This window comes from Ochlerotatus camptorhynchus, unplaced genomic scaffold (genome assembly GCF_037179485.1).
Source record: "Ochlerotatus camptorhynchus isolate MF236.1 unplaced genomic scaffold, CSIRO-AGI_Acam_v1.1 ptg000330l, whole genome shotgun sequence".
In the NCBI taxonomy this organism is placed as follows: domain Eukaryota; kingdom Metazoa; phylum Arthropoda; class Insecta; order Diptera; family Culicidae; genus Ochlerotatus; species Ochlerotatus camptorhynchus.
This window is the reverse complement of record NW_027040818.1, coordinates 6,608,673-6,678,489: the sequence shown is the minus strand read 5'-3', so window position 1 is coordinate 6,678,489 and position 69,817 is coordinate 6,608,673. Positions and strand designations below refer to the sequence as shown.

At 42.7% G+C, this 69,817-nt stretch overlaps 8 protein-coding genes across 9 annotated transcripts in view; 3 read left to right on the top strand and 5 right to left on the bottom strand.

Moving 5' to 3' along the window:
- Positions 1–1,360, top strand: part of Wsck (wsck) — a 2,723-nt gene extending 1,363 nt beyond the window's left edge. The window contains exons 3-4 of the mRNA XM_065230704.1: positions 1–783; positions 846–1,360. The exon at positions 1–783 is cut by the window's left edge and continues 96 nt beyond it. Of these exons, the coding sequence (XP_065086776.1) occupies positions 1–783; positions 846–1,334 (1,272 nt within the window). The 3' untranslated portion in view covers positions 1,335–1,360. The remainder of the gene's footprint in view (positions 784–845) is intronic.
- A 965-nt stretch (positions 1,361–2,325) lies between these two features.
- On the bottom strand, positions 2,326–3,814 carry DMAP1 (DNA methyltransferase 1 associated protein 1). The gene is made up of 2 exons (XM_065230703.1): positions 3,628–3,814; positions 2,326–3,564 (listed from the first exon to the last, which is right to left on the bottom strand). The coding sequence occupies exons 1-2, from the start codon at positions 3,723–3,725 to the stop codon at positions 2,358–2,360; spliced, it is 1,305 nt and encodes a 434-aa protein (XP_065086775.1). The 5' UTR covers positions 3,726–3,814; the 3' UTR covers positions 2,326–2,357.
- An 8,860-nt stretch (positions 3,815–12,674) lies between these two features.
- Positions 12,675–16,428, bottom strand: LOC135708366 (heat shock protein 83). Its single transcript, XM_065230447.1, has 2 exons — positions 16,292–16,428; positions 12,675–14,900 (listed from the first exon to the last, which is right to left on the bottom strand). Exon 2 carries the CDS (start codon positions 14,898–14,900, stop codon positions 12,756–12,758), a length of 2,145 nt encoding a protein of 714 aa, XP_065086519.1. The 5' UTR covers positions 16,292–16,428; the 3' UTR covers positions 12,675–12,755.
- An 8,095-nt stretch (positions 16,429–24,523) lies between these two features.
- On the bottom strand, positions 24,524–25,624 carry LOC135708600 (uncharacterized). 2 transcript variants are annotated; one of them, XM_065230701.1, is made up of 3 exons: positions 25,517–25,624; positions 25,150–25,446; positions 24,524–25,077 (listed from the first exon to the last, which is right to left on the bottom strand). In XM_065230701.1, exons 2-3 carry the CDS (start codon positions 25,441–25,443, stop codon positions 24,661–24,663), a joined length of 711 nt encoding a protein of 236 aa, XP_065086773.1. In that variant the 5' UTR covers positions 25,444–25,446; positions 25,517–25,624; the 3' UTR covers positions 24,524–24,660. The 2 variants fall into 2 exon arrangements, with proteins under 2 accessions (XP_065086773.1, XP_065086774.1); XM_065230702.1 differs by having other exon boundaries at positions 25,201–25,446.
- A 263-nt stretch (positions 25,625–25,887) lies between these two features.
- On the top strand, positions 25,888–30,769 carry LOC135708365 (heat shock protein 83-like). Its single transcript, XM_065230446.1, has 2 exons — positions 25,888–26,109; positions 28,260–30,769. The coding sequence occupies exon 2, from the start codon at positions 28,260–28,262 to the stop codon at positions 30,417–30,419; it is 2,160 nt and encodes a 719-aa protein (XP_065086518.1). The 5' UTR covers positions 25,888–26,109; the 3' UTR covers positions 30,420–30,769.
- A 9,751-nt stretch (positions 30,770–40,520) lies between these two features.
- Mipp1 (Multiple inositol polyphosphate phosphatase 1) lies at positions 40,521–61,483 on the top strand. Its single transcript, XM_065230499.1, has 4 exons — positions 40,521–40,819; positions 59,795–60,021; positions 60,094–60,188; positions 60,264–61,483. The coding sequence occupies exons 2-4, from the start codon at positions 59,805–59,807 to the stop codon at positions 61,422–61,424; spliced, it is 1,473 nt and encodes a 490-aa protein (XP_065086571.1). The 5' UTR covers positions 40,521–40,819; positions 59,795–59,804; the 3' UTR covers positions 61,425–61,483.
- Positions 43,118–46,943, bottom strand: LOC135708586 (uncharacterized). The gene is made up of 5 exons (XM_065230692.1): positions 46,462–46,943; positions 46,251–46,420; positions 44,465–46,195; positions 43,612–43,775; positions 43,118–43,168 (listed from the first exon to the last, which is right to left on the bottom strand). The coding sequence occupies exons 1-5, from the start codon at positions 46,941–46,943 to the stop codon at positions 43,118–43,120; spliced, it is 2,598 nt and encodes an 865-aa protein (XP_065086764.1).
- Positions 61,484–61,769: 286 nt separating the features above from the next.
- Mtch (Mitochondrial carrier homolog 1) lies at positions 61,770–68,840 on the bottom strand. Its single transcript, XM_065230700.1, has 5 exons — positions 68,537–68,840; positions 68,374–68,458; positions 67,725–68,313; positions 67,547–67,657; positions 61,770–62,457 (listed from the first exon to the last, which is right to left on the bottom strand). Exons 1-5 carry the CDS (start codon positions 68,663–68,665, stop codon positions 62,382–62,384), a joined length of 990 nt encoding a protein of 329 aa, XP_065086772.1. The 5' UTR covers positions 68,666–68,840; the 3' UTR covers positions 61,770–62,381.
- Positions 68,841–69,817: the final 977 nt, after the last annotated feature.

Sequence of the window (69,817 nt, the reverse complement as noted above, 5' to 3'; positions counted from 1 at the left end):
GGCATCGTAAGCATTCTGAACAACGTCATCAAGGTCCGTTATGCCACGAGGACCAACGAGCAGCACCAGCATCCGGACCACTACCACGTGAATTCAACCAACGCGCCGGAGAGGAACGAAGCTCTCATCACCGTCCTGGTCGTTGCCTGCGTCCTTTTTGGAATCGTGCTTCTCGGTAGCATCGTGCTCTACGTTTACCTACGGTATAAAACCCCGGGGAATAACCGCCCCCTCCGGGACCACCACGAGATGGCATTGCAGGGCCCGATTCTGGAAGTGGAGAACAACGGCTACATTCCGGACATTTACGAACAACGAGGATTCGAGGCGGAACTGCACGATATCATCGATTCGTTGGCGGTCCATCAGAAGCACGCTCGGAAGAACCTCTCGTTGGAGATCAACAACATTCTGGGGTCTGGGAAGTACGGTGACATACTGAAGGGAAGAATTCAACACGAAGGCGTCGATCTGCCGGCTCAGGTGCACGTCATTTCCGATGATATGGACAAGATTGATCAGATTGGATTTTTGAACGAGTTTCGACGGGTGATCAAGCTGGAGCCCCACGTGAATGTGTTGCAGTTGTACGGAGTTTGCGTAACGCCAGACTGGTGCTACGTACTGTTCGAGGAGATGCAAACCACTCTGAAGCAGACCCTGCTCAACGCAAGGATACCAAATAACGTAAATAGTCCAAAGTTTTCCACCATCTCGGAGGAGATTATTGTCAACATTTTGTGCTTGGTGTGCGATGGAATGCAGTACTTGATCGAGAGCAACGTAAGTTCTTAATGTATGTTGATTTAGGATTTCCTTAATTGACACTTCCTCCTTTCCTACAGATCATCAACAAGAAACTCTGCGCCCGAACCGTCTACGTCAACACCAAGTTCGAGGTGAAGGTGAGTGCCTTTGGACCGCCTCTGTACGGGGACAACAACGGCCAACAGATAGACATTATCCGCTGGAACGCCCCGGAGGTCATCAAGTTCCAGAACCACACCGCCAAAAGTGATGTCTGGTCGTTTGGGCTGCTCATCTGGGAGTGCTGCTGCCTGGGTGCAACCCCATTCGGATCGACCACAACGGAGAATCTCTTTGCCAGCATACGGGCTGGCAGCCGGCCGGAGAAACCCAGCTTTTTATACGATGACCTCTATCAAATGTGCCTTAACTGTTGGGATCTGGACGCTGGCGATCGACCCGAATTTGACGACATCAGTCGCTACCTGAGACAGACACTGCCCATGCTGCGCTACATGCTGTCCTTCGAACGGAACCAAACCGTACAGATACCGCCGTACTTACCACACCTGGAGATGACTCCATGAACAACCGACAGCAATCTCACAAATAATCACAGAAGAAAAAAAAAAACAAATTGTAATTTTAGGACAATATGAAACGATAAGTATTCTCTACTCTGAATTCCGTCCGTTTTGAGTATATATATATATATATAATTTTCTGACTGCAAAAGATATTATCTCTAGCTAATAGTACCTTAACAGTACAGAATTGTTGTATTATGGATTTTTTTATAGATATATTGAACATTAAAAGTGAATTAAACTTTTTGAACCGGACTCAACGTACCTATGCATTCGTCTTTGTTTTGATTTTCGGCAGATGCACGGGAAAAAAAGAGTTCACATATTCGTGAACCACAGCCGTGAACCATAGTTCACGGTGTATATTTGAGAAAATTTTGTTCTGGATAGTTGGCCGTGATTTTTAGTTCACGGTCCGTTCCCGTTTTCGGGAACGGATTTTTTTCCGAGTGGGAATAAAAGCTGTAAAAGAAATTTCCGAGATGGCCAACAATCGGACCCGAAAGGTAGTGCAATCATTTATTGGAGAAATCGCGCGTAAGTCCATCTAGTACAAATGCTGGAAAGCGGCAAAAAACCGAACCGAGGTCCTATGTGGTTGCTCTACAAATAAATATGTTAGACTCTATAGTTTGGAATGGTTTTTCTCGTTCAATATTTCTGAGATATGTAGAAGAGGTGTCTAATAATCTAATCTAGGCGGATCCAAAAACTGCTATCGTTTTCGGTCAAAAATGTGACTTATGACTCAAGTAGTTTCCTTACAAATTTCTTTGTAAATTACTTCAAGCATCGCGAGCCTTAACATAGATCAAATCGATGTCAACATTTCAATAGGGTGAAACTGCTTTTGTAGTTTTAATGTATTCTTTGTAAGAAGGGCAAACATGGGACACAAATTTCTTCCAATTCTAACCGACTGTAATACACCAAACGCTTTGTGACACATAAACACGTAGCCATTGTTACGATCTAATCAGTAAATTTAGAGAAAAAAAAACCCCCTTACCATCCCCCCATACCTTAAACCAGTCCGGAAACATCTCCCGGATCGATGGATCCCGCGGAATCCTCCGTCGGTGGGCTCACCAGGGCAGCCGGAATGTTCAGCGTCTTCCCCGGGCATAGGGCCTCGTACTGGTGCTTCAGACTTTCCAGCTCGAAATTACAGGTGGCCAGGGCGGTTCGCAGCTCGCACAGCAGCACCATGTCCGAACGCAGCTCGTTAAATGCGACGCAAATTTCCTCGATCGGCGGCGGGTTCGGATCGACCTTGAACTCCTGCAGTGCCTGTTCCAGTGCCTTTGCCTTCTTCTGACCCACGTTGGCGGGCAGTTTCATCTTCTGCGAACGCAGCGAGACGCCCGTTCCGCGCAAATCGGTAAATTTGATCCCGGCCGTTTCGACGGCATTCACGACCGAGTCCACCTTGGAGGGACGCGGTTGCTGTTGGATTTTCTTCTTGAGCTTTTTGTCATGCTTCTTGTGGGAACTGGCAGCGTGCTGTTGCTGCTGTTCTGCCTGCTGTTGATCCGCTTGCGAGATCAGCTTCTGCAAGTCCTGAGTCTTGCGTTCCCGTTCCTTCTTCCGTGCTTCAATCTTCTTCAGCTCGTTCAGAAGCATCTGTTCTTCCTCGATTTGCTTCGGCGTTCGATCAAATAACTTCTTCAGTTGTTCCTTTCTCTTACGCTCGTGCTCCGCATCGAACGAGTAAATCTTCTTCTCCGGTGTTCCACGAACTTTGTTTAAAACTCCAATCACCTCATAGTAGCGCTCCTTCAGATCCTCCACAGTCTTGCACCCATAGTTAGCCCTATCCCACCGGTCAGTCATTATAATGAACCGCACATCGAACCGCTTGGCCAAATCGAACAGGTGGTCAGTTTGCGGCTTCGTCCACTTGGTCGGATTCGTCTTCAGATGCGTATTGTACTCGTTCATGGTGTAGCTAGGGATGTCCAACTGCTTGTTGAACTTGGCAAATGGGTACTCCTTGGGTTCATCGGAGCCACGCTTCCAGTGGTGGAAGACAGCGCCATCCGAACGGGCCGGATTCACAAACGGTGCCCAATGCCAGCGGCGAACCTTCTTCATGCCGAGCCGAGCTTTCGTCTGTTTGTAGCCGGTTCCGGTGTCGGTGGGAAGCAGTGGTGGGGCATCCTTGTTGTCATTGTACAACAAAGCAAACACCTCCCGGTGCATGCCCTCCGGACGTTTCACCGCTAGTTTTCTGATGAAAAAACATGAAAAACAAATCTATTTTCCAGGACAAAATTCAATGAAAAAGACATACTTCTCATAGATCTTCTTGTTCTTGGCTAGCAGCGATTCCTTGGTCAGCTCCGGTGTGACCGGGCGTTCCAAATCGAGAATGTCTCGAACATCTGCCATCGTGCAGATGTAGGTGGTACTTTAGTTCAACTTTTGCACAGTAATTTAAAAAAAAATTGCGGTAAACTTTTAGTAAAAAATGATAATTAAAATGTTGAGTAAAACCAACACCTTGACTTTGGTTCTTAGTTTTTTTTTTGACAGATGGGTGATGTTTGCAAACATTTCAAAACAAACGCATTAGGTTTTGCACCGTCGGGGTTAACCTCAATCTAATGACAGTTTAGTGGTACTGTTTACGTGGACTTAGCCGATTTTTTCTTGGGTGGATTTTCTCGATAATTTTTCAGACTGCAGTGAGATGTAAACCACATTTCTGCAATGTTCACGAGCAACATCCTTGCAACGCGCTGTTCCTCGACAATTTTCAAGTTAAAATTCGTAAATTTTAGATTTTTTTTTTCGAAAAAACGACTAAGTGCTTGTAAACAGTACCACTGAACTGTCAAAAAGGTTCAGCCGGCTAACACTGAGTTCATTTATGACGTCACGCTGCAGTACCTAATAGACGAGTGCACGGATGGATTTAAGTTCACTCATTCGACAAAAAGTGACACAACAGCGGGGCCCTGTTTACTAAAAATGAACACATGTGTTCATTTTTAGTAAACAGGGCCCCGCTGTTGTGTCACTTTTTGTCGAGTGAGTGAACTTAAATCCATCCGTGCACTCGTCTATCCAACCTGGAACGGTTAGTAACGTTTCCAATCGTTTGCGTTCCATCAGGGATCAAAATGGAAAACGAAACATAAACACGCTCGTTGAACTTCACTCATATCTAGAATCCAGCTTTTCTACACTCAAAGATAAATTAAATCAAAAAAGCTTCAAAAGTATGCAGATTCCCGCTTCACCTTATTGAGTCCGAGCCATGATTACTTCGGCAGTAATCATACATGATTAAAATCGAAATAATCTTCCCAGTATTAAATTTTATTCTTTTTCAATACTGATATAAATATAATCAAAAAAGATTAAAATGAAATCATTTTTTTTTAAAAAGAATCAAAAATGATTAAAATTTATTCAAAAAAGATAATCTACAATCTAATCAACCATGATTAAACTGGGATTAATATCAGACGCTTATTTTTTAGAAAGAGAGGAATAATTTTCAATCATTCGATATGATTAAACTGAGTTTAATGTCAAATTGATTAAATTTCAAGCAAAATGGGAATAGTTTAATTTATCAGTGTAATAAAATTTGTACATGGCTTAACGATGGCCTTAACGACGTCCCGGCCAACCATTCGTGAAACTTCTTCAAAGTTCTTCATACAAAAATAAAGATTTTTGTCGGTAATTCTTGACTCTTAAGTTTCTTTGATTTCGATGTATGTACATATTTAAAAATCTTAATTGATCGATACCGAGATCGATACTTCTCGATGAACATTTCAAATGGTCCTATCTGCTTTGATCGATTCTCTTCATCGACTTTCTCTTTTGATAACCACCGCGTACAAATTTCGCGCTAATTTTAGGTCATAGCAAAGATATTTCATTAACAAGATATCCCACAAATCAATTCCTCGAACAAGGCAATGGATACACCACCCTTATGTGATCGCAGTGCCATCTCGTGAGTGCACATTGAAACTGTTGGGAGTCCCCCGTCAACTTTACAACCAGGGCTCAATAAATGACAGGTGTCAGTATGACATATACCAGCGTGGACGTTGATGATCAGCCGAGGGAAGAGGATGATCGATGTCATCATCATTATATTGCGATAGCAAGATTCTCACTTCGTTATGATTGCATCCATTTTCAATCATTACCACGTTATACCATAGAGGTAACTCTAAGACCACTGGGTCCCGAAGAAAATCATTATTATTTTTGGCTCACTCAGTACCAGAACAACGGTCCCAAGCAGTCCCAAGCTATTTCACTCACCCCTGCATGTTCTGCATGAATCCACACACCCCTGATGTTATCTGTCAAACTTTCATAGCGAATCAAAACAAACATAGTGTAGTAATAGAATTTCAACTAGAATAGGGTACGTTAATCGTTTGCTTGGGACCAATAGGCTACTAAAGTGGTGAGCCAATTTAAAATCGTTAGTTTCGTATTGATTGTTGCTACTACTAGATTGAACTAGCATTTTCACCAAATGTACTAGAATGTTTTGGTTCTATCTCTTTCACTCTACTCAAAACTGAAATGCATAAAAAAATGACAAAATGATACGCACTCTTTGCACACTGTCTAAGAATCATTGTACACAAAATCAACTTTGTTCAAATCAAAACAAAAAAACTAACCCATCTGGTGGATGATGGCACAAGCTTCCAAGAAAATTCTATTACAGTGAACCACATTATTTAAATGGATTTCTTCGCCAGTTAGTCGTCTGTCACTTCGTTTGTGGTTCAACGTTGTATCGCCAAAGACCTATTGGCGCTGTTATCTGTCTCTATAAATTCCAAAGAGTGAAGGGGGTCTGCCTTAACTCCATTTTGTAAACAAACCTTGTAAGGCCATTTCTCGCGAACCGAAACCTTCATTCGCAAACCTAAACCATAATCGGGTAGAGGAGAATTTCCCCTACCTGTCCATTATGTTGGTTTGCCTTTGCGGACTTCAGTTCGCGAGCAAATGGCCTTACAAGGTTTGTTTACAAAATGGAGTTAAGGCCATTTCAATTGTTGGTCTTCATATATGAATTGAATAGAGGTGGAAAAATTTAAAAATCATTTTCTGGTTTGTTTACGTTTTGGACATAAGCCCACTCTAAAGTGTTCCCTAATAAAAAATAACCATAAACGAACGATAACCCAAATCATTGAACTATTCCACAAATGGTTTGGATGATACCCAGAACACGTCGTTAAGCAAATTAACCATACAATTTTTATTAGGGTTACTTTAGAATTTCCTCTATGCTCATGATTGTATGCAATTTTAACAAAATTGTGGATCTCTTGGTCTACCTACAGGAGTTGACGATTTTATCGGTGAATCCGAGAGTCAACTCTCACGGGTTTTCTAAAGCCCTCTAGTAGGGCTTTGGCGTTTTCCTGTTCCGACAGGCCAACCACAAGTTTAATTGGTTCCCTGTCTATTTTGTTCGAAAGTAGATAGTCATACTTGTAAATTAGGCTAAATCTTAAAATTTGGTAACCAAATTACCGAGAACCACCCTAATAAAAATTGTATGGTTAATTTCACGGAACCAAATTTTGTTCATTTAAGTTAAAAATATATATGTTTATTAAATAAAAATATGAATAGTTCAAAGTAAATTAAAAACATGTTTTTAACAAAAATATGTATGTTTAAATTAAATTAAAAAGCATGTTTATTTCAACAATACATAATCTAGGTAATCAATTTTTAGCGTGTCCTTTTTTCCTTCTTGTTTACATTCGGCAAACTTAACCGAAAACGGCCTGCAAGCGGCGAAACCGAAGTAGAGGGTTCGGAAACCCACGCAAGCAAGTGTTCCAAGCTCGAAAAAACCGGTGGAACATCACAATATTAACGTCAATCCGTCGTTTCTGATGCCGATCCCTATATCATCCTCACCCCCCACCCGACGTCGAAAGAAAAACAGATCATCCCCGAACACTAAAAAGAAAAGAAAAGAAAGAGGCCGGTATGAGGACCAGCGTCAGAAACGACAAAATGACGCTAATATCACAAAGTTTCACCGGTTTTACTGAACTGGATCGGATCGGACACCCACCCCGACGGCCCCCCGGATCCAAACATCCACAGACTTTCCATAATCGCAGGAATTTCTATTTATTTGCTATCCATTTTATTTTGATTTATTCAGCATTCAAATGCTTAAATAATTTCAAAATATGTTTGTTTATTTTAAACATGAAAAGCATGTTTAAAATAAACATATTAATTTTTGATCGCATATAGTTTTCAAATAAATCCAGGGGGAACGACACTTCAGGATTATCCCATTTTTACCCAAACCTCTTATACAATTTTCAACGTGCACAAAATTTCAATCCATCCTATCTATTCTTTCTATACCCAACTTATCCCTTCTGCATGCACACAAATTGTCAAGCAAGCCGTGCAGTTTCTCGAAGTTTTCAGGTCGACCGCGAAGCACTTTGCCATACTCACTGTCAGTTTACAACACTCTCCACAACAAACACCACGTATGTCAGCTGGCCATGCCGGTAAAAAATCGGTGCGAAAACTAAAAAAAGATGACGGACCATTCGTCTATAATCGGTCTCGGGGGCAAAAAACATCAAGTGCATCACGGAGGAGACGGCAACGCACATCCATTTCCCGGACTCAAACTGATCGAATTCGACGGATAAGAGCCCGGGTCTCTGTGTGTTGTAGCATGAATGTTACCGAACAGGCGTGAAGCAACTATTGATTTTGTTCGAACTGCTGATTCTAGCCCCGGGAAAAGCCTTACCAATGAAACCCCCTACGACAAGCAGGTGGAAAAGGAATTCAGGTCATTTTTTTCCACTCGGCCCAAGTTTTACTCGTCTCTGGTCAAGGTCTCGTCAAGGGTTCGGATAAGAAAGATCTTATGGTAAAGTAAGACACCCACCGGGTGATGTATTTCTGTGCGAGAATATTGCGGATCAAATTCCCGTCCAAATACAGCTGGGAATATTAACCGGAACCTTGTAATCCATCGCCATCACCCATTCCTCCTACTGTGCAGTTTCGACCTATTCGGTGCGGAACCGTTTTCTGCACTTGAGCTGTGAGCTTTGGTTATTATAGTTGGGTGGTGTCCCGAGCGGTGTCCATTAATTCCGTTTAGCTAAAAATCAATATTTTTGACCTCCCCTTTGGAACAACACGACCCCCCTCTATTTATTAGGCAACGCTCTATAAACACCCCCCCCCCCCCCCATTTCATTTAATTAATGTTTGATTTCGTTTTGTATTTTTTTATTTTTAGGTAATTAATTATATTATTAATATTCAAAACAAAAACAAAAGATCAGCGTACCATCGAGTACCTCCTTTTCAAAAGTTCAAGGATCGCAAACATCTCAATTAAAACAGATCCATTTTGCAAAGCAAGATTTAGTGATGACAGCCTTCGTTGTCGTTGCCAAAAACGTCAAAAAAGACCTGTATTTTCAAACTTTACATCAAGAGACGAAAAAAAAAACAAAATGTTCTCTTTTTTACGTAACGCAAAGCTTTACTACTCCTCCCCTATGTATAATTCGTAACGATATAGGTGACCCCCTCGCCCCCTATAAGCGTTACGTAATTCATGGACGCTTCATTGCAGCAAATTTTTCTTCTTTTTACACCTATCCTCTTCGCGTTCAGACTCGTATCCCTCTGAAATTTTTTAACATCCCTCACATCACATCAATTGCCTGATCTATTCCCATCTATTTTTTCTATCCCTGCTTAATTTTCGTCAACACGTTACACTCAAAAAAATCCCATCAATTATGTTTTTCCCCGAAAATCCCAAGTAATTACTAGACTGAAAAAATACATCCAAATGAGTGTCGTTCCCCCTGAATAAATCAAAAATATTCACGTTTATTTTCAACACGAATATTTTTAAAATAAACGTAACATTATTTTTGTTTTAAACATTATTATCAATGGATTCAAACATAGAATACGTTTGAAATTAACCTAGTTTATGTTTGTGGCCAGAACAAACTGAGTTTACGTTTAAATTTGCCTCAAATATTTTTGTTTCGACGGTAAATTTTTCTGCGTGTTGCTTAACGACGTGTTCTGGGTATCATCCAAACCATTTATGGAATAGTTCAATGATTTGGGTTATCATTCGTTTATGGTTATTTTTTATTAGGGCAGTCATGTCAACATGAATCGACACGCATTTGGCTCGGGACTTTTCGTTCCAACTGTACAACCAAACCTTGGTTTTCTGCCTATTCCGAATGAAAGTATATAGCCATACCTTTAGAATGGTAGGAGAATCATAACGATTGATCATTGCATTGCCGAGAACCAGCCATGTCAACACGCATCGACACGTTGTTTGCAGATATAGGGATTTGTATCCAGCTTTCCATGCTCGGTAATGGCGGCCTGTTTGTATGAATAAATGTATCCTTCACTGTGATTTTTGACACTAACTGGAGGGCGTATGTTGTTCCATTTTCTTCTGTTCCTGGGAGAGGGAAAGGGAAGGGGTTGAAATTCGAACATCCAGATAGTGTCAAAAAGCACAGTGAAGGATACATTTATTCATACAAACAGGCCGCCATTACCGAGCATGGAAAGCTGGATAGAAAAACCCTAATAAAAAATAACCATAAACGAACGATAACCCAAATAATTGAACTTTTCCACTAATGGTTTGGAAGATACCCAGAACACGTCGTTAAGCAAAATAACCATAACAATTTTATTAGGGAATACGGTTCGAACGAAAACGGGTTACGAATAATGATTGTTTCCTGCACAGCCAAGGAATCAAAAATATCTCCAAATGACAAAATGACAAGCGATCAACGAACCGAATAATAACGCTATGTCAGAAGTGGAAAGCAATAATGATATAATCTTCTTCGTTCTTTTTCATGACAAGCAGCCCGTGCTACACAACTCACTCGGGGCGGTTGAAGGAAACGAGCAAATTGTTGGCAAGCTGCTTCACGAAGTAAAACCGAAGATGATACACGTGTGTTAATGGGATTTTTTTTGTTATGTCTTTTCTGGATTCATATCAAGCTATGTCCTCATCCGTGTATATTGCAACAAAGCAGGCAAGCAATATATCATTATCCTTTTACCACTCGGATCGAGCTATGTTACAGAGCGAGTTTGTCATGGTAGTCGTAGCAACCATTTTGTCTGTATCGTTGTTTGCTTTATGTGTTTTGATTCGCTGTGCACAGCAAAAAAAATGTAATATTGATCAACGTAATTCAAGCTGATGTATGAAATAAAGATGTAATAGCAAAAAGCAGATACAATATTATATCAATGGATGTAGATGTACATCGTACAACGTAATATTACAAAACCGGCGGAATGACCTCTGTGCAGCTCAACAACTTTTTTTTTCTGTGTACAATGTGATATTACACACACAACCCATGGATTGACATGGTTGCAGCAGTTTCGATGTAATATTCAATAACTTTTTTTGCTGTGTAGAAATCAAGACCAACAATTGAAATGGCCTTAACTTCATTTTGTAAACAAACCTTGTACCGTGCCAGCACCATATTTGACGCGTCCCTAACAAGGAATCAAAAATATCTCCAAATGACAAAATGACAAGCGATCAACGAACCGAATAATAACGATATGTCAGGATTGGAAAGCAATAATGATATAATTTTCTTCCTTCTTTTTCATGACAAGCAACCCGTGCGACACAGCTCACTCGGGGCGGTAGAAGGAAACGAGCAAACCCTAATAAAAATTGTATGGTTAATTTGCTTAACGACGTGTTCTGGGTATCATCCAAACCATTTATGGAATAGTTCAATGATTTGGGTTATCGTTCGTTTATGGTTATTTTTTATTAGGGAATTGTTGGCAAGCTGCTTCACGAAGTAAAGCCGAAGATGATACACGTGCGTTAATGGGAATTTTTTTGTTATGTCTTTTCTCGATTCAGATCAAGCTATGTCCTTATCCATGTATATTGCAACAAAGCAGGCAAGCAATATACCATTATCCTTCTACCACTCGGATTGAGCTATGTTACAAAGCGAGTTTGTCATGGTAGTCGTAGCAGTAGCAACCGTTTTGTCTGTATCGTTTGTTGCTTTATGTGTTTGGATTCGCTGGTCCCTAATGATGACGCACACGTCTAATTTTTATCGCATCTCGATTTTGACAAGATATTTTTTTAAACTTTGTTACACCATCATCCCTAGAGCACAGGAACTAATATTTGCAGAAGTAACATTTAAAAATTAAGGATTGAAAATAGTCGAACATTATTGAGTGCGTCGATTTGGGAACCGCTTCGAATATGGTGCCTCCACGGTAAGGCCATTTTCTCGTGAACCGAAGTCCGCAAAGGCAAACCAAACATAATGAACAGGTAGGGGAAATTCTCCTCTACCCGATTGTGGGTTTGCGAATGAAGTTTTCGGTTCGCGAGAAAATGGCCTTACAAGGATTGTTTACAAAATGGAGTTAAGTCCATTTCAATTGTTGGTCTAATTACATAAAAATGCGTAGCAAAAAGTTCAAAAATTTGTCCAAAACCTCCAAGAGCATTTAATTGTAAGTTGAGCTGTTCAAATTAGCGGAAGTCTACGGTGTAAGCAGTTTGTTAAGATGGCACGACTGGATTTCTAGAATACCTTCACAGCAAAAAATAATGTAATATCGATCAACGTAATTCAAGCTGATTGTATGAAATAGCAAAAAGCAGATACAATCACCCCTATTCTGTATTTCGTTTCGAACGAAATTCTCATCCAAAAATTATTTTTTTGTATGAGAATTTCGTTCGAAACGAAATACAGAATAGGGGTCAATGGGTGTAATTTTGTTCGCAAAATCGATGTACATCGTACAATGTGATATTACATATTCGATGGATTGACCTAGTTGCAGCAGTTTCGATGTAATATTCAACAACTTTTTTTGCTGTGTGGAAATATTACAAACACAAAAGGACCCTTTCGAATATCGTACAGTTGCAAAAAACAAAGTTTACATGTAAACCTATTCTGCGTAGAATAAGCGGATTATTTGAACGGTTTATTTATTTAATTCACTTTCTACATTAAGATATACATCCTTTTAAAGGTAATCAGTCCGAATGTTATGTTGTACCGATCTCAAGATTGATAAGCATTCATAAGATTTATAAGCAGAACAATCTCTCGTAAAATAGTTCTCATTTGAATCTAATTGGTAATAAAATACAAGAATGTGCATTTCTATTGTTCCTTGCTAGAACGCGGAACAAAATTAAGAAAGAACCTAAACATTACACCCGCGCAAACGAAAAACCCTACTGTTTCTCTTGGAAAAAGAAAACTGCAAAATTATCCAGAACCGGGGTTTCAATTCGAATACATTAATCTAGCGCTAGGGAGAGATCGTCACCGCTTAATCAACTTCCTCCATATACGAAGCATCTTCGGAATCCTCAACCAGTGGTGGGGCATCCCCACCGGCGGCCGGTGCCGACTCTTCCGTGTTCATAGTATCATCTTCGTCGATACCGAGACCCAGTTTGACCATGCGGTAAATGCGGGATGCGTGTACTCCGGGTTCATCCAGCGAGAAGCCGGACGAGAGCAGGGCAGTCTCGAACAGCAGGATTACGAGATCCTTGACGGCCTTGTCGTTCTTGTCGGCTTCGGCACGCTGTCGGAGGGTTTCGATGATCGAATGATCCGGATTGATTTCCAGGTGCTTCTTGCCGGCCATGTAGCCCATGGCGGAGGAATCACGCAGAGCCTGGGCCTTCATGATACGTTCCATGTTGGCGGACCAACCGTACTGGGAGGTGACGATACAGCACGGGGATTCGACCAGACGGTTCGATACGACCACCTTCTCGACCTTGTTGTCCAAAACAGACTTCATGACCTTGCACAGGTTCTCGAACTTGGCCTTGTCTTCTTCGCGCTTCTTCTTCTCTTCCTCGTCCTCTGGCAGTTCCAGGCCCTCTTTGGTGACGGAGACCAGCTGTTTGCCTTGGTATTCCTTCAGCTGCTGGATGACGTACTCGTCGATGGCTTCGGTCATGTAGACGACCTCGAATCCGCGCTTCTTGACACGCTCCACGAAGGCAGAGTTCTTGACCTGTTCGATGCTTTCGCCGGTGATGAAGTAGATGTGCTTCTGGTTCTCCTTCATACGGCTGACGTACTCGGCGATGGAGCAGTACTCGTCACCAGAGGCGGACGTGTTGAAGCGGAGCAGATCGGCGAGCTTCAGACGGTTGGAGGTGTCTTCGTGGATGCCGAGCTTCAAGTTCTTGCTGAACTGGTCGTAGAACTTCTTGTAGGTTTCCTTGTCCTCGGCCAATTCCTCGAACAGTTCCAAACATTTCTTGACCAAGTTCTTGCGGATGACCTTGAGGATCTTGTTCTGCTGCAACATTTCACGGGAGATGTTCAGTGGCAGATCTTCCGAATCGACGACGCCCTTGATAAAATTCAGGTAGTCCGGAATGATTTCCTCGCAGTTGTCCATGATGAAGACACGACGGACGTACAGCTTGATGTTGTTCTTCTTCTTCTTGTTCTCGAACAGATCGAACGGCATACGACGTGGGACGAACAGCAGTGCACGGAAGTCCAGCTGACCTTCAACGGAGAAGTGCTTGACGGCCAAATGATCTTCCCAGTCGTTGGAGAGGGATTTGTAGAATTCACCATACTCTTCCTGAGAGATGTCGTCGGCGTTGCGAGTCCAGATGGGCTTGGTCTTGTTGAGTTCTTCGTCCTCGGTGTACTTGACCTTGACGGTCTTCTTCTTTTTGTCCTTCTTTTCCTCGTCGTCTTCAACGTCTTCGATCTTGGGCTCGTCTTCCTTCTTCTCCTCTTCCTCCTTCTTTTCCTCTTCGGCTTCGTCATCGCTGACTTCCTTCTCGCGCTCCTTCTCGACGAGCAGCTTGATAGGGTAACCAATGAACTGTGAGTGCTTGTTCACGATGGCCTTGATCTTGCTTTCCTCCAGGTATTCCAGCTGATCTTCCTTGATGTACAGGACGATCTTGGTACCACGTCCAAGAGGCTCTCCAGTGTCCAGAGAAACAGTGAACGAGCCTCCGGCCGACGATTCCCACAAGTACTGCTCATCGTCGTTGCTCTTGGAAGTGACAACGACCTTATCGGCGACCAGATAAGCCGAGTAGAAACCCACACCGAACTGACCAATCATGCTGATGTCAGCTCCAGCCTGCAGGGCTTCCATGAACGCCTTGGTACCGGACTTGGCGATCGTACCCAGGTTGTTGACGAGATCGGCCTTGGTCATACCGATACCGGTATCGATGATGGTCAGGGTGCCGGCTTCCTTGTTCGGGATCAACTTGATGTACAGCTCCTTGCCACTGTCCAGTTTGGAGGGATCGGTCAGTGACTCATAGCGGATCTTGTCCAGGGCATCCGAAGAGTTGGAGATCAACTCACGCAGGAAGATTTCCTTGTTCGAGTAGAACGTGTTGATGATCAGCGACATCAGCTGAGCGATCTCAGCCTGAAACGCGAAGGTTTCGACTTCGGCGGCGGCTTCCGGCATCTGGAATGTGGGGAAAGAGAAAGGGATCGATGAGTTTCAATGGAAATTACCAGATATTATCGAATGTTCTAGGGTACTACCTGAGCGAAGTCCAGCATCACACATCAAATTGAAATCAAGTTTTGATATCAACATCAAACTGAAATCATAATTTGATATCAGTTTACGCAACTGACAAATTTGATACCTACCAAATTTTGTTTTCATTTTGCTGTACATTTGCATAAATAGTTTTCAATATGATTTCACAGGAAGATTTTTTTGTTCTCAATTTTGATATTTTAACCGTTAAAACGACCAAAACGACAGCAACCTGAGTAATCATTATCAGCAAAATCACAACATCAAATTAAGATTTCAATTCGATCTCAGACTTTGCTCGGATATTGAGTCAGAGTAAGGAAATTTCGAGATGTGAATTCTGGAAAATTTGATACATGCTGATGTTATGAGCATAACACAATGTCATGTCATGTACACGGTGTTTTGTGAAAACCCATTAATGGGTAAAAAAACACCCATTTTCAAACCATGTATGCAGCTGTCAAAAAATGGGGGAATTTTGAAATCATAAAATGGGTGAAAAAATACCCATTTAAAGAATCAGTTCACGGTTGAATAATGGGTATATTTTTTACCCATTAATGGGTGAAAAAACACTTCGAAATTTTATCGTCTCATTTCCGTCACCGGCTCATTGGGAATGCAAACCTCGATGCAAACAGTTACTGTCCGCAGCAACGATCTCCGGAAAATGTTAGAATCCAAAACGTTGGAGAGGCTTACGGATAAGTCAATACGATGGATAATTTGTATTTTAATGTTTCGTGAAAAATTTGAGCGGAACACCTGCATTTATTTTCAATGTTTTAAAAACATTTTTACATCAACGAGCGCTTGCATCCTCCATTTGTAAAAATGGGTATTTTTTTCACCCATTTTACGGTAAACACAATAAAAGAAAATGGGTGAAAAAACACCCATTTATTGACAGACCACCCATTTACCCATTTATGAGTAAACCATAGTTTACCCATTAAATGAGGAGGGGCACTTTTAGCGGAAATGGGTATTTTTATACCCATTAATGGGTTTTCGCGAAACACCGTGTAGTGTTATACTGACTCCAGGTTTACTCGATATGGTAATTTAGGAATTCCGCCCTTTTCATGTGTAGTCTAGAAATTATTAACGCTAATCATACAATCATCTTATTTTGTACAGGCATTTTAGAAATATAAATGAATCATCATCAGATAGGGACCGTGTTCCAGAATTATCTACTTCTTGCACTTTTCATCCCCCTGATAAGTTCCAACTGACACCAACCTCGCCCATGTTTCTCTAAGAATGATTTACTTCAATTAAAAAGCAAAAAACGCTCTACTTACTTTGAATGTCTTATGTAATTCTTTCTCTGTCAAACGAAAGCAATTCACTGCTTAATAGTTTTAATTCAATAAATTCACTTTTCACCACTTTTAGTCAAACGCACTGGTTAACTTGCTTGAGAAGAAATCGCTGCTTACTCTCTGCTGTCTTGTTTGCAACTGTTACCAGACCGAGAGCGGCGAGCGCACTTTTATCAAACAAACCCTAATCTCTCGTATTCGCCAGAAATTTCTAGCAGAAACAACGGAAACAGCTCTGAGCTCTCATTCGTCTGGGGTCGTGCTATTTCGTTTGCTCTGCCGCACGGGCCGATGAAAGCGAGAGATATACAACGGAAACCAAAGGGTGGAATTTTCGCGAGCCTTCTAGAAGGTTCGCCAATGTTCCAGAGCGTGAACCGTTTCGCCGGGTTGCTTACAGGCGCAGACCGGCACGTTCGGGTTTTCATGCTATTTGTTTCGATTCTCCTTCGCGAAGGGGAAAACGGATTCCGACCGGGTGGTCGAATTGATGTTTTTGGGTCGTGATGCGGGATAAAAATGAGCACTGTGAGAAATTAATGGAATTTATAATTATTATTATTTTTATTTAAAGGCCCGGGGTCTCATTTCGCAAATCGAAACGACAAATTTTTTTCACAAAAGCGTGTGTTACGACATGCGCAATAATAACTTACATAGAGGTCGAAGCGAAGTGAAAATATTATGCAAAATTCTAGTTTTTTTTTCTGTTGATGAGCTAGCCCAGAAGTGGCTAATATCCCATTCACATTTCAGCCTATTTATTACGTGATATACAAACCAAACTTAATACTTACTTTAACGACAATTTTCTTTTTTGTCGGTAAGATTATACCCCGTACCAGACTATGGCTTATATCATGTAATATATAGGCTATCTTGCAATGAGCATTCATACAAAGGATTTCCAGTGAAAACTAGATGTATGAGTGCTCATTGCAAGATTCAAGTACCAGCTAAATGAATTGCTAAACTGGTTCAAGCAAAACCACATTTCACCCACCATCCAGTAATTTGAAATATTTTGCTGAATTCTTAATAAATTGTATTCGATCTTTTTTTTGTCTTTATAGAGATTTTTAGCCATGGCTTAAAATCTCTACACTAGTAAAAATTCAATGATTATTTTTATGTGTCCCACACATGAATTTTTGCAATGTGATAAACAAATGATATAATGTTTTTTTTTTTTTTTTTTCCTTTGGTTTTTTTTTCCGTCGATCTTGTTTTCCGTGCTGAGCACCAATGCTACCGACGTGCCAGGAAGGCAGCTCCCACACCTGGACCCTACCTATCGACCCATCAACTCATGAACCGGGGACCAACGGCTTTACTTCCCATCCGAAGGAAGGCGTGACCAGAGATGTTATGCCTCAGAACATCCCGGCGGCGCCGACTGGGATTGAACCCAGGCCTGCTGGGGTGAGAGGTAAATGATATAATGTGTCGGACACATAGTTTTTATTATAGATACTATAGATTCCATAGATACGCGGAGGCACAAAAAGTTGTTTTGGCAGCCATGAAAAATAAATGATCTGACTGGCATCCGTAAAAAAAAGTTCATGCCATCATAGAACTCTTCGTTGCGCAGTTTTGTTTTGCTTCGTGCGCAAAAGTTCAAAATTAAGTGCAAAGCAAATCTTTGAAACAATGAATCGAGGAATGGTTTGCTTTATCTTTCCTTCTTCCGTTGTCCGCGGAATAAATCGGAATGTGGAGTGTGGAAAGCGTTTTGTGCTCATAATATTACAATACTTCTCCCTCAAACAATACCATGATGACGTCATGCTCGTTTGGCTACACTAACTGACAGTTCGTTTGGCTACATTATACTTTGCCTCCGCTTATCTATGGAATATAGTATCTATAGTGAAAATAGACACTTTTCAAATAGACCAATCTACATTCATAAAATAAATCACATAACCAGTGGAAAATATCCATGTGAATTTCACATAACTTTCATGTGATCCCATAATTGGAAATTGCACCACTAAATCACATGAACGTTATGTGTCCAATGAAATCTATATGATTTCTCATATAGAATTTCTAATGCTATGTGATATTCAGGTAAAAATCATTGTTTTAGTTTTTGGAAAAATACTATGTGCGTTCCTAATAGAAACTAAGTGAAAACTTTTTTCAGTGTACACAGAAAAACAAAACTACCCACCGCTTGGGTTTTTTAAACTCAAATTTGAGTTATTTGGCCTCTGCCCGTTTCATTTCCTCTCGCTATTGTTGTCAAAAATAGAACGAAAGATTCGACTCAACCGTCTAGTTCCGTACGAGAAGCCAAAATTGAGTAATATGCGATATACCCAAATTTGAGTTAATTGAACTTAATTTTGGGTAGAAAAAATTGAAAATAACTTAGCGATGGGTAATTTTTTTTGCCGTCCTTAAATGCAAACTACTTTGAGCCGGTTTACCCAAATTTGGCTTATCGTACGGAACATGGGAGATGAGTGAAAAGAACTTAATTTTGGGTTGTTTTGAATTTCTGTGTACATTATTCGATTCTCTTCAGCGACTCTCTTTTTCGATAATAGCTCGGCCACCGACAAACCGATATGACACTTAATTCTGACTTATGCCCGAAAATCGTAAACGGCCGATTTAGATGTGCAGTCATCCGAACTGTCAAAACTAAAGGATTTTTTGATCTAGATAAAAATAATTTGTCCATAATAGATCAGACACGAACCAATTCATAACTTTTGCATGCGGGTTCATGGTTTAGCTAAATATTTTCCGCGAACACGAAGCCAGATGTCAGTAGCGTGCTTTGGTCAAAAATGTTATTGTTTTTGCTATGGTCATTCATGTCAGTTTGTCGGTGGCTCGGCTCCAAAACATGTTCAGCTTAAGGTGTTTCCTTGTAGGGTCCATTTTTCCATCACACCTCGCAAATTCAAGAGCACACAACTCAAGATCTACGAGGTTTATACATCTGCAAATTTCAGTCATTGCTTGCTTCTCCGCAGCAAACAACAAGTAGTAGTTTCAGCTACGTGCATTCACAGAAAACTTAATATTTTTACATGCGAAATTGCGAAATGTAACACGAACAAGGACGCTACAGGGAATCACCTTAACAGTGGCAAATATCAAAAAATCAAAACTCACCAAACAACTCGCCAAAGAACAAGATCACGCTTGATTTTCGTAGGCAAAAACCAACAAGTATACAACTACGGTTGATATTGCAAGCTGTGAAATCGCCAGGCCAGTTACAAGGCCTATACCAACAACAGCGTTTGACAGTAGGCAGCATGTCCCGGGCTCAAATCGTTTATTTTGCTGTGCTGGGCCCGCTGTCACCGTATAACATGTTGCCTACGCGCCTGCCACTGGGCTGGATATCGCAGCTCGGAATATCAAATATCACAAAACTCACCAGCTGCAAATCTCAAGAAACTGTGGTGAGATCGAGGGTGAGATTGAGTTTCATGATTTTTGATTTATAGTACGTTCAGACTACAGAGTTATAACATAGAGGTAACTCTAAGACCAGAAGGTCCCGAAGAAACGAGCTCAACTTTTTGGCTTAGCTCTGGTACTATATCTTCGGTCCCAAGCTAATCGATTCACCCCTCGAAACATAGGAATATCCAATAACCCCTCATTTTATCTGTCAAACTTTCATAGCGAATCAAAACAAACATTGTATAGTACTAGAATTTTGACAAGAATGGGATACGTTAATCGATTTGCTTGGGACCAATAGGCTAGTCAAGTAGTGAGCCAATTTAAAATCGTTAGTTTCGTATTGATTGTTGGTTATAACATGTTATAGCGCTATCTTGATGGTGGTTTCTGTGTTGTAATTAGTTGACAACCGTTATAACATGTTATAACTCTCCAGTCTGGATAGCGTTTTAACACTCGAACGCAACCGAATCTTGCATAACGGCTGGCAGTAGTCACTTCGTGTCTGCCATCAGTGAAGAGAAAAACGAGATAGCATGATTATACCATAGAGGTAACTCTAAGACTAGAAGGTCCCGAAATAACGTGCTCAACTTTTTGGCTCAGCTCTGGTACTCTCTTCGGTCCCAAGCTATCGATTCACCCCTCGAAACATAGGAAAAACCAATAACCCCTCATTTTATCTGTCAAACTTTCATAGCGAATCAAAACAAACATTGCGTAGTACTAGAATTTTGACTAGAATGAGGTACGTTAATCGTTTGCTTGGGACCAATAGGCTAGTCAAGTAGTGAGCCAATTTAAAATCGTTAGTTTCGTATTGATTGTTGATTATACCTTCTCTTTCTAAGAAAACGAGGTGAAAAAATATTTTCATCGGGAAAAAAACTTCATAGCGAAAAATTTTCCCGATGAAATCAAATCACTGACACAATCATACTTTAGCAATCTCTATTGAAATTATCCAGGAAGCGACTATCATGCAGGGAAATGCTTGCGCGCACGATGAGTAGATAGATATACAGGTCAGACTCGATTATCCGGAGCATCGATTTTTGTTTTCACTCCGGATCTAGGGATGAGACAGCTTTTGATAATGAGTAATATTGGAGTAAATTTTGAGTAACTCTGAGTAACTCGAGTTGCTCAATATTCAATGCACGGTGACAATCATAGCAACCTGTTAGTTTTGACTGCATGCAGGAAGGAAGGCATTCCACGATTGTCAAGCAAAGACGTTTGACGAGGAAAATATACGTTCATCATTTAACAACATTACATACCGGATTGCCATCCACAAAATCCGTGTTGCAGCCTGCAAAATCTGTGTATGCTTATCATTGTTTTACGATGATAATAATGGGATTTTCAAGTGAATATGGAGTTGACATAATTTAACGTATTGATGATGCACATTTTGGCAGAGTTTTCAAAGACTACGGCTTTATGATTCCAGGACTGTATTGCTCACGAATGAAAACTGAAGTTTTTGATGGTAGTTTTTCTCTTCGTTTGCATCGCGTTTCACTTGCGACTTTGGAGAGAAATAATCATTGAGGAGTTACGGTTTTCACAAAGTTTAAACCGAGATTATTGGAAAGATCATTGACTAGTCAAATATAAAAATTTACTGCTCTATCAGAACAATTCAAACTAGAATTCGCAACTCGTGTTAACTTATTTATATAAGATGCTGAAATTAAATCATACATTTGAAGCGGTTAAGATTCTTAATCTTCACAGATTTTGTTTGATTGGTCAAATCTTGAACAGGCTTAAAACTAAAAATAGGTCTAATCAACACTTTCCAATGCATGATCATTATAAGATTCAATGCCAAAACTGCTAATAGAATGGTTATTTAACCATCGAAAGAACACACCCTTGGCAATTCGTAATAAAGCACGCCAAATAACGGGTTCATTTCTCGGGATCATATCGGAAATATCTTTTCCTGATTTGTCAACTTTATTGCCCACGATAGTAGAGACCACGCATATAAGAGTAATTCATACTGAAAAGAAGAACACACGGATTAATGAGTATTTGATGCAAGAATACAAAAAAATAAAATACGGATATGATTACCCTGACACTCTGAGAGATAATGTATGTTAATACGGATTTAATTTTTAATTTCTTGACGAATGTGAGACTACTTTGATTACTTTTGAGTAAATATGAGTTACTCAAATTTGCTAACTGTGAAAATATTAACTCTGAGTACAGCCATCTTGCCCCTAGCTCCGGATAATCAAATCCTCCGGATAATCGAATCACAAAAAAAAATCAAATCTGCCCCAATATTGTTAAAATAATCGTATTGTATATTATAATACTAAATTATTTCAAATGTCTGCATAAAAACTAGAAGAAAAAAAAAGCAAAAAAATACTCCGGATAATCGGGTCTAAAATTCCGGATAATCGAACCCCGGATAATCGAGTCTAAAATTCCGGATAATCGAGTCCGACCTGTATGATTTTGAAGATTTTGGAGTTGGAGAGTGATGCGAGTAGATGGAATAAGAGCAACCGTACCAGTTGTTGCCATTTGTGGCACTATTTTACTTCCGCACAACGTTTCCATTTTGGCTTAATCACTCCTCTCCACACCGGTCGTTGCTATCAGAGTCATAATTTTAGTAACCGTTTTCCACACCGGCAAAACAAACTTTGGCGTTTATTCAAAATAGCAACCGTTTGATGCGTTGCTACCGGGTTGCTAAATTTATGAACTCACTACTTCCCAAGGTGCGGATTGCTATTTCCTCAACCTGAATAGCAACCCCCGGTACGCAAGTAGCGTTATGGTAGAGGTTGATAAATGTGCCTTATTTACTCATTGGTAAGATGCAAGAGATGAAAAAAGATATTTCGTAGATTGGTTCGCTAGCGTGAGATTTTCGGCCATCGAATTACCAGCATCAACAGATCCATCATAATCACTCGGTTTAAGCTGTTTCAAAACACTCTTAGCTTGACTAGAGTTATAAAAATTTACTGAAAAACGTAACCAGGGACAGAAGATTGTTAAGGTAAGAGAGATCCCTACCTGGTGAGATGACAAAAAAAGAATTGGTTGTATCCGATTGTCCGTGGATAAAAAGTATATTCATTAAATATGAGTCAGGTACAATAGTAGCCTAAAGCCCTCTAAGTAAGTACTAGAGGGCTATAAAGCCCTTTATAGTAGTCAAACTTTGATTGTGAAGTCAAAGAAGCAGAAAACCTCGAAAATCGACTCCGGCGTGTCCAAAACTGTTTCGAAGCTGACGATGATGTACTCTCACCAATCAAGCTACGTATCTCGAGCCTCGAAGAAACAATCCAACAGCTCAGCCCCGGCCAGCAACCAACATGTCGTCATCGTATTCCTCCAAGCTGGGACAGTTGCCGCCTTATCTGCGTGGAAAACGACCGGCAACGGCGGTAAGTAAGCTGAAAACTATCGAGTCCGCTACGGGAAGGACATTAGATAACGGCAACGAAGATATCTATGTGGCAAAGAAGATGCTTCAGTTCGAAAGATTGCATTTCCAAAAATTTCGCAACATTTTGGGTGAACAGTACGGATGCTACGCCAATTCGAAAGCATTGCTGGGTGGGACCGATAAGATTCATCCACAGTGAAAACGACAACTTTGGATCAGGAAATCACCAAGATATTGACCGAAACGGATCAGATCGAGTCGGGAATATAGGTTGAACGCCCACCCTGCGAAGGACAAGGTTCAGGGGATGCCTCTGTTCAGCAAACGGATTTCCTAGAGCTGAGCGAGGTGAACGGAATAATGAAGCGATTGGAGGAAAAGTGCGATCGATCGAAACGGACTGCAAACAGAAAAAAGGACGGATCGCGGAGCTGGAAATGGTAGTAGCCACCCAGGTGGGTATAATCAAGGAAAGGGAGGATGATATCGAAAAGGTAATGGGGCTTATTACGGATGTCACTTCACGGTGAAAACTTGTCACTTGTCGTCACGGTGAAGTGATTCCCATTAAAGCAATGTGTACGGGTGTCACTACACGGTGATTAGGAAGTGATACTCAGAATTAAAGAGCCGTGATTGCCGTACAAAGCAGTACGGCAATCACGGCTCTTTAATTCTCAGTATCACTTCCTTATCACCGTGTAGTGACACCCGTAATAAGGCCCAATAAGTTAGTGCATGATGATCCTTTCGTTTGAGGTATTATACTGTTTTGATTTATTTGACGTGTAGTGAGGGAGCCAGTGGTGTAGTGGGCCGGGATCAACAACTTTACTTTTTTTTTCGAAAGAAGCCGAGAACAGAGATTTTTTTCCCTCTGAAAAATCCCAACGACCTCGACACACTGGCGCGAGAAAGCCAGTCACGCTTACCACCACAACATCGGCACCGTCAACTACTGATATAAGGTCTACCATGAAACAATACAATACATTTACAAAACGGTTAATGTCAACCTAGTTGCCAACAATCTATTGTAACTCGTAATGCAGTGTATTGTTATTTTAAAGTAATTTTATTATTATTATTATTTTCCGGAAGCTCACCACGCGGAAGTGGATGTCTTGCACGAGAAGATGAAGAAGCTGTGGATCAAAAATAATGTGCTTGTGAGCGAAAATTAAACCGGATAACGATGAAGAGCAACATATGAATAGAACTATGATAAACAAATTTGGTATGTACCTACTCGGCAAACGAGGGACGCAGATCCTGTTTATTTATACCGAGATGTGTAATTAAACTCAATATATTTATTAAAACATCTCTAGCTTCAACAGGTAAGCTTTCAACTTCTAAACTGATTGCGCAGTTTAATTTTATTCTTCCTAGCAAAACATAAAATTCTCTAACGGTAATATCAAACTCCTCAGTAAAAACGAAAATTAATGCAGCTGGTTCCAGCATTAGTCAAGTTTCAATTCTTCTCGGACAACACATTTCGAACCGCTTTAACCTTACCTCTAGCAGCCAAGATCTTGCTCACGTAGGCATTTTCCTTAGCCCGTTGCATCCGGTTCCGTTCCGAACTGCGGAAATAGTTTCTTAGCATTTCCCGCGCCGGCATCACAATCCTTCTCATGTTCATGTGAGCCGCCCGACCAGCAGCGCTGGTCATGGTGCATGGTTTCTTCGACGGAACACCACTAATCAAGTAACGAATGTTGATCTCATCTATAACATCGAATTCTTCCTCCTCCAGCTGCTTCATGCGTCGCAACGCCTGTTTCTGTTGCCTTCGCGCTTGCTTATATATCAAGTACTCCTCCATTGCTTCCTCATCGTCGGTGAAAAAACAATCAGGATCTATGCTCACATCAGACGAGGTCGATTCCTGAAAGATAATGTCTTCAAAAGCTGGCCATTAAGGAATTAGGGGGTAGCGAAACAACGGTAGACTTCTTACGTCTAAACTGTCCGTCTCCATCCCCTGGGTAGCATCAAGGAACTCCTCCACCTCCACCTCCTCATCCATGCAAGATTCCAACGACTCCCATTCTTCGAATTCGTCTTCCTCTTCGTCTAGGTCCGGGTCTTCCAGGATACAGTCCGGATCAAAATGAATAACTTCGACGTCCGAATCCATCGAGTCGCCGTCGCTGATCGTATCGGAAAACAAGAGCTGCTTTTGAGCTTGAGACGGTGTTATCACCATCGATTGGTAGCTTTCCCGGGGTCGTTTGATTGATTTTGGGGTCATGATCTGAGAATGTTCAAGGCAGGATAATTATTGAACAAATTGTCAAGAAAAAAAAACTACTGAATAACAATACCTGCGGGGGGAAATGTCGATTTCAACTTTTTGCAGACATTAAACTAATTAAAACTTTGGGAATTATTCAACATCATGTACCTACTAATTAAAATAATAAGAAATCACAATCACACTGTATGCTTTTTTATACAAAAATAAACAATTTAAATTCAAAGAAGAAGGACAAAACCGCGCGCATTTCAAATTTGGCTCACGATTCAAATTCGACCAGTAGATTCGAACCCACCAGGAAAGATACGACGAAACCCGCATGGTTTCCCCCACCAGCGGAAAACGAGTCCACTCGCGAAGCGAACCGGTTTCACCCGAAAAAAGCCGAACACTGTCCATCACCCATCGGCCGTGTCTCACTCGCAAAGAACGAACGGTCTTGCCTCACTCTGTTCTAACCGGTTGACTGTTTCAGACACGTGCTCGGAGTAGTGAAGTGAAGTGCGTTCGAGAAAAATTCCTAAATTTGCCATCCGGAAGGAAAGCGAAAGGGTATTCTTCTAGAAAGTGTTCCCCCGTTTGATTGGTACAACAACGAAGGAGTGGTGGTTTTGTGTGTTTCGTTTCTAGAACCGTCGGGAACGAATTAAAGCAGCCAAGGTAAGTGCCGTGGAAAAAAAATCCTGGAACAAAGCCGCTGCGCAAAATGCGGTAACCACGTTTTCGTTTGTGTGGTGGAAAAGATGGCTTTCTTCAAGCTGTTTTATGTGGGCTGAATTTACACTCCAAAAAGGATGTTTTTCTGATGGCGATACGGGTTATCGATTGATCTGCGGAATTGGGTAGATTTTACAGTGCATTCTTAATTTGAATGTCGCCTGATGGCCTTCGAATGCAATTTTTTAAATTGTAATTTTTAATCAATTGTAATTTATTGTCAACCGTAACCCTGATGGATGAGTTGCAGTTCAGCTAACAGTAACTATATTCATAGTCTGGCGGAGGCAATGACGGGAGTCAATTTTAAAATATGACGAGTTGGTGTCAGGCAAATTATTGGATGATATTGATGTTGCTTATCACAGCCGTTGGGTAACCGCATCCTGTAAAGTTAATCCATGAGTTGAATCAGAAACGTCTCGTAAAAAATGTTTTATCGAGCATTACTGTTTCTTTATCGGCCAATGTGGTGGACGTATTGTAATCGTGTCGATAATTAAACCGAACAAAAATGAAATCATCTTAGGTGATAATTTATCAATGCGGTCCTGAATTGAATATGTGTTAAACGAAAACGTCCTGCATATTCACGGGGTGTCCGATTTTTATTGCAAAAATTAAATTAGCTAGTGCAGGGTTTTGTATCCGCCAGACTACATATTTATAGTGTCTAAAGTTCAGCTCACCGTTGTATACTGAGGTGAAGGAAAGTAAGGATTCCATAAGAACCACTTTCGACAAAAGAATTAATATGAAAATCATAAGTTTGGCTTATTAAACAATTCATAAGTTAGCTTAAGAACCACTAGTAGTACGTCATGTACTACTCCGACAAGCATTCATAACTCGTGCTTATCGAATGCATAACTTATGTCTGTCTACACCGTAACCGCAAAATACCCAATAATGACTAAATAAGACTCAAAATTGACTACAAAGTAACCATTTACGAAAGCATCTGGGACTACCCATTGAAGGAGTAAAAAATTTCCCCATTTATGAGTAATTGTAACTAATAAATCAATACTCAATTTGGAATTGTAATTACTCATAAATGGGTAGTCCTAGTTTCCCTCGAAAATGCTTACTTTGTAGCCATTATTGGGTATTGTAGGGTTACCGTGTATATAAGTCGCGCATCACCTTTCAAATAGACCATACACGGAACGAAAAAAGTACCTAATTTTGAGTTCTTTTCACCCAGGCAATTCCCTGTGAGCCAACTCAACTTCTAGAATTCAAGTTCTAGATGGTTCTAGCGCCTACTCAATGTTGATTTGTTGTCATTCACTCGCATGTTAACGGGATTACTTAAGTTCGACAGTGAGCATGCATAAGGGCGTAAATGCGAAGGGAACTGTCGAGTTGGATGAATAGAACTCAATTTTGGGTTGTTCGCTTTTTCGTGGAGGCGAACCAGCCCAAGGCTGAAAGCCTCCCTAATGAAGATAAATTAATTAATTAATTGTGCGCTTTTTTCGTTTTTGACGGCAAGAGAGCACTAATGGATAGTTTTGGTCGCTATTGAAAATTTAGTCGATTGCTGAATTTATGTATGGACCCAAATTAGGGGCTGTTCATAAACTACGTAGACAGTTTAGGGGGGGGGGGGGGTTGAGAATTATCCACGGCCCATACAAATTTTAAATTTTTTGTATGGCCATTTGTCTACGCAGGGGGAGGGGGGAGTCAAGAATCACAAAAAACTGTCTACGTAGTTTATGAACAGACCCTTAGGGGCGTTTAGGCCAACATTACATCCATTTTCCCCTATGTAGAATAGCCCGAAATTTGAATGCATTAAAGTTCTTAACGAAAGTGAGAGTCGATGAAGAGCATCGAACCATGTAGATTGGTCTATTTGAAAACTGACGCGAATTGTTCAGGTTCATAAGTCATGTCATATCGAACTCTGTTGCCTGTTTTTGCCTCAGTGTAAATGTAATTTATATAATTTAGAAATTATAGAAATTCAGTTGACATAATTTGATGCAATCTTGAATCAATATCTGACCTCACCAGCCTCAACGATAATATCTGGTAATTTCCATTGAAACTCATCGATCCCTTTCTCTTTCCCCACATTCCAGATGCCGGAAGCCGCCGCCGAAGTCGAAACCTTCGCGTTTCAGGCTGAGATCGCTCAGCTGATGTCGCTGATCATCAACACGTTCTACTCGAACAAGGAAATCTTCCTGCGTGAGTTGATCTCCAACTCTTCGGATGCCCTGGACAAGATCCGCTACGAGTCACTGACCGATCCCTCCAAACTGGACAGTGGCAAGGAGCTGTACATCAAGTTGATCCCGAACAAGGAAGCCGGCACCCTGACCATCATCGATACCGGTATCGGTATGACCAAGGCCGATCTCGTCAACAACCTGGGTACGATCGCCAAGTCCGGTACCAAGGCGTTCATGGAAGCCCTGCAGGCCGGAGCTGACATCAGCATGATTGGTCAGTTCGGTGTGGGTTTCTACTCGGCTTATCTGGTCGCCGATAGGGTCGTTGTCACTTCCAAGAGCAACGACGATGAACAGTACTTGTGGGAATCGTCGGCCGGAGGCTCGTTCACTGTTTGCCTGGACACTGGAGAGCCCCTCGGACGTGGTACCAAGATCGTTCTGCACATCAAGGAAGATCAGCTGGAATACCTGGAGGAAAGCAAAATCAAGGCTATCGTGAACAAGCACTCACAGTTCATTGGCTACCCTATCAAACTGCTCGTCGAGAAGGAGCGCGAGAAGGAAGTCAGCGATGATGAAGCCGAAGAGGAAAAGAAGGAGGAAGAGGAGAAGAAGGAAGACGAGCCCAAGATCGAAGACGTTGAAGATGACGAGGAAAAGAAGGACAAAAAGAAGAAGACCGTCAAGGTCAAGTACACCGAGGACGAAGAACTCAACAAGACCAAGCCCATCTGGACTCGCAACGCCGACGACATCTCCCAGGAAGAGTATGGTGAATTCTACAAATCCCTCTCCAACGACTGGGAAGATCATTTGGCCGTCAAGCACTTCTCCGTTGAAGGTCAGCTGGACTTCCGTGCACTGCTGTTCGTCCCACGTCGTATGCCGTTCGATCTTTTCGAGAACAAGAAGAAGAAGAACAACATCAAGCTGTACGTCCGTCGTGTCTTCATCATGGACAACTGCGAGGAAATCATTCCGGACTACCTGAACTTTATCAAGGGCGTCGTCGATTCGGAAGATCTGCCTCTGAACATCTCCCGTGAAATGTTGCAGCAGAACAAGATCCTCAAGGTCATCCGGAAGAACTTGGTCAAGAAATGCCTGGAACTGTTCGAGGAATTGGCCGAGGACAAGGAAACCTACAAGAAGTTCTACGACCAGTTCAGCAAGAACCTGAAGCTCGGCATCCACGAAGACACCTCCAATCGCCAGAAGCTCGCCGATCTGCTCCGCTTCAACACGTCCGCCTCTGGTGATGAGTACTGCTCCATCGCCGAGTACGTCAGCCGTATGAAGGAGAACCAGAAGCACATCTACTTCATCACCGGCGAAAGCATCGAACAGGTCAAGAACTCTGCCTTCGTCGAGCGTGTCAAGAAGCGCGGATTCGAGGTCGTCTACATGACCGAAGCCATCGACGAGTACGTCATCCAGCAGCTGAAGGAATACCAAGGCAAACAGCTGGTCTCCGTCACCAAGGAGGGCCTGGAACTGCCAGAGGACGAGGAAGAGAAGAAGAAGCGCGAAGAAGACAAGGCCAAGTTCGAGAACCTGTGCAAGGTCATGAAGTCCGTTCTGGACAACAAGGTCGAGAAGGTGGTCGTATCGAACCGTCTGGTCGATTCCCCGTGCTGTATCGTCACTTCCCAGTACGGTTGGTCCGCCAACATGGAACGTATCATGAAGGCCCAAGCTCTGCGTGATTCTTCCGCCATGGGTTACATGGCCGGCAAGAAGCACCTGGAAATCAATCCGGACCACTCGATCATCGAAACCCTCCGACAGCGTGCCGAAGCCGACAAGAACGACAAGGCCGTCAAGGATCTCGTAATCCTGCTGTTCGAGACCGCCCTGCTCTCGTCCGGATTCTCGCTGGATGAACCCGGAGTGCACGCTTCCCGCATTTACCGCATGGTCAAGCTGGGTCTCGGTATCGACGAAGACGATGTCCCTAGCTCCGATGAGCCCGTTGCTGCTGTTGCTGCTGACGGTGCCGCTGGTGATGCTCCACCACTGGTCGACGATTCCGAGGATGCTTCGCACATGGAGGAGGTCGATTAAACGACGGGATCACACACCCACAATACTTTTGTTGAAAGAGACTGACCTTTTATTTTCGGTTTTCGCCGTGTTTTAACGGTCTGATGAGCGGAGGCGTATGCATTGGATCAAAAGCTTTTCGTTTCCTTTTACTAGAAGTACCTACCATTTTCAGTCGTAGAAGCACTGACATTGACATTCTCTTTTGACAAGAGGTGGCCGTATCTAAGCTAATCATAACTAATGCATTACATAGTAAATGTAGTCTGTAAGTCGGTACCTACTTACGCTTCTTGTATTTAAACTTATGGGATATTGTTCAAAACATAGCATTCTACATTGCATACAGAATAAAATTAGATTGGTCAGAATGTAAGAATAACTTGTGTGGTTGACGAAAGAAAATCCCAAATTGATCCACTGGGCAGCATCATTACTTTCCCGTTACTTCACTTAGTTCAATCGGTAAAGGCGCAGCTATAAAGCAAAACCATGCTGGAGGTAGCTCGGTTCGATTCCCGGTGCGCTAGGAATTTTAAGGGTTGACATTTGTTTTAATAGAGTTGGTACACAATGGCCCTTGTTACCGATGTCACTTCACTTCGTTTTCACCGTGAAGTGACACTCGTAAAAAGGGCCAATAGCAACTATGGAATACAGTCGCTATATTTACAGTCAGGCGGAGAGAATTTCGGGAACCAATCGAGAACATACCACGGCCTATATTCTTGAACATTGCATTAAATAAATGTTGGAATCTCACCAAAAACAACGTTTCGTTCACAAATTTAAGATGAGTCTGTTAATATAAGTGAAATATAACAATTGGATACATTTTAATTTTTGGTAAATTTTCTTCAAATCATTTTTTGTCGTTTATTTGATTTGTTTTCATCAACAGAATAGAAATAGTCCCAATGATGTGTTGTAAAAATAAAGTACAGATTATACAGACTGCATACACTACAGTTACAAACGAAAATAACAAGAAAAGCATTAGGGGTTTTGATCTAATTTCCGTCCTACTAAGCACAAACCTCTCTTTTCTGAACGAGTTTAAACAAAAAGTGGAATATTTCTATCAAAGATGACTTGCAAATTTATTCACCTTTCCATACGTACCATTGGATTTGATAAAGAGTCACAAATTGTTGAGATATTGTCTAAAATCTAACACTGCTTCTTGATTCTAAATTCGTTCTACGAGTTTCAATTCCATCCTAACGCATTGAAACGCTATTAGATTTTCTTCGTCCTACGGATAAACGTAGAAAAAGGGGATTCGCTAGGAGCGCTTCTTTTGGTTTGAGAACAATGATCGTAAATATTCATATGATGCGCTCTAACAGGATTTATGTTGTAGCTAATGAACTAACGCAACGCACCCATTATTGATTTGTGCACGGTGAAATCATTGATATTATTGATCTTTTCTGATCGATAGAACGGAAATGGGCGATTAAGACGAAGTAGCGATCTACCCTACCAAGTTACTAAAAATGTTTAAGTCTAAAATTTTACTCTTAGCTGTTTGCGTCAAGCGCCTTCGGTCAGCAAAAAAGGCAGAGAATCTTCGGCGAAGTGGAAATCGAACGTCGACGCTAATCGGCTGAAAACTCGCTGCAAGCCCTACATACCGCTCCCTAAGCTATAATTAGTTCGAAGAAGTGACATTGATCAATTGGCAGCGATTCTCGTAGCTTGGAAGACGAAATGGGTATCTCCAAGCCAGCTTACGGAGCGCAAAGCGAAGAAAACTTTGTTGAACAGATTCAATTCGCTCGGCCCTATTATTGTAGTTTGGGCAGCAGACTGCAGAGGAGTATTTCAACGTAGATCGTACGAGAGAGCAGTAGAGCGATTTCAAAAAGTATATGTCTGTGAAGTTCTTAGTAATCTTGAAGACAAAGCCAAGAGTTCTGGACACTTTGTCGACGACAGACGATATATGGTGTGAGTATGTCAGCTTTGAGTCCATAAAAACGTCCAAGTATTTCACGCAATGCACCCGGTCGATAGTCGTGCCTAGTAATTTGTAGTTGAAAATAATCGGTTGTTTCTTAGGTGAGAAAGTGATGATTGTACACTTAGCTGGGTTGACCACCAGTCGGTTTAGACTACACCAGTCAGCAAGGATGTCAATCTGATTTTGGAGAGAACGGCAGTCGGCGAGTGAGCGGATGCGCAGAAAAACTTTCAGATCGTTTGTAAACGATAATCGTGGCCCTGTGATAACATGGTGAACGTCTTCGAAGTAAAGGAGAAATACCAATGGTCCCAGATGGCTACCCTGAGGTATACCGGACTTTGCGCAGAAGTTTGCTGACCGACAAGTACCCAAAGTTAGTGTTAGTTGGCGCTCCGTGAGGTATAAACGAAACCATCTCAAAAGATTTCCACCGATCCCTAGCCTATCAAGCTTATAGCGATCGCAATTTCGTGGTTCAGCTGCCGTAAGGTTTGTGTAAATAACGGGGGGAGAGGTAGCAGCTCATCGATTCTTCCGGTTCGCCTCCTAGCATCGTGCTATAAGGTACCAGACGATAACCAGGGTAGTTGATCGATAGCTCGATGACGTCATTTCGTTGGCGTCTGCAATGGGAAATTCTCATAGCAGGCGTTGACGATGGGACGTTGTCGAGTTGTTGAATAGCAACTATCGTGGTAACTCACCGATTACCTGTCGATCTGCCAAATTTGGAAAGACGTCTGCATTGAATTGTCTCATATAATAATATTCCGCCCACTATATCACAAGAAATTGCGAGTAGCTGAGTGGAATGGAGATAAGTTAAGCATTGGGTACAGGACCAAGTCTCCCCTGGGTGGTGCCAAAAGATGAGCGCAATAGAATCATCAAGTTGCCATAAGGCACGGAATGAGACTATTGCATGGCTGGGTAGTCAAAGTCTTCCATTCGTTAGTCATTTCAGGTGGATCAGAACAGGTTTAGGTGGGCGTTGGCCAGATTTGGATTTTTCAGATGTAATCCTGGATAGGACCCTGTCATTGAACGTCGCGTGAAAGTGGAACTTAATGAAGGCCTAAGTACTTTTTTGTAGTTTTTAGTTTTCGGATTTGAAAGATCGTCGGTTACAGTGGCCTGCTTACTGAGCAGAAAAACGCGGTCCCAGGTCCTTACATATCAAAGAGATTTATGGTAAAATCGCTTGTGTATCGTGTATTTTGCGAAACTCGTCGTTGGTTCCGGGTTTGAATGGATACACAAATTTGAGCAGAACATCATGAGTCTAATCTCAGGCCCATCCACATTCAAGATTCGTCAATCGTTTTATTTGTTAATATGACTACATGGTAATAACAACAATCAATACAAAACTAACGATTTTAAATTGGCTCACCACTTTAGTAGCCTATTGGTCCCAAGCAAACGATTAACGTACCCTATTCTAGTCGAAATTCTATTACTACACTATGTTTGTTTTGATTCGCTATGAAAGTTTGACAGATAACATCAGGGGTGTGTGGATTCATGCAGAACATGCCGGGGTGAGTGAAATAGCTTGGGACTGCTTGGGACCGTTGTTCTGGTACTGAGTGAGCCAAAAATAATAATGATTTTCTTCGGGACCCAGTAGTCTTAGAGTTACCTCTATGGTAATAACAGCAACTCGGTGATTAAAAAGGTGCTCGTCTGCCTAGTGGCAAACGTTTTTGCTTACTGAGCAGAATACCGTGGGTTTAGTCCCAAGCTCCTTCGCGTTATATGATCGTTAGGACATCAATTCAGCTTATCGTTTACCAAAACGAACCCTGCTGCAAACCCAACCCTCTTATCCAACATCCCAGTGATTCCTCGTGGAAGTGCAGAGGTGTTCTCGGCTTCCATCAAAGCGAGTGTCATGTCAACACAATCCTTCCCATTCCTTTCTTGACCTGTGTTCGGGCGCGGCCGGCGCTGGTATTGCCTAATTTAAGCTCACCAGTTTTTACACATTGAGGATGATTGCAAGCATCGTCTATTGGTTCTCTGTGTAATTACAGCTGATCTGGCAGTAACAGAGTAGCAATCGTGGGCGGTCAATCAAGCTCAAGCTCAAGCGTAAGGTTTGTGTAAATAACGTCCGTTTGGGCCGAGCAATCAAACTGTCTGCGACGTAAGACGTTAGGTACAGCAGGTTCGTAGTTGTGGAACGCCCAGTTATGAATCCGTGTTGATCTATACTTAGATATTGCTTGCAATGCGCATTTAGGGACTCTATGACATAGTTTGATGAGGTTTTTCAAAGTTCACTGAACATCTACACAATTTGCTTCTCTTTTATAGAAAGTTTATTGAACTTCTACGCAGTTCCCTAAACTTCTATGAGATTCCATGAAATTTTTCAACGTTCTCAGAACTGTTACGAAGTTTTCCAAACTACTACGAAATTTCTTGAAATCAAAGATGTTCCCATAACGTCACATCTATTTTTCACTCATTTTTATAAATCAGAAATATTGAACACAATACCAATACCAAAACAGGGAAGTAACTGTAGTAGCTGGATCACCTATAGGTTAAAAAATGAATGTAAATTGATTTGAATTTGGAACAAATCAAGAGTAAAAAAAAAACATAGTTGAGCAGTTTTGGGACGACCTTTTACCAGAGATTTTAAGAAAATTAGGCAATAAATTGCAGATTTTTTTAGGCTTGGCATAAATAAAACCCTATTTTCTTCTAGAAGAAGCATTCTACAAAAGTGCTCCATTGTAAAGTTTGAGTGATAGGAAACGTGATTTTAAACTGCTTGAATGATGTGATTAATTGCCCATGCTAATATTGAAAGTGACTATCGGGATGGTAACATTGTTTCCCTCATCCCTCATCAAGTGACACGGAATCAAAACGGCACCATCCTGAACGACGACCTGCAAGAGGCTCACTACACCATCCTGGCGCTGGACACTCCCACCCGGCTGAGTCGGTCCGGCGGGCACTCCATCATCGACATCTTCGCCAGCAACATGGGAAACAACATCTCGCAACCTGTGACCCACCAGAAGCTGAGTTCGGACCACTATCCGGTGGTGACCGAAGTGGGCTCATCCGTCAACCGATCATCGTGTCAGCTGGGATCAGTTCTAACACTGTATCGACTCCACTGTCGATTACGGTATCCTTCCGGAGACGCCCGAAGACGTTGAACGGTGTCTGCATTCCATCGAGGAGGCGATATCCCGAGCCACACGAAACGAAAATCAATTATTTTATTCACGTGTTTCACTTATACATTTTTGTCAAAACAGCAGCCTTATGCATTCCATAAGACAAACCACATAGGTCCTATAAGAATGCATAAAAGGTATGTGTGGCCGCTTATGCATTTCATTTGACACATGATCTTCATTAGCTTTTGCAAGGCGTCTGCTTATTAGTTGACTTATACATTTTATGAATAATCAGTAATAGAAATTTGCCAAAAGGTATAAGGAGATTTCTATCCGTGCAGGGAACAACACGTGCCAGTATCTAGACAGGTGAGCGATACTCTGAATCTTGACAGGTCTACCAAAGACCTTATAAGACTCCGTAACACCATCCGAAGGCAGTACCAACGCTCTGGTCTGCCTGTCCTTAAGACCCACTGTAATCGCCTAACAAAAACCATCCAAGTCAGAAATCAGGACTTTGCTAACAGGATCCGCTCTCTCCCAGATTTTGCAAAGCCCTTTTGGAAACTAACCAAAATTCTTAAAAAATAAGCTAAGACCCATTCCAGCACTGACCCCACTGGATCGTTACGGCGACCCAGTGGTTCATCTGATAACTCCCGAAGAGAAGGCAGCAGCGATAGATCAACACTTCGTCAGCTCCCATAATCTCGGACAAAACTTCGTCAGCCCTCACAAAGCTGAGGTTGCTGAAAACGCAACCAACCTCCATCAGATTACCAATATTTTTTTTACGTTGGATACAAAATTGAAAACAGTCATTTTGGATGCGTTACGAAAAATTAAAAGATTTTGAACGATAATAACTCAACCGTCTCTCGATAGATTTACGAGATAATGGCATCAATCGATTGGAAATATTTCTAGCAATTTGCTGAATGTTTCAAAACTATTGATTTCATTCTGTAAACTATTGAAAAATGGTTAAAAGTAAACCATTGTCTAAAGATGGTGAAAATCGATTGATTTTTTTATATTCTTATACTTTCTCCAACCGAGACATCAGATGCGAGTATCTGACACCTCTGATATTTTCTGTTCTGCTATATAAGCGTCCAACAAGGTCGCCCGTTCCATCATTGTCTATCCGATCGTCGACCCAGCAGCAGAGCAGCGGACGCAGAGCAACGGCAGCAGAGCAGCGGCAGCAGACCCTGGGGGCGAAAGGGCAACTACGCCGAGTGCGTTGGTGCCAGTGCTCCGGTATACTGGGCCGCCGTCATGGAATGCCCAGCTACTGCAGTTCTCAGTCGGTCGTATTCACCGTCTGCTCCGCAAGGGCAACTACGCCGAGCGCGTTGGAAAAATGGCCCTTTTCAGGGCCACAACATTATCAAGAAAGGGGTCGTCCATTAATTATGTCACACATTTAGGGGGGAGGGGGGTTTTGAAAACTGTGATGAGCCATACAAAAAAAAAAATTAAGGTCCATACAAAAAATGTGACAAATGGGGGAGGGGCGGTTGAAAATGGGCCAAATTTGCGTGACATAATTAATGGACCATCCCAAAGAGTTTAACGATTAATTTTCTAATGCCTTTCCGACACTTGAATATCGAAAGTTGAATCTTCGCAGAGCCATAGATTCCATTTTTATTGCATTTCTACAAAACTTTTTTCAGAATCGAACTCGTCTTCACAGACTGTGTGAACAAGAACGATGCATCATCGAGCACAACCCGTTCCGTTCCAAAATCGTCCTCATCACAACCTCCAAAACAACCATCTACCCTCTCGACATCTCGAGTGGATTTCCCGGTTCATCATACCACCTAGCGCTGTTCTACTGATTGGTAATAATATTTACCCGGAGTTCACCGCACTCGTGGTTGAAGCAAAGCGCCCGGCATGCAAACCGCTCATCAAAATCGCCATCGCCATCCGGTACCCATGCTCGGCATAACCATCATTCCAAAACCACAACCAAAACGGCCCTTTTCAGGGCCACCAATAATTCGACAAAGAGTTAGTTTTGAAGACAATTTCTTTCCAGAATATCACAGTTACACTTAAATTTGGGGACTATACTGGGGTGTGGGAACGCTGGAAGGGGAGATGCTGTCTGTCTTCGAACTACCAACATCATTCCAAAGCTCCTCCAGGACAACAGAGTAGAGCAAACCGAACAATATCAGCCCAATAAAACGGCCCTTTTCAGGGCCACCAAACTTTCGCAAAAGAGTTATTAAGGAATATTCCTAAAATATAATATACACAATTAAGTACAACACATAACAGACGTTATCCAACGCCAACCCTGCGGTCGTATCTAGTATACAACCCTTCCAACTTTTTCCGAGGAATCCGAGATTACGGCTCACGAACTGTTGGCCTACATCAAATCATTTAAAAACAGGTCCAGGTTTCGACAACATCAAACCTGTTCGAAAGAGCAGTCTACCACCGGCTCCTGTTACAACATCTGCCGAAGAAAACAACTTGTTACTCGAGGAACAGTTTGGTTTTCGGAAAGGTCGTTCGACCGTCCACCAGCTGACTCGAGTAACAAACATTCTCAGACGGAACAAGTCTGTTTCGAAAACATATGTCATGGCGTTGTTGGACGTTGAAATTGCAGCACTACGGTCTTCCAATCTTCCTAGTGAAGATAATAAACAACTATCTATCGAACAGGACGTTCCGAGTCTCTCTGAATGGCATCACATCGGATGCTTTCAACATCGGTTGCTGGGGTTCCACAAGGAAGCATCCTTGGCCCCATTATATTCAACCTGTTCACCTCCGATATGCCGGCTCTCCCTGATGGTGGATCGTTGTCTCTGTTCGCAGATGACACATCCATCGTCTACAAGGGTAGGGTCATCGGAGCTCTGACTGCCAAGCTTCAGAGAGGCCTGGACGTCCTGTCTGAATATTTCAACAGCTGGAAGATCCGTATCAACGCGGCAAATACCCAGGTAATCATCTTTCCACACTCTAAATCTCCCAGACTTGTTCCGTCGGTGAATAATAATGATCTGCCTGAACGGCACAGTGGTGGAATGGTCGAAAGAGGTAGTCTACCTCGGCTTAAAACTAGCTTAACAGCAAGCTGATTTTCAGGGAGCCAAGTGTAACATCTTGATAAGATCACTGTATCCACTCATCAATGGGAGGTCTACTCTATCCCGGAAAAATAAGCTTGCTGTCTACAAACAAATCATCCTTCCCGTAATAGAATACGGGATGCCAATCTGGGAGAGTTGCGCCAAATGCCATCACCTTAAACACCAAAGGATCCAGAACAAGATCCTTAGGGTGGTCCTAGACAGTTTCCGGCGGACTAGAAATTCTGAGATCCACCTCCTGACTGCAATTCAGACATTAGAAGAACGGAGAGTGTTCATTAGACTGATGCAAAATTTGAAATTTTCGCTCCACAGTGCTTAAACGATTCCAAATTGAGTCCTGTTTAGCCTCGCAAAATTTGACCTACTTTAGTAAGAAACTGACTTGGCACAAATCATTTCAAGTTTGTATAGGAATTACTATGGGAAAACTTATGGTTTTGATCATATCTATCTAACAATTCACCACATCACTATGCTTTTAAAAATGATAACAGTGATTGTAGCAAATCTTCTCAGCTACAACTTTGTTGGAAACCACTTTTGAATCAAATGTTAGGAACAAAAGTTATTAAGGCCGTTCGCAATGCTGTTGTATTTTATAAGGACTGTTTCAATTTGAAACTAGAACAGAAACGCACCTCTCGCAATGCTGAGTTGCAGTTTCATTATTCGAGCACTATTTTGCACCAGATTTGCAACTGCTCGACTATTCTGTTTTATTTCTGAGCGAGTTTGAAACACGAATGGAACTCTGTTTCAAATTTCTTTGGATGTGTTTAAGATGTTTCGAAGAGCTCCACAAATAAAAAACGGAGAACTTCATAGAGAACAGTAAAGTTTATGGAACTTTATGATTACAAACATGTTTTAGAACTGTGCGTTGCGCTGATCGTGTTGCAGTTTTATTTTTGACAGTTTCAAATTATAGAATTGACGAGTAGTTTAAAACAATTTTGAAACTCAGCATTGCGAACGGCCTAATGATTCAAGTCACTGATGTCTTATGATTTTGCTCATTCAACTGTTCAGCAGGCAACATTGGTGTTTCTGGTGCGAAAAATAGAGCACAAATATCATGGCTACTATGTCACACTGCAGAATACAGTGTTGCCTACAGAACAGCTGCTTCATCATGCCATAAGATTATCAATCTCTTAAACAATTAATAAAAATTTAATTTGACATTTGGCTGAAAAACGATATTGCGCAAAGTTGTAGCTTAGAAAATTTCCCATAATAATAGTTATAGAAATTTGTGAAAAAGCAATATGGAAAATGGGTAGAAGACAATGAACAAAAAGTTTGGTTTTCCCATAGTAATTTCCATATAAACTTCGAATAGTTTGTGCCAAGTCAGTTTCTTACCAAATGAGTTTAAATTTTGGGAGGCTAATCAGGACCTGATTTGAAACCGTTTGAGCACTGTGGAGCGAAAATTTCAAATTTTGCATCAGTCTAGTGTTCATCCTGGAAAGGTTCAGAGACACCTGTCTGAGATCAAATCATCACATCATACGTGATCTAGCACGTTAGGTAAGGTTATACTCGTAGTTAGGTAGGTTTTCACTTTATCAATTAAACAAAACACACCCCCAAAGGGGTGTTCTGTAAACTAGTTGAAAAACGCAAATATTAAATTACAACATCAAATTAAACAAAGATGAATTAATTAAAATGTTAAATCAATGTACTATCATAATCAACAGAAATAAACATAATTTTACTACTACTACTACTGACACTCTCTCGCGTTTTGCATCTCTCCTGCTCTCAATGCCAATTCACGCTCAGCCATCCCATCCAACAGCCAAGACTCAATCGACTCAGAGCAGAGCAGACTCAACTGCTTCAATCAGTCTCCAATCAGCTCTCACTTCAGCTGCATCACTATTTTCCTATCACTGCAATAATTTTACGAGCCATTCAAACATTCCAGCCGCGGATGTTTATCTGTACCAAGTGCAACTAAGTTAACTTTGCTCCATCCACACCACTTCAATATTGTACTACTAGTGCTAAGAGAGCAGGTTCTATCTTCGCTAATTCCCGGCACTTCAAATCTGGAACGACCTCGTTCAGCAGGGCGTAGGCTTTGCCAACGGACAGGTGGCTTTGCGAGGAGAGAAAACAGCCACATACCAATTGATCGCGATAGAGAGGCTCACATGAACGGTAAGTGATAGATAAGTACCTAGTGCAGAAATAATAATCCATTATTATTTGTCGTATCGGGAAGCTGTTTAAAGGTGAGCCACACATCACGTTTCCGACGGTAGGACGTTAGCGTGTCTTCCTTAAAACGTACGTGATTCGATCAAATTCGATTTCTGTTCGTCCAAAGTGGGGTGCTGAACCAGCAGTGCAGCGATTTGGTGGTGATAAAATTGATTGAAGTCATCAGCTATTCTTAAGGCCATGTTCATGATAACCCTGATGGCTATCCTAGGTCGACTCGCCGAATCGAAAGAAAGAGATATGTGAGAACAAACGAGGAGAGGACAAGAAACCGGTTTCCCCATTTTGATTTCAAATACCGAAGAAAGTAAAAACATACCGAATCCATTCTCGTTCTACGAATCCTTCGTGTCGTAAAAATATGACTTATGGTGAATGATTCCCATCAATAACGATCATTAATTAATTTCCTGGAACCGAATTAAGGTTTGGGTGAGAGCGAAGATGTGGGTCGATGGGTTTAGTGAAACAATTGAAACAGTATTTGAGTGTGTTTAATTGAATGAAACCGACTAGATAGAGATCGTCGCGAGCTGTTGGCTGGGTGTAATTATTTTGTCAACTACGAGCTTTTTTTTCGCGTTGTTTTATTTGTTCATGGATCGTCAACGTCGATCATCATCGCTACGTAGGTACCTACCCGAATAAAAATACACGATTAACATAAAAAATACAATCGCTTGCAATGTACGGTAATGTAGTCTCAACAAATGAGATTTAATGTACATGATTCCGATAGGGTGTTTTACGTTTTCGCCAATTTCTTTACCTGTTATAGTCACGTGGCTTGATAAGGTCCATAAGCGCTCAATGTTTCATCCTTATGGAAAAAAAAGCTCTCATGGACCTAATTTACCCCTTGACAATAAAAGGTACATAAATCCCCTGAATAGCCCGGTGGGTGGTGCAGTCCACCCACCGCTATTTCTCGGTTGTGCTCCAACCAATTGACCTGATTTTTTGTTTGTGATTAGTGTCAATCATATTCTAGTGAACTACAAAAAAAAAATCAGCTCAATCGGTTGGAGGACAGCCGAGAAATAGCGGTGGGTGAACTGCACCACCCACCGTACTATTCGGGGGATTCCTGTATAGGTAGCGTACGGCTTCGTCATTTACTCTGCAACAATATTACATGAACATGAATAACTAACTAACTTCAATGTAACTCCACTTAAATATAATACAATGTAAATGCACAATTTCCAATCCTGCAACAATATCTCAAATGCATTGGTGAAAAATGCATCAAACAACAGGATCGAAATGAGGTCGTACCTACTTTGTTTTCTGTAACAAATAGCGAATTCGTTTATTATTCAGTTCCAACCTGGATCGGGTATCAAGATTGGGTCTGCTTGTTTTCTGACAAACGTCAGTTTGCTCGTTTGTTTTTAAAACCTAGCTCAGGTTGAGGTTCACACTGACAAAAAGTTCGGTTTCGCACTGGGTTGGAACTGGTGTTAACCCCGATAATAAACGAATTCGCTAAAAGAAATTCAACGTCAAAAGAATTTTCATTCGGCGTCTTTGCTGTGCATCTGTATTGAGAGGGACATCGACGCGCGTGAAAAGACCTGGTGCGTGTGTAGAATGTGGTTGGAAACCGGTAAAAATGAGCACCTATAGTAGTACCTATAGGAACGTTTTAACCTAGCGAAGAAAAGTGCATTTCATCTTTTCTCGTTAGACGTTTGTCTGTGCTGGGCTGGGTGGGTTCAAGCGTCGGAATGACCGTTAAATGAACAAATAAACAAATAAGCAAGTTCGTGTGTATGCATACATACAACCACATTACGGAGAATTGTGTCACCGCAGGTTCTACTAGCGGCTAGTGCAGTGTGAGTAGTACTATATAGTAGTAGTGCTGGACAAAAAGTTCTGCTGTATAATTGCCTTGAACTTGAAAGATGCTAATTCGTATGTTACATACGAGATCTGCGCCGGGGCTTCATTAGATGAGTAATCTTCCAAGAGATTTTCCACAAACCACGTGCACTACCCTCACCTACGCTGAAATCCATCCATACAATTAAAATTACAAATGACTAAGAAAGAACTGGACTCTGCAAAAAAATTCTAGTTGAGAGCATGTGCATAAGCATTAGGGTGGGTCATCGTTATGTGTATGTGTGTGTATTCAATCTAACCCCGACTGGCCGGCAGTTGTATTATGGAATAAAGTCATCTGCAATTTCTCGTTTGCGGTAATTGCAGGCAGCTTTAGTTCGGGAGTTAGAAGGTGTAAGAATCGTCCTGGTCGTTGACGGCCGGGTGTTTTCTCACCTGTCGAGAGAAGTTCGTGTCCAGGCTATTTGTTGGGGAAGGAATTTCAGTATATTCGCAAGGGGTTCCCTCAGCAAAAGACGACACGAACTGACCACTTTTTTTGACAATATTTTCAACGAGATTAACTATTTTTATTTTATTGAGGAAAACATCTTACAAACTTGGAGACAAGTCAACTAACTTTTTTACTCTGAACACATTTTTCACTCTTTTTTTCACACCCGCTTGCTTCGATGGTTATTTTGTTGCTATGGTTACGCGCAGGGGTGGCCTGACAGTTGGCGGCGCGACGACTGCGATACCCGAGTAGAAAAGTTCGGACTGGCAGTGTTAGCAACATTCTCCGGGCCAGGAACCGAGCTGATTGCCTGGAGCAGCACAACCTTGCTTACAGGTCTTTTGTAGGTCGACTTTGATGTCCGCACTGCAACTGTTCTCACCTTTCCATCCGGTCCTTGGTAGATCTTCTCTACAACTCCTTTCGGCCAGCTTCCTCGGTGTAGCGATTCGTGCACTATCATCACTAGATCACCGACGTGATAATCGTGGTAATTCCTGCTGTCCGGCCACTTGCGGCTTCTGATCAACTCCGGACGGAACGAGGCTGAGACGCGGCAGCACGACAGTTAAGATCTCGTTCATCAAAGTTATGGTCGAACTGGATTGAATTGTTTCGGCCGAGCAGCAACATGTTTGGAGTTATCGGTTCAGGGTCCAGGGGGTCATCCGGAACGTGTGTCAAAGGTCTGTTGTTTACGGTGTTCATTGTCTCGCATAAAGCAGTACGCAGCACCAAGTCCGTAGGGTGCCTATCCCGTAACATTGCACGAAGGGCAGTCTTGACAGAGCGTACTAAACGTTCCCAGCAACCTCCGAAATGAGGAGCACCAGGTGGAATAAACTTCCACTTAACACCTCTGACGCTCAGCGAATCTTCAATCTGCGGCTGATCCAGAGTTCTCACCAGTTTTTTCAGTTCAGCATCTGCACCAGTAAAGTTGGTACCATTGTCGGTCATGAAGCACTGTGGTAAGCCACGGATGGACATGAAGCAGCGGATGGCCATTATGCAGCTGCCCGTGTCTAAAGATGGCACGACTTCAAGGTGTACAGCTCTTGATGTCATACACGTGAACAATACTACCCACCTCTTTTCAAGACGACGACCAACTTTTACAGACAACGGTCCAAAATAATCAATACCCGTACATGTAAACGAACACACGAACGGGGTTGTTCTTTCCGGTGGTAGGTTTCCCATTTGCGGAACGTTCGGTTTTGCTCTAAGCTCACGACACTTGACACAGGACATCGTGTTCTTCTTTACCTGTGAGCGAATCTTCAGGATACGGTGCCGTTCCTTGATATTGTTAACAACGGTCTCCATGCCTTGATGTGCGTTGGCGATATGGTACATACGAATCAGTAGAGTTGAAAACTGGTGGTTGTCAGGAAGAATCACAGGATTGTTCACTTCAAACGACTTTCCATCATCCTGCACACGACCTCGCATACGGATGATTCCGTTTTCCAGAAACGGCGAATATGTTTTCAAACGACTATTGCTTTTCACGAATCCGGTCTGCTTCAGACTGCGCAAATCTTCACAGAAAATTTGCGACTGTACCTTCCTGTACCAGGCACTCTTAGCTTCATCCATGTCGTTCACGAAGATTGTCAAACATCTAGGCTTTTTACACTTTGGCAGTGCTAAAATCTTTCGCATTTTCAGGTAGTACGCAGTAGATCTAATCAAGCGATTGAAATCAGAGAACCTCTCAATATCGGGAAGGTCAACCAACTCAACTTCAACCACGGTACAACACATCGGATCCACGGAAACATCAGCAATCACTTCGGTATGGAAATTTATCAACTCAGACGAGGACATCTCTAGCGGTTCATTGTTCGGCCTATCCCGATACAGAAAGTCAGCACCTTTCAACCATTCCTGCATACAACCAAACTTGGAGGACTTCGTAGCCAAATCAGCTACGTTCAGCTGTGATGGAACCCAATGCCACAGATCAACTCCATGACCATTCTCCTTAATTTTTATGACACGAGAACCAACATACGCCGTGAGCTTCTGACTCGTCTTCAACCAACTCAAGCAGATTTTAGAATCGGTCCAGAAGTACTGCATATTCACTTCTATTTTTAGTTCGTCTTGAACTACCTTCATCATTTGACTTGCAAGAACACACCCTTGAAGTTCAAGTCGTGGTACCGTCGATGATTTCAGTGGAGCAACTCTTGCCTTGGCATACACCAATGCAACGTGTGACTTACCGTTTCGACGATGAACCATGTAAATCACACATGCAAAAGCCTTATCGCTTGCGTCACAGAAAGCATGCAGCTCAGCACCGACAAAGGACGATACCTCCGGGAAGTAACACCTCGCAACACGCTTAGCAGTTTCGCTCAACCACTCCATCCATTTCGGGACCAGGCTATCAGGAATTTCGTCGAACCATCCGGATTGCAACCGCCACAGTTCTTGGAACATAATCTTCAGGTGTATCGTAATCGGACTGAGCAAACACAATGGATCGAAGATGCTCATCATAAACTTCAGCAGCTGCCGTTTGGTAGGCACCGTGCCACCAGTACGGAAGTTCTCATCCAGTTTTGGAAAATCCAGCGGGAACACAAATTCATCTGAAAGAAGATCCCACCTGATACCGAGTACACGAGTGTCACTTCCTTTCTTCTCGACTACCAAAGAAGGGTCAAGCGAATCCAGAAGAGTTTCAGAGTTCGATGCAAATTTCACCAGTTTGAATCCTCCGTGATCGTGTGCCTTCACCACTCGCTGCACCAGTTCAATGGCTTGTTCCTCCGTGTGCGCGCAATCAAAATAGTCATCGACGTAGTGTTGTTCCAGCACAGCTCGTGCAATGCCAGGGTACTTTTCTTCCAGTTCCATTGCATTGAAGTTTTTGATGAATTGTGCCATCGAAGGAGAAGACACAGCGCCAAATATCATCACCATCATAATGTATACGCTGGGAGGGGGGGCTAGAGCGATCCATACCACGGAAAAAGAAACGCTGGGAGTCCTGATCCAATCTACGTATGATGACTTGATGATGAAAAGCAATCTTCTTCTTCCTAGCGCGCATCAGGATCGCAATCAATGCGGGAACGAAATCAGGACCTTTCAGTTGCAGATCGTTCAACGAAAATCCGTGAGATTTGGCCTTGGCGTCCATAACCAATCGGAACTTATCGGCAGTTACCACGCTGAAGTGAGGCAAATACCAGGTGTTCGGTGTTTCAGCAACATTTCAGGCTCCAGTTTTCGAGCATATCCCTTCTCCACGTAGTCCTGGATCTTACTACAGTAGTTATCAGCGAAATCAGGATCGGTATCCATCTTCTTCTCGGTGATCTGAAGTCGACGCAGTGCATGTGGCTTGCTATCCGGAAAAGCGAAGTTATTGTACTTGTAGATCTGTTGTCGCGTGATTGTACGGTTCATTATATCCAGTGCACGTTGATCTTCGTCTGGTATCTTCGGGGACTGACCAGTGATGCCAAAGTCTTCCACCTTGTACATCTGCTTCATCAGATCCGTTAGCTCGGTGTCATCGTCTTCAGAACACATCAGGAAAGCATGATGATCGTTTGATCCAGCAGCGTTCGGTTCAATTACTCCGTGAATCGTCCAACCCAGATGGCACCGAGTCAACTGCAAACCGTTCAGTGAGTATTGCACCGTCTTCAGAGGTACAATCAGACCAGCGTTGTTCGAACCAATCAGCATACAGGGACGAGCATCTTGTATCGCAGCCAGTTTATCCTCAGCAACCCATTTCAGAATGCCTGGTAATTCAAGTCCATTCCGAGGTTACTTTCACTCAGAATAAGCCCCGGATGTATGCATCACCGTTATCAAATGGATATTGGTTTTACATACACACTTCCAGGCTTGAATAGATTCTTTTCAAACCTAGCGTGTATTTAGTTTAATTTTGATATTTAATTTATAAAGAATTAATTGGTCCGGTCTCTCCATGTTCTGCTGGTCTGCCGCCGTTGATTGGTTCCTTTAGAATCCCTTGTACCTTTTCTCTAACGCTTCATATATCATTCCGTGCTTCACCGGCAATTCCCTTCCGTAGATCGTCCTTGGTCGGATCTGACATGATTCCGCCTTTTCCGGATTTTTCTTATTTTCCTAGGGAGATAAATCTGCACCAATTTCCGTTCCTGGTTCGATGTTGACTCCTTCCTCGCTGGTTGGTGTGGTCGGTGTCACATCCACCATCTGTCACTGTCTGCAAAAATATCTAACAGCAATTACCTGTGATACTTCATTCAACGAAAACAAATTTTCTGCAATTTCCATGGTCATCTGGAAGGAGGCTCGCGACTTAAGTCGTTGGTCGTTGGTCCACCGAGCGCTCCGTACATCATTGAATCATTATAGATATTAGTATGAGATGGTGTTATATGCAAAGTGAGAATGATAGAAATACAAAAGGGATTAGTTTTATCGGACTATACTTAAGCAAAGTAAGTATATACAAAGCTATACCAACAATCAATACGAAACTAACGATTTTAAATTGGCTCACCACTTTAGTAGCCTATTGGTCCCAAGCAAACGTACCCTAATTCTAATAAAAGTACCCTATTCTAGTTGAAATTCTATTACTACACTATGTTTGTTTTGATTCGCTATGAAAGTTTGACAGATAACATCAGGGGTGTGTGGATTCATACAGAACATGCAGGGGTGAGTGAAATAGCTTGGGACTGCTTGGGACCGTTGTTCTGGTACTGAGTGAGCCAAAAATAATAATGATTTCCTTCGGGACCCAGTGGTCTTAGAGTTACCTCTATGGCTATACTGCAACTATTTGGTTGCTTGGGTACTCATATGACCGTCAGAATGGTTCATGGGTTGCGAAATGAAGTATTTCTGAAAGGGATGCGTTATATTTCTCAATGTTATCCTAACGTTACCTCAATATTATATCACAGACAAACAGACACAACTCATTTAACATTTCTCACTGCAAAACATCGTCGCTAAAACACTACCGCCATCTGCCGTATACACTGTGATGGCATTTTTCTCATGCACTTTTGATCTAACTGCAATTACTCTCTTATACTCGAAATATGTGCCACGACCAAATTGACACAACAACGCCCTATACGCTCTCTGACCAAAGCGCAGGGGCATTAGGGTGGGTCATCGTTTTCTTTAAAAATGCAAAATTGACCTCATCAAGCAAGAACAACTCTTTTTTCTTTCCATTTGGGGTCCCAAATACCCGTATAAAATTTGGGGACGGACTGATCGTAGTAGGCCGCGCTTGAAGCTGACGTGTTTTTCTTTTGCTGCGTGTTTTTCGTCAGCGAATTAATTAATTAAATTTGCTTTAATTTTATTATTTTGTGCTGAAATTTAGTTTCAAGTTATCATTTAGTGATATATCGTGTTTTGACTGTGTTTGCCTTGAGGGACTAGGTTGACCTTGAATTTAACCTCCAAAATCAACGAGGCAGCTTCAGTTCCATTGTTCGATGTCGGGTTTCATTGCCTCCCGGGACCTTGGTTCTCCGAGTTCGCATGTCACACTTTCGGCGTATAGTTCTATTAAGAGATTCGTCACGGTGGGCGAGTTTGAACCCCGTCCGGTTGGTGAATTGGCCCGGGAACGTGCTGATAATGTGTCCGTCGTGAACCGATAATTTTATCGATCGTTCAACTCGGACTCTGACACAACCGACAACGCCTAATCACGCCATCTGACGATATACATCCGAGACGCACCGTAGAAAGCCTGATGGAAGCCCACAATCGCCCCATCCCAGTCCCGCGAACTGCAGCCAGCGTTCACCACAGTCGTCTCGGTTCTGAGGTTGGTGGTAGAAAGGGGGTCTTCCACCATGCTTGCACCGGCAAGTATTTTTACGATTCGAATTTTTCGTTTCGTGCTGAGTTCCCCCACATCCAGATTATCATAAATACCCCGACGCAAAAGGAGGTGGCGTCGTTGTCTTCCCTTCTCGTGACGAATGGTTCTACTTTCCAACCGGGACGCACCGTAGATAGCTCAGTGGAAGCCCTCGGTTCCTCTATCTCAGTTGCGCTATTTCCTACCAACGTTCAGCACAGCCGTCCCGGCCCTGAGTTTAGATGTGGGTCGGGGGTCTTCCAACTTGCTATACCAGGCAAGTATAAATTCAACATTGATCATTCGCTGCCTGAAGTCGGTTTGATTTTCAGCGCACAGGAATCTCCTAGCGAAGGAAACGCACGTCATGGGAACATGGAATCAACTCCGCATCAGTCGGTTCCATCTTCTTCATCTTGGACCCTGGAACGCACCGTGGACAGTATTTTGGAAGCCTCCAGCCCTTCCGACGCAGTCGCGCCCCCCGTTGACATCGCTCATCGGAGTCGGCCCGGCCCTGCGATCGGAAACGGAGAGGGGGTCTTCCGAATCTCCCAATCAGTACCTGAGTACCTGATGGGCGATGACTAGTTGGATTCAAATCTGCGCCGAACGAACTAACCGTCTCCATTGGTCTCGGTCCTGAGCCAATCGCTTCCAGTCGCCTTGGACGTTCAAGGACCTAATGTCCTCCTCAACTGCACAAAGCTAACGCGTGCGTGGCCTACCCCGATGTCAACGTCCTCTTCCGGGTTCCCTGCTGAATAATGACGTCGCTTGACGCTCTTCCGGCATTCGTGCCACATGCCCAGCCCACTGTAGCCTGCCGTGTTTTATAAGCTTCACAATATCCATGCCGTTATATACTTGGTAAAACTCGTGATTCATGCGACGCCGCCAGATGCCATTTTCCAGTTTACCGCCGAGTATTGTTCGCAGCACTTTACGCTCGAAGACACCGTAAGCTCTCCGATCGACCTCTTTCAATGCCCACGATTCGTGGCCATAAAGGGATACCGGCAGAATCAACGTCTTGTACAGCGCGAATTTCGTTTTCGTACGCAAGCTGCGGGACTTCAGTTGGCTACGCAACCCGTAGAAAGCCCTGTTCGCGGCTGCAATACGCCTTTTCACCTCGCGGGTAACATCATTATCGTACGTCACTAAAGTACCAAGATAAACAAATTCGTCCACAACTTCAAATTTTTCGCCATCTAGCACCACTTCACTACCAACACCACTATTGCTCCCACGCTTTCTACCGGCGACCATGTACTTCGTTTTGGTAGAATTTATCGTGAGACCAATCCTCGCTGTCTCCCTCTTAAAAGGCACGAACGCCTCTTCCACTGCTCTACGGTCGATTCCGATGATGTCGATGTCGTTCCTCTGCAAGCCAGCTCTCCTAATCGCTCCTTCGAGGGCGATGTTGAATAGCAAGTTCGAAAGAGCATCTCCCTGCTTCAACCCATCTAAGGTCACGAACGAGGCCGAAATCTCGTCTGCAACCCGTACACATGATTTCGAACCATCCAGCGTTGCACGAATCAGCCTAATTAGTTTCGTCGGAAAACCGTTTTCTTGCATTATCTGCCATAGCTCGTTTCTCTTTACTGAATCGTACGCTGCCTTGAAATCTATGAACAGATGATGAGTCTGCAAGTTGTATTACCGGAACTTCTCAAGGGTTTTACGCAGGGTAAACATTTGATCCGTCGTTGATCGACCCTCACGAAAACCAGCCTGGTATTCGCCGACGAAGGATTCCTCAAGCGGTCTCAATCTGTTGAACAGAACACGTGATAATATTTTGTACGCTGAATTCAAAAGCGTGATTTCTCTGTAATTGGCGCACTCCAGTCTGTGTCCCTTTTGTAGAGGGGACAAACGAGACCATCCAACCAACTAGCGGGCAATTCTTCCTCCTCCCATATCTTGAGCAGTATACGGTGGATCATCTGGTGCAGCTGCTCACTTCCGTGTTTGAGAAGTTCGGCCGGGAGCTCGTCCTTCCCCGCAGCCTTACTGTTTTTCAGCTCTCGTATCGCCTTTTTCACCTCTTCTAGCGTTGGTGGTTCCACAGCTTGACCATCGTCGTCGATGTATGTTCTGTTTGTAGATGCTCTCTCGTTCTATCCGTTCAGCAACGTCTCGAAGTACTCCTTCCACCTGGCAGCCACCATCGTTTTATCTGTCAGCAGATTACCTTCACGGTCACTGCACATGGCGGGAGACGGCGCTGTCTTACTCCTCACGCCATTGACAGTTGCGTAAAACCTTCGCATATCATTCTGCTCCATACTTTCTTGCGCCTCAGCAATAACCCGCCTTTTTCTGCGATGGGTTCGTTTCTCGGCTGAATGACAGACAGTGCAATTCCATTTCTACTGTATGGAAAAAGCTCTTTGATGAATCAGTTATCCTGAGGTTGGAACTGTGCTCGTCCGCACCTAGCAAACCTCGGATAATAACTCATCAGAACAACTGCCCCGATTCTTTATTCTTCGAAACCTTTTATACATGAATTTGTTACTTAAACTCTACACAATAGTTTTTCTCCAGTATGTACATATAAAGCGAGACAGATAGTTTTTCTCTTGGAAAGTCGGTGTCTGTTTTTTTAACAAGAATTAATGCTCCTCGCGGTATGAACGGCTATGTAGGATGCTTACTCATCAATGTTTACTTTGACCTTTCGCGAAGCACCTAGTTAAGCCAGCGCGCATCGCTGACGACGCGGTAGCAACTGTTTATAAACAACTGACCCTGGAAATGTGCAACATTGTCACTGCTGCTGTTAAGTTGTGTATTTTCTACTACCGTATGGGGGTCTATTACTGGTTAATTTCTTATTCAGATTGATATTGGAATTTGAGGCTTTTGCACCTATCACCTCTCGTGCTGTTGTGCTCACCGCTCCGTGGACAGCTTCCCACAGATTGTTGAGATTCTCGTTCACGTTGATTTCCGCTATCCGCTCATTCAGCTTCTGGTGGTACCATAGAGGTAACTCTAAGACAAGTAGGTCCCGAAGAAACGTGCTCAACTTTTTGGCTCACCTCTGGTACTATCTTCGGTCCCAAGCTTGTCGAATCACCCCTCGAAACATAGGAAAAACCAATAACCCCTTATTTTATCTGTCAAACTTTCATAGCGAATCAAAACAAACATTGCGTAGTACTAGAATTTCGACTAGAATAGGGTACGTTAATCGTTTGCTTGGGACCAATAGGCTACTAAAGTGGTGAGCCAATTTAAAATCGTTAGTTTCGTATTGATTGTTGGTGGTACTCTGCAGCAACACCATCTACTGTCAAACGCTGGATGTTGAAACGCACGAAACGAATCTCCCAATCAGGCGAGTATAATTCAAGATCTGTCTTGGAACATCCCCTGCCTGATGTCGTTGCCAATTCTAGATCGCAATGCAGCCAACAATCAATACGAAACTAACGATTTTAAATTGGCTCACTACTTGACTAGCCTATTGGTCCCAAGCAAACGATTAACGTACCCCCAGAGTTACATTTTTCTCGTGTGTGCAAAAATGTGCTGCCGAGACTCTCAACAAACCGTCTCCCGTCGCAACGAAAACAACATGTGACGAGCGAGAAAGAGACACGCGAGAATAAGATACGAGCGAGAAACAAACGCGACACCCAAAAATCCTGGCGTGCGTGAGGCTCACGCTGATCTCATGTGCCTCATCTCATGTGCTACAATTAATGCTAGAACTGCAGAGCTCGAAGTTCTGGAAGGTGTAAGTAAGCGAAATACAGGCTGTTGAAACTTGGTTGCTTTGACCGACATTTCATTTGCGTTTGCACAATTTCTATTTTAGAGGAAAGGTAGCATATATTTGCAGTGCTTAAATTCTTGAAATCCTCTAATAGCAAAAGCCATTAATTTGCCGGTCAATTAGAATATTCTTTGTTTATTTTTTTCCGGTTCAACACTTAACTGCACTTGCATGACTAACACACACGTTATTTTCAAAATATAGAATGGACAAAAATTCTACAAAAAGTCATTAGTGTCAAACGAAGCATAAGTGTTACAAAAGCGACAGTATGAATAGCCTCATTCAGCCCATACTGTCAATTACGAGCTGCAAGGTGTATGAAGTGTCGTTGTCTTATAACTTTTTCAGGAACGTAGAAGAAGAGTTATTTAAGCAGTTCGATGAAACTCTACGAAGTTCAATGAAGTTCAGTGAGCTTTTACAAAGTTAGCTGAACATTAAAGAAAAATCTGCACTTCAAGAAATTTTCCTGAACTTTTAAAAAGTTCCCTGAAGTACCAAGAAGTTTCTTGAAGAACTACAAAATTCCTTGCAGCTCGGATAGCAGTTCGTACCCTGGTGTAGTGGTTGTAGGTGCATTGTCAGACATCACCAGCAAATCAACAGAGGAAGTGGTAGAAGTGCTGCATGAAGAGGTAGTGATAATGGACGTGCCCTCAGGAGGCCGATAAAGCATGCAAAACGAACATCAGCATCCTCGACAGAAAGGGTTTGTGGATCTGTCGAGATTCGATGCGTTGCAAACAAAAAAAAATAATATAGGAAATCGATTTAGATCTCCATTGGAATATTTGTTTAGTCCTTCGGCTCCACAGAGCTTTCAAAGATATTGAACCTACTAAATAAACATTTTGGAAAACATGGTTTTAGATTCATATACTGACCGTTGAGTGTGACAAATATGTTGGATTCATCCCAAAATTTACAATCCAGTTTTCTTATTTCTCATCATATTTTCAGGTTGACTACTACTTGGGACGAACATACCATGCTTTTTGTCTAAATATATTTGAACAGTTCTCAAATTTAAGTAGATGTTTGAATTAACTAGTGATGTCGGCTACAGCTTGAAAGGCTGAAAATACTGATGGATGAAGTCATACGAATCAATTTCAACAACGAAGTTTTTTTAAACGGCCCTCCGAACTATTGCTCTGTCAGCTGCAAAATACCTATCAATTTGATCCACCAAGATCAATCGGATCCAAATCAGGCTGATCAATATCCCAAAATTTGAACTAATTTTGTGGCGAACTGATTCTGCACTGGCTCTTTGAAGTTTATATGGGAATTACTATAAGAAAAGTGTATTTTTTGTCCTCATCGTTCTAGCCCTGCACCATAATGATTTACGGAAAAGTTGTCCATCAGAGCCCCCCCCCCCCCCTCTTACGTGAAAATTTCCCAGCTACAACTTTGTTGAATGTCAAGAAAATTTGTTCTTAATTAATTTCCAAGTTGATAACGTGCCGGTAGGATTAATCGGCTGTTTTCAGGGCAACACTGCATCTTGCCCTTATGACATAATAGCCTCAATTTTTTGTCTGCTGAACAGTAAATGAACCATGTCAGAAGAACATTATCTTCCTAATCAATCAATAACTAATAATCCTAACGTTCAATTTTTTTATTAATAATTTATTATTATTATTATTATTATTATTATTATTATTATTATTATTATTATTATTATTATAATTATTATTATTATTATTATTATTATTATTATTATTTAATTTTATTCATTGGACTATTGTCTACATGAAACAACCTTAAAGCTAAAACAATTCAAGTGTTTCTAATCCGTGCCAAAAAGCGAGATGAAGATTCCCCAAATTCGAATAATTCTTCGACAGCCGTAAACGTACGCATCATAGTTGTTAGTGGTTCGTTGTAACCGAACGCCGTTCGATGATCAGGTATGATCAGGTGCTGATTTGAAATCGTTTGAACTTGATGGAGCTAAATCAATATTTTGAACCATGAAAATTCCATGCGTTTGGATCGGTAGCAAATAACCCCGCCGGTAATTGGTTCGTAATCGTTTAACACATCGTCCGCTTGAAATACTTCTATAAAACCACAATCTTTCAACTCTCAAAAACTGAATATCAACTGATTGAAATCAATCAGTTGTACCAGCAACACGAGAATGTGACAGGACTACAACAGTTCTCCACCAACCAGCCACTTTTAGCATGCACGCAGGACGTAGGTACGCTGCCGATCTCCCTGGAGCTCGCCGAGCTTAGCTCATGAGACACAGCACATGTGACACGAATGAGGCACGCAGAAACAAAAAAGAAACGCGAAATAATACGTCTCGAAATGTACCAGGCACCTACGATCTTATAGCAAGCGTGTCTCTATCACGCGGGATGGATGCACGTGTACATTAACTCTGCGTACCCCATTCTAGTCGAAATTCTAGTACTACACAATGTTTGTTTTGATTCGCTATGAAAGTTTGACAGATAAAATGAGGGGCTAGTGGAATTTCCTATGTTTCGAGGGGTGAATCGATTAGCTTGGGACCGAAGAGTGTACCAGAGCTGACCCAAAAAGTTGAGCATGTTTCTTCGGGACCTTCTAGTCTTAGAGTTACCTCTATGATGCAGCCCCCGCCAGGCTACTTATCGTTACAGCAACAATCAATACGAAACTAACGATTTTAAATTGTCTCACCACTTTAGTAGCCTATTGGTCCCAAGCAAACGATTAACGTACCCTATTCTAGTTGAAATTCTATTACTACACTATGTTTGTTTTGATTCGCTATGAAAGTTTGACAGATAACATCAGGGGTGTGTGGATTCATGCAGAACATGCAGGGCTGAGTGAAATAGCTTGGGACTGCTTGGGACCGTTGTTCTGGTACTGAGTGAGCCAAAAATAATAATGATTTTCTTCGGGACCCAGTGGTCTTAGAGTTACCTCTATGGTCACAGTCTGCATGTATTACCAGAACGCAGGTGGGATGCATTCCAACATCGATGATTATCACTTAGCGGTTTCGGATCGTTGCTTCGACGTCATCGCTCTCACTGAGACTTGGCTCGATACTCGCACATTGTCAAACCAAGTGTTTGGTTCCGAATACGAGGTTTTTCGATACTATCAGAATCCGCACAACAGCCGCAAATCTTCTGGTGGAGGCTCTGGATTAAAGGCAAAAGTTTTCGAAAACGATTCATGGAATTTTGTGGAACAAGTTTGGATTGCCATTAAGCTCGCTGACCGCACTTTGTTTTTGTGTGTAGTTTACTTTCCTCCGGATCGAACTCACGACTCTACGCTAATTGAATCCCAGTCAGTCTATTCGAGCTATAATGGAGATCGCTACAGCTGCTGACGAGATGATAGTCATTGGCGACTTCAATCTACCGGCAATTTCTTGGCGATCATCTTACGGTGGATTCCTGTATCCGGACCACGGCCGTTCTACATTTCACTCTGGAGCTGTAAGCCTTTTGGATCATTACAGTATCGCCACTCTGAAGCAAATCAACCACGTGGTTAATGAGAACAATCGTGGCTTAGGCCTTTGCTTCGTCACCGCTCAGGATACTGCTCCCTCCTCCTTTAGTTATATAATTCCTGAGGTCATTCCACCTAGAGGTCTCCTATGATTTCCGAAATGCTGACTACGACAGTGTCGCCGCCAAAAGCTACTTTCTTCTCCGGTTAGGGAGAGTCTTTCGCTTCCAGGTCAGACACTGTTTCTCGATTCTAGGAGCTACTTTTTTCTCCGGTTAAGGAGAGAAGTTTTCACTTCCAAGTCAAGAGTTCTTCTAGGAGCTACTTTTTTCTCCGGTTAAGGAGAGAAGTTTTCACTTCTAGGCCGAAAGTTCTTTCGGATTCAAAAAGAGAAGAATCTGGAGTAACCTACGAAACTTAATTTTATTCAACAAAATTGTACAAAGTGATCTTACGGCTACGTGTTGCATTAGCAACTTATAATTATGTAAAACTTTTACATGATTTGTCCAGGGTTTTACATATCCCTTTCAATACCGGACTTTTGACCTAATTTTGCCTATTCTATTAGCTAGGATTTCGATCGCCCTTGAAAGGGCAAATTTGTGTTATTTGGATCTTATATACTATGCCCTCTCAGATCTGGGATTTCTCGGGTTATCTTGTAAGTTTATTTCTTTTTGTAACTCAGATCTGATATGGCTCTACAAATAAGAATGAGACATTTGTAACGTTTAAACATTATAATTATATCCTTCGTTAAGGATAAACAGAGAGGGAAAGCTAAACGTAACCTAGATGCGCAAGCATGCCATGCGTGGGCGTGTTTATCCTACTTGAACGCAGAAACGTTCCTAAGTAAATACTGCAGTTAGATTATGTAAAACGAGCTCTCGCTCCTTTTGCCCTACTTTTCATTTCATATTCTTGGCCTTGGTATCAACGTCAGCTAGGGCTATGCAAACGGGATGCAACTATGTGGTTATCTTATGGTTTTGGTTTTAAATTAATTGCCTCGCGGTAACAGACAGTATCGGGGAACTTCTTTCGAATTTGGACAGGCACAGGATACTCGTCCCTGCCGATGTCAATGCAACTACCCAAACGCTCTCGCATATTTTGGCTTACGTCATTGAGCGGCACGTTCCGAAAAAAGTTCCTAAACAAGGTAATCATCATCCTTGGCAAACAAGTGAACTCCGTATGTTAAAGTCTTCCAAAAGGGCCACGCTAAGAAAATACACCAAGTACCACACCCTACAACTCAAGGACCATTATGCGAGCATCAATCATGCGTATCAACGAACCAGTCGCCAATGTTTTCAGCGTTATCAACGAGATGTTCAACGGGAGCTTCGATATCACCCGAAAACTTTTTGGAATTATGTGAATGAGCAACGAAAGGAGTCTGGCCTTCCATCGACTATGGTACTGAACGGCGAAGAAGCTTCACATCCTCTCAGAACATTTGCCGTCTGTTCTCAACCAAGTTTGCTAGTGTATTCTCGGATGAGAACCTACCTGGGGAGCACGTTTCTCTAGAAGCCAATAATGTTCCAATGTCTGGTCAATATTTGGCAGCTATCAACATCGACCTCGCTATGATAACTAGGGCGGCTTCGCAACTGAAGTCTTCATTTAAGCCTGGACCTGACGGAGTTCCCTCCGTTTTTCTCAAGCAACACATCGATAGCGTGGTGGCTCCTCTCTGCCTTCTGTTCGAAATGTCCCTCTCCAGTGGGGTGTTTCCTTCCTGCTGGAAATCAGCAGAGATGTTTCCAGGGCATAAGAAGGGATGCAAAAGAAACATCGACAACTATCGCGGCATCACATCGTTGTGTGCCATATCTAAACTGTTCGAGTTGGTCGCTATGGAACCATTAGTCTCTCACTTCAAGCAGCACTTGAGTGAAGACCAGCATGGTTTCATGGCAGGACGACCGACTACTTCCAACCTTCTGTGTCTCACGTCGTACATTACGGAGAATATGACATACCATATGCAAACAGATGTCATCTATACTGACCTATCAGCCGCCTTCGACAAGTTGAACCATCCTATAGCGATCGCCAAACCGGATAGGCTCGGTATAAACGGCAGTCACCTACGATGGTTGGCATCCTATCTATCTGATCGTCAGTTGGAAGTTGCAATCGACGACTGCCGATCTCCTTCGTTCCCTGCCACTTCGGGTATTCCGCAAGGTAGCCACCTCGGCCCGTTGATATTCCTAGTGTATTTCAACGACGTCAATTTCGTCCTGGACGGTCCACGACTGCCGTTCGCAGACGACATGAAAATCTATCTCCGAATCCGAGCCATCGCTGACTGCCACCTTCTCCAACTCCAACTCAACGCTTTTGGCTAATTGGTGCCAACTGAACCGCATGGTTGTAAATCCAACAAAATGTTCAGTAATCACGTTCTCACGGAAGAAACATCCAATTACATTCAGTTATATCCTAGAAGGCGTTGACGTACATCGTGTGAATCACATTAAGGATCTGGGAGTCATCTTAGATTGTCAACTCACATACAGCCAGCATATCTCGTACGTGATCGACAAGGCACCCAGAACGCTCGGCTTCATTTTCAGGATAGCTAAAAGTTTCACGGACATCTACTGTTTGAAGTCGCTTTACTGCTCCCTCGTCCGGTCGGTGTTATAATACTGCTGCCCTGTATGGAATCCCAATTACCAAAACAGTGTACTAAGAGTAGAGTCTATTCAACGACGATTCATCTGGTTTGCCCTTCGATGATTGCCTTGGAGGGATACTCATCGCCTTCCAAGCTACGAAAGTCGGTGCTCTCCTGGATCCTTTGTGGACTCGAAGAGATACGACAAGGGCCCTGTTTGTGGCAGACATTCTACAGGGCAGAATCGATTGTCCTTCTATTCTACAACAAATCGACGTTAACGTTCAACCACGAGCCCCCCGTAACAACGCAATGCTGAGGATACCTTTTCATCGTACAAACTAGAGTTCGTATGGTGCTATCAATGGGCTACAAAGGGGTTTTAATCGTGTTGCTTCCTTATTTGATTTTCACTTGGCACGCGAGACGCTGCGTCAGAGATTCCGTGATATATTTTTAAGAATTAGATATTAAGTTGGACTTAACGGCATTTGTAGCTTGTTACTTCTTGACTATATTGTATTTCCTAGTATTGCTATTAGTATTGCATTAGGACTAAACCCAGTCTGTTGATGTAGAACCAAATAAACAAATAAAGTCAAACGTCTTTCGTAGTGATTGGTTGGATTTTGGTGGCCTAGTAACGACCGTTTTTGCCTACTGAATAGAAGATAAATAACAGGCTTGTAGAAAAAAAAAACGCCCTTGAAATGATCTGAAATTCTGGGATTCTCGTAATTAATTTTTAATTATAATCTCATTTCATATCCTCAACAACATTCCAGATCTTCCACGATGACCCGCGAACTAGCTCGGTTCCTCGCGATCGTTCCGATCATCGTCTGCATCCTCGCCGCAGTAGCACAGCTGACCAAAGCCCAAAGCAGTAGATGTTGCGAGGACTACTGCTACAGCCGGGATCCCGACCGGAGCCAGTCGAAGCATTTCGCCACGAAAACAGCTTACGAAGTCATCCACGGATCGTCCTCCAGCCGGGAACACATCGTGCCAAGTTAGTATTGCTATGTTTTAGTAGGGTCAGAAGGTTTTTCGATTGCCCGGCTTTTGGTTTCATTTCTTGCAGATTGTACTCCGTCCAAATTTTGGCTGCTGAGTCGACACGGAACGAGGTTACCGGGTAAAAAGGATATTGAAATTTTTCCGCAGGCCTTGAACAATGTAAGTTGCAGTCTGAAATGTCAAGCAAGCATCCTGCTCATGATTGCGTATATTTCTTTTTCGGTTCTGATCTAGCTTCGCGGCTCGATCATGGACAACTACGAAATTCGGCGCACGGCTCCGGACGTGGGGCGCATGTGCCCGGATGATCTAGAGCTTCTGAGAACATGGCGATGGGATCGGAACGTCACGGTAGATTACGAATCGTTCCTTACCGATCAAGGATGGGTCGATTTGAAGTACCTGGCCAAGCGGGAGAAGGATCGCTTCTACGAGGTTTTCAACGGACCGTACGACAAGCAGCGATATTTGTTCCGTCATACTAAAACGCAACGTACGGAAGCCAGTTTCAAGGCATTCGTTGAAGGTCTGTTCGGTGATGGAGCTTACAATTTCATCAACGCTGAACCGGAACCAACCGACGATAAACTACTGAAGCCGTATGATTTCTGCCCGGCTTATGATGCCAACAAGGACAAGAATAACCACCCGGATTCCGAGTTGAACAAGTTCCTGAGATCAGCACTGTATGCTCAGACCTTGGCGGACATCTCTACGCGCTTGGGATTCCGGTATAACTTGAGTAATGACCAGGTTGAAGTCATGTGGGATGCTTGTCGGTTCGAACAGGCCTGGCATCTGCAGCAGTACAGTCCCTGGTGCAGTGTCTTCACCAAGAACCAGGTGGATGTTTTGGAGTACAAAGAAGACCTCAAGTACTACTACCAGAACAGCTATGGGTATGAGAAGAGTTCGGATCTTGCCTGCTACGCGGTAGCCGACATGATGAAGCACCTGAGTAGTGCCGATAACCAACAGGTCATTGCTTACTTCACGCACGAATCGGAAATCCAGCTCTTCCTGTCTGCGTTGGGTGCCATGAAGGATAGAAATGCTCTCCGGGCAGACAACTACGTTGGTATGCGCAATCGCAACTTCAGATCCAGTGAGCTGACTCCTTTCACTGCGAATGTTGCTGCCGTTCGGTACCAGTGTGCGGATCCAGTGGAACCGGTGAAGGTCATCTTCTTCCTCAACGAGAAAGCGCTGATGTTCGATTGGTGTCGCGTTGGACTGTGCAACTGGTCCGAAGTGGTTCGACAGTACAGGCGATTTACCGAAGGGGACTGTGCCAAGCTGTACTGTGGAGGCAGTGGTGCTTCGGCGCAGTTCGTGCATCCGGTGGTGATGACCGCCGTGATGGCCATTGCCGGAGTTTTTATATCAAAACGATGATTTTGTTCTGTGTATAGTGCTGCTAGAGACTGTCATGAAGGGAGGAGAATATATTAATTTTAGGAAATTTTACCGTTCAACGTATGGCCCATTTTTGATCGAAATCCTTCTAATGGTCTACAAGTCCTCTTGGAATTATTTTGGAAATCATATAAACCTTTGCTGGACGTTCCTTGGATTTATCTAAGTTCGTTCGAGACTTGCACAAGAAGCATTTGTTTTTCGGTCCAGCGTAGAGAGTTTCCCCGTTGCGGAAGTAGAGATTTCCTTTTCCATTCTATCAAAACTTTCTTTCCGTTAGATTCAATCTTTAAGGCTTTCTTTCCGCAGCAAAACCACCTCTAGTGAATTTTCGAAATGAATTTATTTTATATACATGGGCGATAATTGCGGCAAACCATCACTACCTATATAATGCTACGTCAACCAAAACAGAAAAACGTTGTCCACAACGTGCGCTACTCATGAGCAACCGAAGCGCGAACAAAAAATTGCTACAGATAGTCGTTCGTTCCTATAAATTGTCTACATGGATCAGCGAGTTCATACCACGTCCTACCACAATCCTAAAAGCAAGTCTCGTGTTTGTTGTTCCATAATCTATTAAATGTAAGGGCATCACATGACGCTAAGCTACAAATCTAGCAAAAATCGCTGTTATAGAAACGAAAAAAAAAAAAAAACTGGCGAACATAATTAAAACAATAGTTAAAACTGACTTACAATACAATCAAACGACGGCAGTAACGACGTATGCTTTGCTCTTGCGATGCTTCGGAGGTTTAACGGGGGGTTTTTTTTTGGCGTGTGCGCCGCTGACTAATCAAGGGCAAAACAAAGTGTCGAGAAGACTTTTTCTTCTTTCTTTTATCGTTGGCCTTCTTCTTGTTCCGGTGAGAGTGGGTGGTGCTCGAAAATGCTTTCTTTTGATCTTATTCTTTCGGTTTTGGTATGTGTTTAGAACTTCTTGAGCTCCGGGTATGGAGCAAATGAGGCGTTGGAAACCACGGTTTTCGACGGACGCGAGACGTATCTGGAAAGAGAGAGGTAGATGTAGAAACAATACGGGTTTGGGGTGTTTCGTAAATTATTTTTGTTTTGGAATTTTCTTGAGATACCTAGATATCAAGAAGACTGGCAACTCTTCCATTTTCTCAAACGACCGGTATGAGACAGGCACAATCGCGTTATCTGCCGCTCAAAGGTGCATAAATGCTCCGAACGAATTGGATAGCAAAGGTTCCATCCTCAGAAGAAAGGCAAAGTTGCCAGTCTTCTTGATATGTTGTCTTCGGTAAAATTCTGCTGTTTGGTATTTTCAAAATAGTTCATTATACAAAATGTAAGGAGTCAGTTTGCCTGACAGAAATTATGGGGTGTATTTAGAAATAAATCTTCAACGAGGTCAACGAGATCATTTCTTAGTCGCTTCTTTTAAAATTTGCGGTCGGGGGAAGGTGTTTAAAATGTCGGATTTATAAAACTGAGTCTACTGAACGTCAGAAGGGACCTCCTTAGAAGTCTAGCGCAATTCAGAGAAGTTTGAGAACACCATAGTAGAAGTCCAGGGAACTTCATTAAAGTTAAGGGAACGTTGTAGAATTTCAAACAAGATCAAAGATTTTCAGGAAACTTCGTAGAACTTTCGTAGTTGCGTAGAGGTCCTGGAAACTTTCTAGAAATGCAAGGGATGAGTTAAGCTAACTTTGTAAACGCTCAACTTTGTAGAAGCTGAACTTTGTTGAACTTCATTGAACTTCGTAGAAGTGCAGACAATTTTTTAGAACATCAGCCAAATTTTTACAAGTTCAGAGAGCATTGGAGAACTTTGTCAGGGTTACTTCCACTCACTTGCTATAAAAAAATGTTTTTCAGAATTATGAAATCACGAGATTTTATAGTGATAATTAGTACTTGTAAGTTACAAGATGAGGACGTGAAGTATGTGTTTGACACATTAAATCTGTCAATATTGCTTTCAGTGCGTCACAATCAGCGATTTTAAGACTCGTGAGTGCTCACTCTGAGTGAACGCTCACGAATCATAAGATCGCTAATTGTGACGCTCTGAAAGCGAAATTGATAGGTTTTATGATTTGATTGATTTCTTTATTATAGAGACTTTCAGCCGTTGGCTGGTTCGTCTCTGAAAAGATAGTGTGGGGTCCAGAAGGGACCTCATCTAGTTACAAAGTTTTTTTTTTTTTTTTTTTTTTCGCTTTTTATCATGTTAGGAGGTCTATAAGAGGCCTCCTCTAGTTAAATACTGAGGCTGTCAATGTGCTGTCTTTCTTCGGAGTTATGGTTGTTAAGTTGCTGAGGATCTTGCTTTGGTTTGAGATGTTGGGTGATAAGAGAAAGTCCATTTGTATTGCGGTGGTCGGGTTTTTGGCAGGTTTCATATTTGGTCGGAGAGGCCGGCCTCGCGGAGGAAGCCCATTAATGCTGTGATTCTAGTCGGGTCGTTACTCAGTGCGTCCTTAATGCTGCCCGGTATGCCGTACAGCACTCGTGAGCCTTCGTATTGAGTAGAGTGGCAGATTATGTGTTCCACTGAACAGTTGGTGCGGCAGAGCTCACAAAATTTCCGGAACGGGCCGCTCCCAGAAAAGTTATGCGAGACTCTGGTATGGCCTGTTCTGAGTCTTGCCAGGACAACCTGAGTTCGGTGGTCAGGGGGGTCTTGCCATTTTCGTGTGTCAGCCTTCACTTTTCTAAGGAAAATGCTAGTTGATTGGGACCATGTATTTGACCATAAGTCCCAGATTTTGTTGGCAACCCATTTTTTCAGGTCCCCTGATGGGACCTCCTTGGTGAACAGTTGGGCTCGTCTTCCAGAAGCCGCTAGATGATCCGCCTCCGTATTACCACGAATGCCGCAGTGTCCCGGAATCCATACAAATGTAGTGTTTCTGGGGGCATATCGCTGAATGGCTTGGATCCATGAGTGCTTAATAGAGTCTGAGTTGAGGGCTAAAACTACACTTGCGGAGTCCGTAAATACGGCAATCGGCTTGTTTGAAGGAGTGGTAGCAGCAATAAAAGCAGAGACCGCTTCTGCCGAGAATATAGTGTACTGGTCTGGAAGTCGATGAAGTACGGACATTTGGGGGCCCGGAGTAACGGATAGTGTGGTTGCAGTATCTGGTTCTCTGGAGTTCCGCGACGGATCTCACAAGTGCCGTAGAGTTGGATCCTGCCTTGAACTTCTTCTTTATCGCCAAGTCAATAATGGGCCCGGGCAGGTTCCAATCTCTGGTTCCACACCAATGTAAGCTAGACACCGGGGGAGCTCCAGATTGGCGGTGGCTGAAAGGAGTTGTTTGGCCTCGGTAAGGAGGAAAACTCCTTCATCTGAGCCAGCTGTCTTCACCTCGAAGCTAATTGATCGGTTACAGATGGTCTGAGTAACTAGAAGGTTGAATGGTAGTACCCCACTTCCCACGCAAGCTGCAATTGCAGGCGTGGATGGTAGTAGGCCGGATGAGATACGGATTGCTTGGTGGTATGTAGAGGCTAGTTTCGTAATAAGTTGTTCGCGAGCGAGACAGGTAACTTCGATTCCATAAAGGAGACGTGATTCTAAAATTGTTCTAGCAACTCGAAGACGAATGGGCCGGTTACTGTCTGGGTGTCGACCTGCGATGGATCGTAGCAGATTAAGACGTGTCTTGCAGGCTTTCTTGACTTCGTCAAAGTGGGCAGAAAAGGTCAAATATCGGTCAATTCGAACTCCGAGGATACGGGCTGACCTCCTGATGGGAATAGCTGTTCCATTGATACAGATGGGAGTGTTAAGGACGGCATGATGGTGAGAGCAGATGTGCACTAGTGTGCATTTTTCGGCTGAGAGTTGGAAGCCAATGTCCACAGGGAGACTGCCCTTGTGGCAGCGCCCATCTTTCTACGTAGTGCCTTTATGGTTTTGTGAGTGATCAGGAGGATAATGTCGTCAGCGTACACAAAGATGTAAATTTCCTTAGGAAGGTTAACGAAAACTCCATTCATACAAATTAAGAAAAGGGTGACCGCGATAACCGAACCCTGTGAAAGTTCTCCCAACTTTGGGCTTTCGCTTCGCGTATAGTTTGCCGACATTCGTTCCATTTTGCACGGTAGTGAGCCAAAGCAACCTCCTTGTCGGGGTGGTTTTTATTTAATCGCTTGGCGGCACGAAGAGCCTTTCTCCTGGCTTTCACAGCGATTTTTGTGTTTGTCCCCCACCACGGAAGGGCTTTTCGTCCTGGGATGGTACTAGATCGAGGAATAGTGTCTGTTGCCGCTTGAAAAATCGAACCGATGTAGTCCGAGAGGTTGGTCGGTTCGGATTCTCTGCAGGTACCGGTGATTGCCTCTTGATAATTTGTCCAATCTGCTTGATTGTAGATCCAGCGTGGTCTACGAGAGGCTTCGGTTGGTCTACAGTCGAGTCGGATTTCGATGGGGTGGTGGTCGCTACCCATCGGGTCTTCCATGACCTTCCATAGAAGGCGATGGATTATTCCTGAGCTGGCGAAAGATACGTCAATTGCGGATTCCCTTTGTCCACTTATGAAGGTTGTGGATCCATCATTTAGAGGAGTTAGATCAACAGTTTCAGCCGCTTCCAGGACATCGATGCCCCTGCGGTTGTTTAGAGGGCTGCCCCAAGCTTGGTGATGGCCGTTTACATCACCCAGGAGAAGTATTGGGCCGTCGATGGAGAGGAGTAGGTCAATTAACTTTCCTTTAAGTTCAGGGATCTTCTGACAGGGAAGGTAAACAGAGATTACAGTGACTGCTAGCGGATATTCGAGTCTTATAGCAGCCACAGGTAGCTCAGTAGATAGCGGAGTGGTGGTGAAGGGAAGAGTTGCTTTGATTCCGATAGCAGTGCCGTGGCGAGTGTTGTGGTTGGTTCCCATCACCCAACGATATTGTCCCGCGAGAAGGAGGTTTTATGAGTCAAACACATACTTTACACTCTCTTCTCGTTACCTACAAGTACAACATATCATTATATCATCTAATGATTGCATAATTCCGAAAAATATAATTTTATAGCAAGTGAGTGGAAGCAACTCTGCTTTGTAGAAATTAAGAGGAATTTAGTGAATTTATAGTATGCGTCAGAAAATAATAAGACTCAAACATTTTTAATTTCATTCGAACTTAGTATATTTATCAACTTCAAACATAACTTGTAAAAACAAAACAAAAAATCGTCAAAGATTACGCTTCATTTTTATTCAATATGTCCGCTTCCAGACGGCGCCTGAATTCTTTGTTATAGAGGTTCGCAGAGAGTTCAAGTTCGGGTGACGATGTTCACAAACAAGTGCTTCAATGTTCGCCCATACACTGAAATCCAGAGTCAAGTGAGCTAGATGGCCACATCTTTTTGGACAAGAATTGGGGTAGGTTGTCCTTTGACGTATGGCTCCATCTTGACCAAAACATTCGCATCCTTGCCGTATGTTGATGTAATCCAAGGCAAAACATGATTCATAAGAATTCTTAAGTACACATCCGTGTTCACTTTCAGGCCTTCATTTTGTTGCCATCAGCATAAACCAACCCGAACACTATCATCCCTTCTGTATATTGTGAAAGATCCATTTTAAAACCGACGAAAGCAGATGGTACCTATAATGAGTCAATTTCCGCTCATGCTCCAATAACTGCCTCCTCACTACTATTACGATCAAATATCGTATCGTATTAGCTGATTAGAATTCATTTGATTTTGAAACGTTGTCTAACGTTATGGGTAGCATATGCTTGGAACGAAGGTTTAGATTATGCATAAAATAAGACATAAATGTAGTTAAATACGCACCACGTAGCTGCAGTTAGTTGCCAAAACAATTTTGCGCGGTTTCGAAACACGGAAACACGTTTACTCTCGGTAAAATATCACGTCGTAGAAATCCCGCCTAGGCGCTTTCCTGTATAAAGAACTTTTTAGTATTAATTCATACTTCCAGTTCAGGACTTTAATTTGTCATATACAGTATCGCAATGAATGAAATATCGCGATATTGAGTGACATTATTAGGACTTTAAGACTCATTTAGCCTCACTGCTGTTAGCAATCATTTCTTCTAACATGTGTCTTTACAACAAACTACGATTGATCTTACCTGAAGAAGAGCGAGCTTCCTCGCTTATGTTGTCCAGCGGCCCTCAGTTTGGCATAGCAGTCACGCCAATCCACGTACGGTTCCATATTGGGAAGGCTGCCAGCCTTTAGTCTAGAACAGAAAAAAAAACAACCATAATCATCCAGGAACAGTGTTGGAGTACCTATCAACTACCCACCTGGACGCGTTGACGATCATGCAAGTGGACGCCACATGGTACGGATAGAACATGCTCGAGACGACAAACTGCGAGATGCTCGAGAAGTAAACGCGGCCCTCCTGCTCCCGGATCACGTACTTGCTGGCCAGGTAGGTGGCCGAGCTGGCAATGACCAGACAGCCGAGATCGCACAGCAGTCGCGGAACGAAGCCGGTAAAGAACCCGAAAATGCCTTCCTGGGACCAAATTTCCCGGATCGACTGCCACACCCCGGAGTACATTTTCTCCCGGCCCACGAACTGGGCCATCATGCGGACCGAAATCACGTGGAATGGCTGCGAAATGACCACACCGGCCGTATGCACAACCAAGTTGCGCTTGAGCTGTTTCTTGAACTGCTCATCGAGCAGCTTGTCCTCGTCCTCCGCATTGATAGCCCCTCGTTCGTCCTTGTTCTTGCGTTTCGAATCGGAATCCTTCACTGCTTCGATTCCCAAATCGTCGGCGATCTTTTCGCTAAAATGCGCACTCAGCACATTGCCGATGATCTTTGCACTCAGGCCCCGGAAGCAACCGTAGAAGCCATCGACTTGCTTGATGTAGCCAGCTGCCGAATGGAACAATCGTCGTGAGCGTAAAATACAAAACGATCAAACGAGTAACTTACCGTACTGGAATACGTTCGGAAGAACTAAAGTCGGTTTCCCTAGCAGAGTTCGCCCCGGCACGGCGGCAATCGGTTCAAATCCAATCTTTTTTTTTATAGGTAAAATCACACCATTATCAATCATTACCATAATCAGCAGAAGCTGCTTATCGGACGCACTCACCTGCATCAGCACTTTGGCGTACTCGAACGGGTGCAGAGCGGTGGTCACTCCGAGCCGGAGTCCGAAGCGAACCCACTCACCAACCTCGTATTCGTTACCATTGTCAACCCGTTCCAACATCGTCGGCATTTCGCGATTGGAATCAAACGGAGAACCCTTACCGCAATGGTACCAGATCGATCGATAGTGTCTGAACCTTTCTGATAACTTTGGGAAATATTCACAGCGAGATGGAAATTTGAACGATATTTTTCCACCGCCGATTATCTTTTTTTTTTGGCTGCAGCTGTGCTGATTGTCAAAAAGTAATGTGATGAAAAATTGAGGGGCGGGACGTTGAGAAATTACGGAACGAAACAAATAAATGGAGATGGATTTCGATAGGATGGTTTTGAACGAAGCGGGATTTATTTTTATAGTAAACAAGTGAAGGGGCGAGACAAGCTGTACTCAGATTTAATATTTTTGCAGCGTGTGTTTAAATATTGCCGATTCACGGAAAAGTTTTCATGCATGCAAAGAATTTTCGCAGCTGTCATAGTTCTCAAATATTGACACAACAAAATAAATTGGAATCTGCACTCCGAAACTAATCACAACCGAATTAACCGCACGTTTAAAAATGGAAAGAAATGCTTTACGTATTCTAGTGACCCTCGAGTGACCCAAGAGATTAGATAGCTAACGTTTTCGACCTTTGGGCCAATTGCATGATAAAATTCAAGCATAACATGTAAAAATAAAAATCAAAATCAAAATTAACAAATCTATATTTTGCTTCTAACAGTTCTTTTTTTTCATTTCGTTTATTTGGAAGGCTCAAATGTTATAATAATAACTTAGCGGAGTCGAGTACATAAAATACCAATTTTGGTACTCAAAATACAAAAAAAATATATATAAAAATGCATTTTATCATAGGATTTTTCTGGGTGGCGATCGAAGCGGCGACAAAGCGATCTTCTCCCGTGCACGCAACTTCTTTCTTTTCCGAATTTGTTCCTCATTTTCATTGAACCCGAATCGTGATCGCTGCTGCTGCTTCTGAACGTCGTTTCCCGTTGCATGCTCTCCGCTACTCTCGTCGGTCGTCGGGGTCGTCACGTCCATTTCGTTATTTTCATTCAGCATCTCCAACCTCATGTCCGTTTCCTGGTCGCTAATGACTAGCGACGCACTTTCCACCACTACACCAGCATACGTACTGCTGCTGTTTTGTTTTCTTTCACTTTGCTGCTTTCCTTTTTCCTTAGGTTGCATCTCCGCTTCCTTCCCAGCCTT

Excerpts from the sequence above, each read along its gene's own strand:
- DMAP1 (XM_065230703.1), bottom strand. The coding sequence starts at position 3,725 with ATGGCAGATGTTCGAGACATTCTCGATTTGGAACGCCCGGTCACACCG. Across the intron at positions 3,565-3,627 it reads AACAAGAAGATCTATGAGAA|AAAACTAGCGGTGAAACGTC; the intron begins GTATGTCTTTTT and ends TTTTTTCATCAG.
- LOC135708366 (XM_065230447.1), bottom strand. The coding sequence starts at position 14,900 with ATGCCGGAAGCCGCCGCCGAAGTCGAAACCTTCGCGTTTCAGGCTGAG.
- LOC135708600 (XM_065230701.1), bottom strand. The coding sequence starts at position 25,443 with ATGACCCCAAAATCAATCAAACGACCCCGGGAAAGCTACCAATCGATG. Across the intron at positions 25,078-25,149 it reads TGGAGACGGACAGTTTAGAC|GAATCGACCTCGTCTGATGT; the intron begins GTAAGAAGTCTA and ends ATTATCTTTCAG.
- LOC135708365 (XM_065230446.1), top strand. The coding sequence starts at position 28,260 with ATGCCGGAAGCCGCCGCCGAAGTCGAAACCTTCGCGTTTCAGGCTGAG.
- LOC135708586 (XM_065230692.1), bottom strand. The coding sequence starts at position 46,943 with ATGCTGATTGGTTCGAACAACGCTGGTCTGATTGTACCTCTGAAGACG. Across the intron at positions 43,776-44,464 it reads GATGTCCTGTGTCAAGTGTC|CCTCGTTCCGTCCGGAGTTG; the intron begins GTGAGCTTAGAG and ends GCCGCGTCTCAG. Across the intron at positions 43,169-43,611 it reads ACCAAGGACCGGATGGAAAG|GTGAGAAAACACCCGGCCGT; the intron begins GTGAGAACAGTT and ends TTCTCTCGACAG.
- Mipp1 (XM_065230499.1), top strand. The coding sequence starts at position 59,805 with ATGACCCGCGAACTAGCTCGGTTCCTCGCGATCGTTCCGATCATCGTC. Across the intron at positions 60,022-60,093 it reads CCGGGAACACATCGTGCCAA|ATTGTACTCCGTCCAAATTT; the intron begins GTTAGTATTGCT and ends CATTTCTTGCAG. Across the intron at positions 60,189-60,263 it reads TTCCGCAGGCCTTGAACAAT|CTTCGCGGCTCGATCATGGA; the intron begins GTAAGTTGCAGT and ends GTTCTGATCTAG.
- Mtch (XM_065230700.1), bottom strand. The coding sequence starts at position 68,665 with ATGCCGACGATGTTGGAACGGGTTGACAATGGTAACGAATACGAGGTT. Across the intron at positions 68,459-68,536 it reads ACGCCAAAGTGCTGATGCAG|ATTGGATTTGAACCGATTGC; the intron begins GTGAGTGCGTCC and ends ATAAAAAAAAAG. Across the intron at positions 68,314-68,373 it reads TCCGAACGTATTCCAGTACG|CTGGCTACATCAAGCAAGTC; the intron begins GTAAGTTACTCG and ends TCCATTCGGCAG.